The sequence below is a fragment of the Triticum aestivum genome, chromosome 4D (assembly GCF_018294505.1).
Source record: "Triticum aestivum cultivar Chinese Spring chromosome 4D, IWGSC CS RefSeq v2.1, whole genome shotgun sequence".
NCBI classification, from domain to species: domain Eukaryota; kingdom Viridiplantae; phylum Streptophyta; class Magnoliopsida; order Poales; family Poaceae; genus Triticum; species Triticum aestivum.
Window position 1 is genome coordinate 328,236,858 of NC_057805.1, and position 72,089 is coordinate 328,308,946.

The window sequence follows — 72,089 nt, forward strand, 5'->3', positions numbered from 1 at the left end:
CATCCGCAACTACTAAAGATCATTAAGGTAAAACCCAACCATAGCATTAAAGCATCAAGTCCTCTTTATCCCATACGCAAACAACCTACTTACTCGGGTATGTGCTTCTGTCACTCACGCCACCCACCATAAGCAAATCATGAACATATTGCAAACCCTACAGTGGGAATCCCTCACGCTTGCGCGACACGGAGAGCACCATAGGACAGCACCAATAACAAAACATGCAACTCAAACCAATCTTGATCATCAAATAACCCATAGGACAAAATAGATCTACTCAAACATCATAGGATAGCCATACATCATTGGGAAATAATATATAGCATTGAGCACCATGTTTAAGTAGAGATTACAGCGGGTAAGAGAGTGGTTACACGCTGCATAGAGGGGGGAAGAGTTGGTGATGATGGAGGTGAAGTTGTTGGTGAAGATTGCGGTGATGATGATGGCCACGACAGCGTTCCGGCGCCACCGGAAGAGAAGGGGAGAGGGGGGCCCTTCGTCTTCTTCTTCCTTGACCTCCTCCCTAGATGGGAGAAGGGTTTCCCCTCTGGTCCTTGGCCTCCATGGCGTGGGAGGGGCGAGAGCCCCTCCGAGATTGGATCTGTCTCTCTGTCTCTCTCTGTTTCTGCGCTCTCGGATTCTGCCCTGGCACCGTTTCTTTTATATCTGGAGATCCATAACTCCGATTGGATTGAAACCTTCGCCCAGATCTTTTTCCAAAAATTAGCTTTCTTGCGGCCAAAGTAGAGCATCAACCGCCTTACGAGGGGCCCACGAGGGTGGGGGCACGCCCACCTAGAGTGGGCGTGGGCCCCACCCTCGTGGCCACCTCGGGCACCGTCTCGTGTTGATTTTACTTCCCCAAAATCACAAATATTCCAAAATAATTCTCCGTCCATTTTTATCCCGTTTGGACTCCGTTTGATATGGGGTTTCTGCGAAACATAAAACATGCAACAAACAGGAACTGGCACTGGGCACTGGATCAATATGTTAGTCCCAAAAATAGTATAAAAAGTTATCAAAAGTATATGAAAGTTGAATAATATTGGCATGAAACAATCAAAAATTATAGATACGACGTAGACGTATCAGACTCCGTTTGATATTCTTTTTCTGCGGAACACTGAAATAGGCAAAAAAAACAGCAATTTGGGCTGGGCCTCCGGTTAATAGGTTAGTCCCAAAAATAATATAAAAGTGCATGAATAAGCCCATTAAACATCCAAAACAGAATATATAATAGTATGGAACAATCAAAAATTATAGATACGTTGGAGACGTATCAAGTTGCATGATCTCATGGTCATAGGAACATATACTTGACATGCAGAAAACGATAGCAATAAACTTGATATGATCATATGCTACGTTCATAGTTTGGGTCTTGTCCATCACATCATTCTGCTAATGATGTGGTCCCGTTATCAAATGACAACTCATGTATATGACTAGGAAACCGTAGCCATCTTTGATCAATGAACTAGTGCGGTAGAGGCTCACTAGGGACATGTTGTTGTCTATGTATCCACACATGTATTTGAGTTTCCAATCAATAGAATTATAGCATGGATAATAAATGATTATCATGAACAAGGAAATATAATAATAACCACTTTATTATTGCCTCTAGGGCATATTTCCAACAGTCTCCCACTTGCACTAGAGTCAATAGTCTAGCATTACATGGTAATGAGTCTAACACCCATAGAGTTCTGGTGTTGATCATGTTTAGCCCGTGGAAGAGGTTTAGTCAATGGATCTGCAACATTCAGATCTGTATGTACTTTGCGAATGTTTATGTCCTCCTCCTTGACTGCATCGCGGATGGAGTTGAAGCGTCACTTTATGTGTCTGGTCCTCTTGTGAAACCTTGCTTCCTTGGCTAGAGCAATGGCACCAGTGTTATCACGGAACAGAGTCATTTGGTTCAGTACACTGGGCACAACTCCAAGATCCATCATGAACTGCTTCATCCAGACACCTTCCTTCGCTGCCTCCGAGGCAGCTATGTACTCCACTTCGCATGTAGAATCAGCTACCACGCATTGCTTGGAATTGCACCAGCTTACCGCTCCCCCATTCAGAATGTATACGTATCCGATTAGAGACTTAGAGTCATCCAGATCAGTGTCAAAACTTGCATCGACGTAACCCTTTACGACGAGCTCTTGATCACCTCCATAAACGAGAAATATTTTCTTAGTCCTTTTCAGGTACTTAAGGATATTCTTCACTGTTGTCCAGTGATCCACTCTTGGATTAATTTGAAACCTTCCAGCCATACTTATGGCAAGCCTGACATCCGGTCTTGTGCATCGCATCGCATACATGATAGAGCCTATGGCAGAAGCATAGGGGATGACACTCATCTTTTCTCTATCCTTTGTAGTCTGACTCAACTTCACACCTTGCAAAACAGGCAAGAACCCCTTCTTGGACTGATCCATTTTAAACTTCTTCAAAATCTTATCAAGGTATGTGCTTTGTGAAAGTCCTATTAAGTGTCTCGATCTATCTCTATAGATCTTGATGCCTAATATGAAAGCATCTTCTCCTAGGTCATTCATTGAGAAATTCTTGTTCAAATATTCCTTCACGTTTTCCAAAAGTTCTATATTGTTTCCAATCAACAATATGTCATCCACATATAATATTAGAAATGCTATAGAGCTCCCACTCACTTTCTTGTAAATACAAGATTCTCTGAAAACTTGTATAAACCCAAACGCTTTGATCACCTCATCAAAGCGAAGATTTCAACTCCAAGATGCTTGCACCAGTCCATAAATGGATCACTGGAGTTTGCACACTTTGTGAGCATTCTCTGGATCGACAAAACCTTCTGGTTGCATCATATACAACTCTTCCTTAAGGAAATCATTAAGGGACACTGTTTTGACATCCATCTACTAGATTTCATAATAAAAAAATGCAGCTATTGGCTACATGATTCTGACGGACTTAAGCATCGCTACGTGTGAGAAAGTCTCATCATAGTCAACTCCTTGAACTTGTGAAAACCCCTTTGCCACAAGTCGAGCTTTATAGACCACGACATTATCGTCCGCGTCTGTCTTCTTCTTGAAGATCCATTTATTCTGAATGGCCCTTCGCCCTTCAGGTAATACTTCCGAAGTCCATACTTTGTTTTCATACATGGATCCCATCTCGGATTTCATGGCCTCTAACCATTTGTCCAAATCCGGGCCCACCATCGCTTCTCCATAGCTCGTAGGTTCACCGTTGTCCAACAACATGACCTCTAAGACAGTGTTACCGTACCACTCGGGAGCTGTACGTACCCTTGTCGACCTATGGGGTTCGATAGTAACTTGATCCGAAGCTTCATGATCATCATCATCAGCTTCCTCTTCAACTGACGTAGGCGCCACAGAAACATCTTTCTGTGCTGCGCTACTCTCTGGTCGAAGTAAAGGTTCAACAACCTCATCAAGTTCTATCTTCCTCCCACTCAATTCTTTCGAGAGAAACTCTTTCTCGAGAAAGGAACCCTTCTTAGCGACAAACACTTTGCCTTCGGATCTAAGATAGAAGGTATACCCAACCGTCTCTTTTGGGTATCCCATGAAGATGCATTTGACCGCTTTGGGTTCGAGCTTTTCCGGCTGAAGCCTTTTGACATAAGCATCACAGCCCCAAACCTTAAGAAACGACAACTTAGGTTTCTTTCCAAACCACAGTCCATACGGTGTCGTCTCCATAGACTTAGATGGTGCCCTATTTAAAGTGAATGCAGTTGTCTCTAACGCATAACCCCAAAATGATAGTGGCAGATCTGCAAGAGACATCATAGAATACACCATATCCAATAAGGTACGATTACGACGTTCAGACACACCATTACGCCGTGGTGTTCCAGGTTGTGTCAACTGTGAAACAATTCCACATTGTCTTAGGTGATTGCCAAACTTATAACTCAGATATTCTCCCCCTCGATCAGATCATAGGAATTTAATCTTCTTGTTACGATGATTCTCAACTTCACTCTGAAATAGCTTGAACTTTTCAAACATTTCAGACTTATGCTTCATTAAGTAAATATACCCATATCTACTCAAGTCACCGGTGAAGGTGAGAAAGTAACGATATCCACCGCACGCGTCAACACTCATCGGACCGCACACATTAGTATGTATGATTTCCAACAAGTCACTTGCCCGTTCCATTGTTTCGGAAAATGGGGTTTTGTTCATCTTGCACATGAGGCATGGTTCGCATGTGTCAAGTGATTCAAAATCAAGCAACTCCAAAAGTCCATCAGCATGGAGTTTCCTCATGCACTTTACACCAATATGACCTAAGCGGCAGTGCCACAAGAAAGTGGTGCTATCATTATCAACTCTACATCTTTTGGCATCAATGTTATGAACATGTGTATCATCACTATCGAGATTCAATAAGAATAAACCCCTCACAATGGGTGCATGACCATAAAAGATATTACCATATAAATAGAATAACCATTATTCTCGGATTTAAATGAGTAACCATCTCGCATTAAACAAGATCCAGATATAATGTTCATGCTCAATGCAGACACTAAATAACAATTATTCAGGTTCATCACTAATCCTGATGGTAATCGAAGAGCGAGCATGCCGACAGCGATTACATCAACCTTGGAACCATTTCCCACGCGCATCGTCACTTCGTCCTTCGCCAGCCTCCATCTATTTTGTAGTTCCTGTTTTGAGTTGCAAATGTGAGCAATCGAACTGGTATCAAATACCCATGCACTACAACGAGAGTTGGTAAGGTACACATCAATAACATGTATATCGTATATACCATTATTGACGCTGGCCCCCTTCTTGTCGGCCAAATACGTGGGGCAGTTCCGCTTCTAGTGGCCATTTCCCTTGCAATACAAGCACTCAGTCTCCGGCTTGGGTCCAGCCTTGGGTTTCTTCATAGGAGGAGCAACTACTTTGCCACTTTTCTTGAAGTTTCCCTTCTTTCCCTTGCCTTTCTTGAAACTAGTGGTTTTATTCACCATCAACACTTGATGCTCCTTCTGGATGTCTGACTCAGCAACTTTCAGCATCGCGAACAGCTCGGAGATTGACGTGTTCATCCCTTGCATGTTATAGTTCAACACAAAGCTCTTGTAGCTGGGTGGTAGCGATTGAAGAACTCTGTCAGTGACAGCCTCTGGCGGGAGCTCAACTCCCAACTCAGCCAGACGGTTGTAGTACCCAGACATTCTGAGTATGTGCTCACTGACAAACCCGTTCTCCTCCATCTTGCAGGCATAGAATTCATCGGAGGTCTCATACCTCTCGACCTGGGCATTCTTCTCAAAGATAAACTTCAACTCCTGGAACATCTCATATGCTCCATGATGTTCAAAACGCCTTTGAAGTCCCAGCTCTAAGCCATACAACATGGCGCACTAAACATCAACACACGACTGCCAGGCGTTCAGAGCATCCGCAGTTGCTGGAGGGGGTGGCGCACCAAGCGATGCATCAAGGACATAAGCCTTTTGGGTAGCCGTGAGGATAATCCTCAGATTATGGGCCCAGTACAAAGTTACTTCCATCATCTTTCAGCTTAGCTTTCTCTAGGAACGCATTGAAATTCAGGGGAGCTACTGGCAAGCCATTGATCTACAACATAAATTTGCAAAGATAACTTAGACTATTGTTCAAGATAATGAGTTCAATTAATCATATTACCTAAGAACTCCCTCTCAAATCAACATCCCACCGGTTGTCCGAGTGTAACACGATCCAAATTCACCAACCCAAGTCCGATCATCACATGAGATGAGGTGGTTTCAATGGTGAACATCTCCATGTTGATCATATCTACTATATGACTCATGTTCGACCTTTCGGTCTCTTGTGTTCGGAGGCCATGTCTGTACATGCTAGGCTCGTCAAGTTTAACTCAAGTGTTCCGCATGTGCAAAACTGGCTTGCACCCATTGTATGCGAACGTAGAGTCTATTACACCTGATCATCACGTGGTGCTTCGAAACAATGAACTTTCGCAACAGTGCACACTTGGGGAGAACACAATTTTATCTTGAAATTTTAGTGAGGGATCACCTCATAATGCTACCGTCGTCGTAAGCAAAATAAGATGCATAAAAGGATTAACATCACATGCAACTCATAAGTGACATGATATGGGCATCATCTTGTGCTTTTGATCATCATCTCCAAAGCATCAGCATGATCTCCATCGTCACCGGCATGACACCACGATCTCCATCATCATGTCGCCATCTGGGTTGTCATGCCAACCATGCTACTACTACTATTGCTACCGTTTAGTGATAAAGTAAAGCATTACATATCGCTTAATGATTGACACGCATGTCATACAATAATTAAAGACAACCCTATGGCTCCTGCCGGTTGCCATATTCATCGACATGAAAGTCGTGATAAACTATACAAAACATGATCATCTCATACATCAAACGTATCTCATCATGTCTTTGGCCACATCATATCACGGCATACCCTGCAAAAACAAGTTAGACGTCCTCTAATTGTTGTTGCATGTTTTACGTGGCTGCTATGGGTATCTAGCAAGAATGATTCTTACCTACGCAAAGCCAAAACGGTGATATGCAAGTTGGTATTTAACCTTCTACAAGGACCGCATTTGTCGAATCCGATTCAACTAAGGTGGGAGAGATAGACATCCGCTAGCCATATTTATGCAACAAGTTGCATGTCAGTCGATGGAACCGGTCTCATGTACGTGGACATGTAAAGTTGGTCTGGGCCGCTTCATCCCACAATACCGCTGAATCAAGAAAAGACCAAGGAAGGAAGCAATCTGAATATCAACGCCCACAAACTCCTTTGTGTTCTACTCGTGATAGTCATCTACGCATAGACCTAACTCTAATACCATAGTTGGGGAACGTTGCATGGGAAACAAAAAATTTCCTACGCTCACCAAGATCAATCTAGGAGATGACCATCTACGAGAGGAGAGATTGGATCTACATACCCTTGTAGATCGCTAAGCGGAAGCTTTAAGAAACACGGTTGATGTAGTCGAACGTCTTCGCGATCCAATCACGAGCCGTCCCGCGAACTCCCGATCCAAGTGCCGAACGGACGAAACCTCCGCGTTCAACACACGTACAGCTTGATGACGCCTTCACCTCCTCAATTCAGCGAGCGATGGTGAAGTAGTAGCTCGAGTCCTCCGGCAACACGACGACGTGATGGCGGTGTTGGTGGGGAAATCCCAGCGGGGCTTCGTCAAGCCTCACAGAGAAGAAGGACTACGAGGGAGAGGGAGGGCAGCGTCGTGGCATAGATGGGGTGCGGCTGCCCTCCCTTTACCCCTCCACACATGTATTTGAGTTTTCAATCAATACAATTATAGCTTGGATAATAAACGATTATCATGAACAAGGAAATATAATAATAACCACTTTATTATAGCCTCTAGGGCATATTTCCAACAACGTCAAGTTGCACACTGCACGAGTGTTACTTGTCGCAATCCGAGAGTTTTTCATATTTTTTCATACATACGTTTATACAGAATGTTTATCTCTTAAAGCGTGCGTCCAAATCTCGAATCGTTTTCATCATTGGATTACTCACGTCGAGATCTTCAAAATTAGATACCATGTTGACGAACTTTTTTTCACGAAAAAATTGGCTGAAAAAACAGACCAAAAAACCGACCCAGAAGCATGTTTTTTTTCCTTTCCGAAAGAGGCACGGGTGTGCGTCCCGCAAAAGCACAACCATGCCTCTCGTAGAAGGAAAACACATGTTTTTTTCGTTTCCAGGAGGCACAGCCGTGCTTCTCGCGGAAACACAACCGTGCCTCTCGCAGAAGGAGAAAAAAACAACTGAAAACACATTTTTTTCGTTTTCGAGAGGCACGGCTATGCCTCTCGCGAAAGCAAAACCGTGCCTCTCGTGGAAGGAAAAAATATGTTTTTTTCTGTTTCGAAGAGGCACGGTCGTGCTTCTCGCGAAAGCAAAACTGTGCCTCTCGCGGAAGCAAACAAATAGAAAATGTTTTTTTCGTTTCCGAGAGGCATGGTTGTGTCTCTCGCGAAAGCAAAACCGTGACTCTCGCAGTAGGAAAAAAGAATACGTTTTTCGCATAATTTTTTTTAAAAAATGTTTTTCATCCAAAAGCTAAGGAAGACCGGTGAAAACCCAAAAAACCAAAAACGCATGCGGGAAAATAAAAGAATAAATAAAATTCGGCGGAAGCTTCCAAAGCGCGACCCGTGGCGGCAGTTGAGAGCGCGACACGTGGCGTGCTCTCAGCCAACCCCAAGTTTGTTGTGAGGCTCACAAAGGAGCGTAGTCAACTATTTGCTCTCAAGTGGTCTAGCTTATTGCAGGACGAAGGCAGCGTCGCCTCATGTGCGTCACTAAATGGGCCGTCCTGGAAGGAGTTCTCCACCGCTCCCTCGCTAGTGCGTTCCTTTTTTCAGTCAGCGACTACAACGCATGTACTGTTCTGTAGTTTTTTTCCCTTTTTCTTACTTTACATTGTATTTCTAAATAATGTTTAAACTATACATAATAAATAAATATTTTACTTAGTGTTGAAAATATCCAACGCATGTGAAAAAAAGGTGTGGTGAAAAAACGTGTTCATGCAATTTTAAAAAATGTTCACACCATTCAAAAAAAGGTTTCCGACATGCAGAAATATTTCACACAAATTTAAATATTGTACATGATATTTTCAAAAAACAATTCACACATAGTCAAATGGAAAATTGTTCATGCAAACTTAAAAAATGCCCATACCATTAAGAAAATAGTCATGAAATTTAGAAAATGTTCACAATTGTTTTTTCAAAGTAACGAGATATAATTTGTTTATATCATTTAAAAGAAATCATAACACTTAATAAGTGTTCACATTTTAAAAGATGTTAAAATATTTAATTATTCGAAACATGTATTAAATAAGTGTCCAACATGTATCTCGCAAATGGTTAATGTCTATTAAAAATATCTATAATATGCATTCGAAAAAATAAATGTGTATTTAAATTTTTTCATAAATTTCTAAAAATAATTACGAAAAACTAAGGTTCTTAAAGTATTTTTAGAAAAATATTATATGACATATAAAAACAAGCCATGCACTAAAACAGGGCGGATCAAAAAAATCATGAGTTTGAAAAATAAAAAATGAAAATCATGAGTAAACAGAAGAATGGTATGGAATAGAAAACAAAAATGAAAAATAGAAAGTAGAAAATGACAACGTACATACAGAGAAGGAAAAAACATGAGAAAACAAAATAGAGAAAAGAAAACCTAATAGTAAGCAAAAAAATGAACAGGAAAAAAAAGAAACCAAAAAAGAAAAGGAAAATAGAAACCGGCAAAAACCTTCAGAGAAGAAAAATATCCACCCAAAACAATCCCAGACAATTAAAACACATGAAGCCCTGATCCAAGCCAACACCGTAGCCTTTAAGGCTTTTGAGAGCTGATGATCAGGCCCACAAGAAGCGAGGAGGTTTGGCTATGTGGATCGTCAGCCATGCGACAATGGAGATTTGGCTTATCCTTCGGTAGGCGTCATGGTGGCGTTGGAGGTTGGAGACGATCGTTGGATTGGCTGTGTGGAGGAAACCCTAAGGACTTAATTTTATTTTTCTTTATCTTAGGGGCTTTCTGGAAATTATCACGGGCATCTGTTCTATTACGGTTTCTTTAGAACATGAAAATTGGTTTGTCGTGTACTCTGTTTTCGGGTCAATGTTAGTATTATGTTTCTCTCAAAATAAAAAATAACAGTGAAAACCCGAAATACAAGATTTCCAAAAGCAGCTAAATGGGCGTGGGGGCTAAATCTTTGCTGCCCACAACTTTCAACTCTGTAGATAAAAGAGAATTCGCCCCACGCTTATTTGAACTAAACCGTAAATGGCGCTTTAAGCGCTGGTTACAGTTCATTCTGCAAACCGTCTCACATCCGCTGTTTGTCCATGGGTTCAGCAAATTTAGTTTTTTTGGTTCTTGCCCAGTACGCACAAGTCCTGTGTGCTAGTTCGATTGGTGCATGCAGCTTTTTTCCACCAATTTTGGGAACCTTATAGAAGTTTTCGTCGGTTTTTGGGGCAGTTTTCCGGGACGAGTTTTGTCTGGTTTGTTAGTTTCTCTTTTCGTTTTATTTTTCTCTTTTATTGTTTCATTTTTGGTGAATTTGTTTCGAATTTGTTAACTTTTTTAAAAATTCATGAAGCTTTTTTAATACTCATGAATCTTTTAGCCGTGAACTTTTTCTGATTCGAGATTTTTTTTAAAAAGTTGTGAACTTATTATAAGTTTTATGTTTTTTTCCAAATTTCTGAAATTTTTCTTAAATCCACTAACGCTTTTCAAATTCATGATTTTTATAGCTTTGAACATTTTTTCCAAATACATGAACTTTTAGCTCGTGAATTTTTTTTAAAATTTGCATACTTTTTAAGATTTTGATAACTTCGTCCAAATTTTCATGATTTTTTTTCAAATTCATGAACCTTTTATAATTCATGAATAATTTTCAAATTCGTGTACTTTCTCATTTTTGTGAACTTTTGTCAACTTCTACAAACCTTTTCAAATTCGTAAGACTTTTCAAACTTGTGAAATTTCCTAAAATTCATCAACTTTCTCATTTTTGAAAAAGTATTTGTGTTTTACAAAATATATTTGAAAAATAAAAATATAGTGTTTTCAAAAAAGGTCGTGCTCAAGTTTTTGAAAATTGGTTAGCGTTTACGAAATGGGTTTGCAGATTTGAAAATGTGTTCGTGTTTTCTAGAAATGTTCACCTTTTAAAAAAAGATTGCGCTTTCAAAAACTGCTTAGAAATTTAGAACTTACTCCAAAGCTGAGAAATTGTGCGCTATTGTGTTTACGCTTTGTTGTAGTCCTGGTGCGTATGAAAGAAAAGAGGAAACAACATAGGTGGCTTAATGGGCTGGCCTGTTCGCTTGCCCCTGTGCAAGTCGGGGCAGTGATGCAGATCCTATTCGGCTCTTAACGCACCATATACATGCAAGTGCGTACATAGCGCACACGACCAACCCTATTTGGCGTACCCCCTGTTCGGGATATTCCCCATGACCAAGACTCGACAAGAATCTTGACCCGACGAGAAGCACAGAAGTTCCATGGGTCAGTACTTTTCCCGGGTCATAGAGGAAACAAGAGGGCCCGAAGGCCGAGAAGGACGTTTGCCAAAGGCCGGCTCATGAACAAGCTACCAGTGAGCTGGCTTAAAAAGACGGCCCAAGAAGTGGCTGATTTCCTAACTTGGGAGGAAAGATGGATAGAGTTAGAGTAGGATATGGGTCAACAATACGACCTGGAATCTCATGTAAACCTCGGGACTTGTCTTGTTATATAAAGGGGAGCCCCCAGATCGAAAAGACCAAGTTGCAATCTCTCGAAAGCTAGGTTAGAGAATCTGCATCCTTGTAATCGAGATCATCGTCAATATCAATCAAGCAGGAAGTAGGTCTTTACCTCCACCATGAGGGGCCGAACATGGGTAAACTCGTGTCCTTCATTCTCAACCAACCTCGTTCAAGTAACCACCTAGTTGCGATGGCCTCCAGACTTAGTACTTTCACGAGGACATATGTCGTGACAAAACCACGATAGTTGGCGCCCACCATGGGGCCAGCGCACAGTGGTGTTGAGTTCATGGAGGGAGCTCTCTTAGGGATCGAGGGTTACGCGATCGGCCAGATGACGAAGTGTCACGTGGCAAGCTTCTACATCAATGGCTCGGACAGGGGTCTCGAGGCTGACTCAATCGAGTAGGGGTACCGGGTCCCCTTCGGCAAGATCCACATCTTCATTGGCATAATCGGCGAATCTGGTCCTGGGCCAGACATCATCTCCGACATTGTCGAGCTGGCTCATCACACTAGACCTGGTTGGACCCAAGCCGACCGGGCTCACGTTTTCATCGGCTTCACCCATGGAGTCAACCTTTTTTCGGGTAATTCCGCGTCTGGCAGTGACACCCTTGTGTACTCTGACATCGAGTCCTCGGTTGGAGACACCGATACGATTCTCCCACTCTTGGACGATAGGCTGGGGGGCTACTCCGATGACGAGATCGATCCGGAGGTTTCTCAGCCGTCACGCCACGCGGCTGTCTATATGGCAGGGAATCAGAACACAGCTGGGACTGTGCTGGCTCAGAATTCTACAACGGCTGGTGCCGCGGTGGTAGCTAGCACCCCGGCGGCGGCTTCCGATGTGGTCGGCTCAAGCCAATCACCGGCTCAAGCTCTGGCGGAGCTGATGACCGCTCTGGGCACCCTCTTGGTGGCTCTAGTGACCGCAGAGAACGTGGTTGAGCGTAACACAGAAGTTGCGAAGCTTCGTGAGCATATGGCAAGACCCAGGAGGATATTAACGCGAAAAACACTCGCGTGGCAGAGGTACAGGCTCGGATCACCAGAGAGACCGAGCGCCTGAGGGTAGAAGAGCTTCATCTTAATTTTTGCCAGAACGAATCTTCTACGGTGTACCATCGAAGGCATCAGAGCCGGTTTCCGGCGTCGAGCCGACCCGGCTGTTTGAGATGTCGCGTGACCCGCATGAGCCGGCAAACCAGGGGACTGGAGCCGGCTTGCCAGGGGAAGCCCCTGTCATACCCCAGTTGACCCCGAACATACCTCCAAATACGGCCTCGCCGCAGCCGCAATTACGCCAGATGCCTCAGCAATCTCAGCCGGCTCAACCAACATTGGCGACTCAGCATCAACCCCGCTGTTTCCAGGCGCCAGCTGGTCATTATTCCAACCCGGTTGATAATGTGTTGGCGGTGACTCACAATCTTACTGCGATCCCGATAACTAGGAACAACCCGATTGAGATCGAGGCTAGGAATGCCATCTAGATGCTGAAAACTACGCTTACCCAACATGCGAACTATTCTCACGGTCAGCACCGGCTTCATTCCACCACACACCAGAGTCATAGCAGGAGGCGACACGTCGAGTCCCCGAAAGTTTCTAGTAGTGTACGCCGGCAGCGGGAGCGGCAGCAGCACTCGAACCTGCCACGACCGGCAGTCACAGATGCGCAGGCGATTGTCGATGCTGCTCGTGCTATGCGAGGAGCGGGGGTAGGAAACACAGGAGTTGCACACACTCAACCCCCACCCACCGCAGCCCAGCCGACCTCATGGAGTATCGATCTAACTAGCAGGACTATTGGGACATCGTGCTTAGTGCCTGCCTTGAGCAATGAGCACATGCCGCCTGATTTCAAGGGTCCTCGCAAGGTCCCTAACTACACAGCTGATTTAGAGCCAGCTGAGTGGATTCAAAGTTATGAGTTAGCCATGGATATGTTGCTATCAAATCAGAACCAGGGAAGTTAGTCCGGGTACCAAAGCAATCCAAAGCAGTTAAACAGCGGACAGTATCACGTTTTCACGACCAGCACCTACAAGCGTGACCGGAAACTCCAGAAACGGGTCATGAACATGGTTGAGCCGACAGTTCTGGAGTACTTGAACTGGTCAGAGCAGCCTGTGATTTGGAGTCGTGAGGATTATCCTCCCCGGGTTGATAATCCGGGTTGCCTTGCTCTGGTGGTAGCACCTCAAGTTAGTGGGTATAAGCTCACTAAGGTACTCATGGATGATAGGAGTAGCAGCAACATCCTCTATTATGATACTTACAAGCGAATGAACCTATCAGAGAAGCAGCTTAAACCATCATCTATGGTGTTTCATGAGATTGTTCCCGGGAAGTCGGCATATCATATTGGGAAAATCTCCCTGGAAGTGGTCTTTGGCATTGAATTTAACTTCAGATCTAAGTTTCTCACGTTTGAGGTGGTCAAAATCGGAAGTCCTTATAGCGCTCTGTCTGGACGACCAACTTATGGCCGGTTCATGGCATGACCTTGTTATGTCTATTCGAGGCTCAAAATGCCGGGCCCTGAAGGGACTATCACAGCTGATGGTGACAAGAAAATTGCCCTGGAGTGTGAGGAAGGAGATGTAGTTTACGCTGAGTCAACTTGTGCAACTGAGGAGTTGAAATTTTACAAGAATAACATTGACCGAGCTGATATGACTTCTCTGAAAAAGTCAACTACTGAGTCTGACCCCTACTCAAATTCAAGTGGGCTGATGATACTAAGCAAGTGGATTTCACCCCTGGCGACTCATCTCATTAGTTCACCATTGGGGCTAATATGGATCCCAAATAGGAAAGCACGCTCAACGAGTTCTGACATGCCTGGTGTACCGAGAGAACTCGTTGAGCACTGCCCAAATGTGGATCCTAAGATGAAGCCTGTCTGATAATACCTCCGTTGTTTCAACGAAGAGAGACGTAAAGCCATTGGCGAAGAGGTAGCCCAGCTCCTAGCTGCTGGTTTCAACATCGAAGTTTTTCATCCCGAGTGGTTGGCTAACCCAGTGCTTGTTCTGAAGAAGAACGAAACTTGGCGGATGTGCGTTGATTACACAGACCTAAACAAGGCCTGCCCTAAGGATACATTCGCTCTTCCTTGCATTGATCAAATAATTGACTCTACTGCTGGTTGTGAGTGTTTGTGTTTCCTGGATGCTTATTTTGGATATCATCATGGCAAGATGGTGGAGAAAGATCCGGAGAAAACAACTTTTATCACACCTTTTGGAGCTTTTTGCTATACATCTATGCCATTTGGGCTGAAAAGCGCAGGTGCAACTTACTAGCGTTGTGTCCAGAATTGTTTTCACAAGAAAATTGGTTGTAACGTTCATGCTTATTTTGACGACATCATGGTCAAGTCTTGGAAGAAGGAAACATTGCTGGACAACCTCAAGGAGACGTTTGATAATCTTCAAATTTACGAGGTGAAGCTCAACTCAGCAAAAATGTGTATTTGGTGTTCCTGCAGGGAAACTGATGGGTTTTCAAGTGTCCGAGCGTGGTACTGAGGCCAACCCAGAAAAAATCAAAGCTATCACAATGTTAGCCAAGCCGGCCAACATCAACGCCGTCCAGAAATTGATAGGTCGTGTGGAAACTGTGAGCCGGTTTATAAGTCGGCTTGGTGAGAAGGCTATCCCTCTTTATCAACTTCTTAAAAAATCAGACAATTTCACTTGGGGCAATGTTGTTGATAAAGCCTTTGAGTCCCTCAAGAAGCAGTTGTCTGAGCCACCTATAATTGCTGCTCCTCGGGAGAAGGGGTCGATGCTCTTGTACATTGCAGCCAATAATAAAGTAGTAAGTGTGGCAGTCGTCACGGAACGTAAGGAAGAAGGGAAAGAATATCCAGTTCAAAGGCTGGTCTACTATGTCAGTGAAGTCCTGACCGAGTCCAAACAGCAGTATCCACAATGGCAAAAACTGTTTTTTGGGTGTTTTCATGGCTGGTCGCAAGTTAAAGCACTATTTAGAGGAGCATCCCATCACAGTGGTCAGCTCAGCTCCTTTGGGAGATATTATCCAGAAAAGAGAAGCCACAGGCCGGGTTGCCAAGTGGGCCATTGAGCTCGGCCCATATCACCTGAAGTATGTGTCGAGAACGGCTATCAAGTCTCAAGCTTTGGTGGATTTCATCAACGACTAGACTGAGTTACAAGCTGCAGAAGAGAAGCCTAATAATACATACTGGACGATACACTTTGATGGCTCCAGGCAATTGGAAGGCTCGGGGGTTGGAGTAGTTTTAACTTCTCCGCGAGGTGATAGATTTTGTTAAGTTTTGAGACTCATGTTTCCTTGCACTAACAATGCAGCTGAATATAAGACTTTTGCTTCATGGGCTTCGTATGGCTAAGGAGATGAATCTCAGTTGGGTGGGCGACTCAGACTTGGTGGCTCAACAGGTTTCAGGGACTTGGTATTCCCAAGACCACCTTATGGCGGCTCACAGACATGTTGTTACTATTATTGGTGGCCACTTCACCAGTTACCAGGTTAATCATATTGATCGATGATAGAATGAAGCAACAGTTGCCTTGTCTCGATTGGCCTCTCGGCACAAAGCCTGTTCCACCCAATGTTTTCCTTGATGTTTTGCATAACCCCTTTGTAAAGTTACCAACGGAGGAAGACCTTGCTATTCCTAACCTAGAATCAGAGTTGGTGGTTGTAGTTCATGCCACCCTAGAGTGGACAGTTCCTTACTTGGCTTATCTTGTTGGGAATCATTGCATGGAAAACAAAAAAATATCTACGCACACGTAATGATCTATCCATAGAGATGCATAGCAACGAGGGGGAGAGTATGTCTACGTACCCTCGTAGACCATAAGCGGAAGCGTTTGACAACGCGGTTGATGTAGTCGAACTTCTTCACGCTCCAACCGATCAAGTATGAAACGAGCGGCACCTCCGCGTTCTGCACGCGTTTAGCTCGGGGACGTCCTCCGCCTTCTTGATCCAGCAAGATGGCGAGGTAGTACATGAGTTCTGACAGCACGACGGCATGGTGACGGTGATGGTGATGTGATCTCCGCAGGGCTTCGCCTAAGCACTACGAAAATATGACCGAGGGAGTAAACGGTGGACGGGGGCACCGCACATGGCTAAGACAATGCTGTGTCCTTGTGTGGCGCCCCCTCCCCACATGTATATAGGTGGGAGGGGAGAGGAGGCAGCCTAGGGCAGCCAGGGTGCGCCCCAAGGGGCCGGCCACCAGCCCTAGGGCTCCTGCCCTCCTGCGCCCCCTTTTCCTTGTATGAAGAAGGGGGAAGGAAAGAGGGGGGAGAGGGAAGGAAGGGGGAGTCCTACTCCACACTTTCCTTTCCCTCCCCTCTTTCCTTCTCCTCCTCATAGGGCTGGCCTCTATAGGGGCGCACCAGCCCCTTGTGGGCTGGTGTGTTCCCTCTGTTGGCCCATAAGGCCCATAGCTTTGCCGGGGGTGCCCGAAACTGCTTTCCGGTGACCCGATAAGTATCCGGTACCCTCCGAAACACTTCCGATGTCCGAATACCATCGTCCTATATATCAATATTTACCTCTCGACCATTTAGAGACTCCTCGTCATGTCTGTGATCTCATCCCGGACTCTGAGCAACATTCGGTCACCAAATCATATAACTCATATAATACTATATCGTCAACGAACGTTAAGCGTGCGAACCCTACGGGTTCGAGAACTATGTAGACATGAACGAGACACCTCTCCGGTCAATAACCAATAGCAGAACTTGGATGCCCATTTTGGCTCCTACATATTCTATGAAGATCTTTCTCGGTCGAACCGTTATAACATACGCAATTCCCTTTGTCCATTGGTATGGTACTTGCCCGAGATTCGATCGTCGGTATCTTAATACTTAGTTCAATCTCGTTACCGGCAAGTCTCTTTACTCGTTTCGTAATACATCACCACGTGACTAACTCCTTAGTCGTTTGCTTGCAAGCTAATGATGTGTATTACCGAGAGGGCCCAGAGATACCTCTCTGATTCTCGGAGCGACAAATCCTAGTCTCTATCTATGCCAACTCAACAAACACCTTCGGAGATACCTGTAGAGCATCTTTATGATCACCCAGTATCAGAGGGGGAAGGAAAGAGAGGGGGAGGGAAGGAAAGGGGGAGGCCAAATCCTCCCCTTTCCTTCTCCCTTCCCTCCTTTCCTTCTCCTCCAATTTTGGCCTATATGGGGGTGCACCAGCCCCTTGTGGGCTGGTCCATCCCTCTCTTGGCCCAATAAGGCCCATATCTTTGCCGGGGGTGCCCGGAACCCCTTCCGGTGACCTGATATGTACCCGGTACCCTCCGGAACACTTCCGGTGTCCGAATACTATCGTCCTATATATCAATCTTTACCTCTCCACCATTTCGAGACCCCTCATCATGTTTGTGATCTCATCCGGGACTCCGAACAACATTCAGACACCAAATCAGATAACTCATATAATACCAATCGTCATCGAACGTTAAGTGTGCGGACCCTACGGGTTCGAGAACTATGTAGACATGGCCGAGACACCTCTCCGGTCAATAACCAACAGCGAACCTGGATGCTCATATCGGTTCCTACATATTCTATGAAGATCTCTATCGGTCGTACCATAATGAAAACATACGTTATTCCCTTTGTCATCGGTATGTTACTTGCCCGACAACATACCCAGTTCAATCTCATTACCGGCAAGTCTCTTTACTCGTTCCGTAATGCATCATCCTGCAACTAACTCATTAGTCACATTGCTTGCAAGGCTTCTTATGACGTGCATTACCGAGAGGGCCCAGAGTTACCTCTCCGATACTCGGAGTGACAAATCCTAATCTCGATCTATACCAACCCAACAAACACCTTCGGAGATACCTGTGGAGCATCTTTATAATCACCCAGTTACGTCGTGATGTTTGATAGCACACAAGGCATTCCTCCGGTATCCGGGAGTTGCATAATCTCATAGTCGAAGGAATATGTATTTGACATGAAGAAAGCAATAGCAATAAAACTCAACGATCATTATGCTAAGCTAACGGATGGGTCTAGTCCATCACATCATTCTCCTAATGATGTGAACCCATTATCAAATGACAACACATGTCTATGGTTAGGTAACCTTAACCATCTTTGATCAACGAGCTAGTATAGTAGAGGCTTATTCGGGACACGGTATTTGTTTATGTATTCACACATGTATTTAGGTTTTCGATCAATACAATTCTAGCATGAATTATAAACCTTTATCACGAATAAGGAAATATAAAATAACAACTTTATTATTGCCTCTAGGGCATATTTCCTTCATATCATACCCGTGGCAAGCTCCCAGAAGAGGAAATCATCGATCGACAGATTATTAGGAGGTCTAAGTCCATGACTATAGTCAATGGCGACTTACACACGAGAAGTATTACATGCGTTTTCCAGTGTTGTGCTTTTCCTAAGGAAGGCCGCGAGATTCTCAATGCGATTCATTCCGGTAATTGTGGTCATCATACCGGCTCAAGGTCTCTAGTCGCGAAGGCTTTTCGACATTGTTTTTACTCGCCCGCAGCTCATGCACATGTAGAGGATATAGTTCGCAGATGCAATGGATGTCAGAAATTTGCATGTCAGCCTCATGTTTCGGCTCAAAAGCTTCAGATGATCCCATTTATTTGGTTGTTTACAGTCTGAGGGCTTGACTTGGTTGGTCCTTTTAAATCATCAAACGATAAGAAGACTCACCTTTTGGTTGCTATTGATAATTCACCAAGTGGGTCGAAGCGGAACCAATGCTCAATTGTGATGCAGCAACGACAGTTAAATTCCTGAAGAAGTTGATCTTTTGTTTTCGTTATGTGCATAACATCATCACAGACAATGGATCTAACATGTCCAAAGGAGCTATGAAACAGTTCTGCCAGAAAGAGCGCATCGGCCTTGATCTGGCTTCAATAGCACATCCGTAGTCCAATGGTCAAGCAGAATGTGCTAATTAAGAATTATTGCGTGGGATTAAGCCAAGACTTATGGTTCCTCTTGAGTGCACTCCTGGATGCTGGATTGAGGAGCTTCCCGCCATCCTTTGGAGCATACAGACTACTCCCAACAGGTCAACACGCTACACGCCGTTTTTTCTAGTCTATGGTGCGGAAGTCGTATTGCCAAGTGATATCCATCATGACTCCCCCAGAGTTGCAGCATATGTAGAGGCAGATAATGAACAAACTCGTCAAGACTCTCTGGATGCCTTGGAGGAAGAACATGATCTTGCAACAGGATGATCAGTGGTATACCAGCAAGACCTACGTCGCTATCGTAGCCGTAGAGTCCGAAGCCGTACCTTCTAGGAGGGTGACTTAGTGCTCCGTCTGATACAAGAACAGACAGATATGCATAACCTTTCACCTCCTTAGGAAGGGCCTTCATCATCAGCAAGAACCTAAACAATGGTTCATACTATCTCGTTGATATATGTGAGCAAAATAAGTCACGTACTTCTAAAGAGGAGAGCAGCAGGCCCTAAAATATTGCACATCTCCGGCCTTATTATACTTAAACGCCATTAGCTTCAGTCCTTTGTACATACTTTTATCATGTATATACATATTTAATGATCAATGAAATAGAGCCTGTCTCTAGAACCCAGAGTTTGTCATTTCATCTCAAAAATTGTGTATTGAGCCATTATTCTTTGATCATTGTTCACTTGGGGGCTTCCAACTCATCTTTTTTAGCTACTAACATCCCTCTTGACTCGGCATACGCCACTATAAATAATTGGTTAAACCTGCCTCTTAGCTTGATGCTACTACGAAAAGGTGACCCGGTTGTACTTTTGACAAGTCAATCACACTGATGCCTATCATGGACTGTGTTGACCCTGAACTTCTCAAAGTTAAAATACCGGTTTAAGTCACATGAGAGCCGGCTTTCAAAAAAATTAGGATAAACCGAAAGAGGCTACAAGGCTTGCTTCACAGAAGCAAATCTCAGACTCGAGCCTCAAAAGCCGGTCTTTTATGTCGTGCCTCGAAAGCAGGCTCTTTTACTTTCAGTTCTTTTTTATATCATGTTATATGTTATTCATTCTATATACATATGGATCTATGCATATCCTTTTGCAGTAAAGGTTTTCATAAATAAAATCTCGGGTCACAAACCTGACCGGGTCATGGGAAATTTGAACTTGTGCTTTGTCTAAAGAACCGCGACACTTATCATTTTCTGTACATATATTTTGCCGGGTTGCACCGCAACCACGACCAAAGACTCACTCAAAACCATAAAGTCCATACCACCGGGTTGAGCAACAACTGTGATTGACATATATTTCAAAAGATTGCCATTGGCTCAATGGTGAAGTATTCAATGCACGATGGCATTGCAACAACATGGGAGTTTTTCTCACACCCAAAAATTACAAAGCCACATCCAGGCTATTTTCACCATGTTTTTCAACGCAACCATCACAATTGAAGAAGCTCACTGTTGTAAGCCGGTGGTGGAGACCTCCGGGTTGACGTTGACTTGATCTCCCTCTACACTAGTTGAAGCCGGGTCAGCATGTGTTGACTCTTCCGGCATTTTAGGGGCCGCCTGTTCTGCTCCTTAAGTTTGGGGGTCATCTTCCACCCACTGAATTGAAGACAGAGCTTCAAACACCATGTCTTCCTTGATCAAAGTCGAAGTGCCGACGTCGGAGGCAAAAGATTACTTACGTGGAGGAATCAGCACGACGGGTTATGGCTTGGGCAGATCTCTGCGTTTCTCGGCTTTAGAATAGCCGGCTTGAAATTTGGTTAGATCCAATGTTTCTGCAATCCTCGTTGCTGCTACTCGGCTCTCCTTCACACAGCATAGATAGTCCTTTTCAGTAAAAAAGTGAGTTGTCTACGCTGAATTCTGGGAACCCATCATCTAGAAGAGTTAGTTCCATCTCCGGGTGATAAGCCTTCGCACGTGCGAGTGAGCACGTAGCCCCTTGCCGGCAAGCCTCCTTCTTCAACTCCTGGATCCATTCTGGAAAGTGGACAATTCCCTGATCATATCCGTAATATGGTGAGGTGGCTCCTTGGTGTTGTTGATTGACATTACACACTTAGCACCACCCACATATAGCTGTTCCAGAAATTTATAAACGGCCTTCAGCTTCACAGGAGGGAGTTCCAACACATTATGATGTTTTTTTCCTGTTGACACAACAATACAAATAAGAAACCCGGTTCAGATATCAACCCGGAACTATTTGGCGACTGACAGTTGTGAAGAAAGTTATCCTTACCAAAGATGGCTATGCACATGTCAGTAATGTGACCCTTAAGTCTCTGCAGTTCTTGGGTCACCGGCTGGAGTTTCAACTCGGCCTCCTCTATGCGTTTCAATAAGGCGGCCTTTTTCTTGCTCAAAGTTAGCCTTGGTTTTTTCTATGTGTCTGTGACAGAAGAACGGACCTTTGGAAATCTGAAGACAAGCTTTCTGCCTCTTCTCGAAGCTTCATTTCTTCCTGGTCTTTCTATAAGCCGGCCACCTGTGACTCGGTTTTGTTCGGCATATCCTGTATATACAGACTAACAAAACCAGGCATGTTATTGGCAGTTCCATGTCCCCGCAGGCGCAGGACCCTGGCCTTGGGGGCTACACTATTCAAGTTTTGAATCCTATGACGAAAAAAGTCCCGAGCCGCCAGCGGCGATCGAACCGGCACTTGGGGGCTACATTATTCAAATTTATGAAGTCTCGAGCCGTCGCTAGCGTTCAACACGGTACTTGGGGGCTACATCTGTCAAATCTGGCCTCTTTTGTCAAGTCCCATGTAGCTACAAGTACTCAACATGGCACTTGGGGGATAGTGCATTCTCATTTTCGAATAAGCATACCTTTGAAGACCCGTCTCATCATATGTTGCTAAGCCTAGCCCTGGGGGCTACATATTGCTCCTATAACATTTAACAAGTTTCGTTTTACAAAGACCCGACTCATTATTACCTAATAACCCGACCCTTGGCGGACTAGGATTTTGAGGTCCAGTTTTCCACCACTCAGTATTCTCATGCATGAAGCAACAAGCTGACATATTAAGCAGAGCGAAAAAGCAAATTTATATAAAACAATATGAATGAAAAATCAAAAGGCGACTTACTGGATGTGCCGGGTTGCGTGCAAAGAAGAGGGCCAAGCCTACAAGGCCAATTTTGCCTCGGGTCTCGCATAGAAGCTTCTTGGTGAATTTTATGAGCTCATATGTTGTCAAGTCAACCTGGAAGAAGCGCAGAGGGTCTTTCAACTCATCGATATATTCATGCATAAGACAGCCCCTTAGGCTAAGGGGTTGGATTCACCAGTTCATCCAACACCTGGTCAAGTCGACTCCAGTGAGGTCGTGAGCTATTAAAGCATTTATTTTGAGTATAAGGGTTCCAATGTCTCCCTTTCTAGTTTGGAGGCGAAACCTGGAAAGATCGTCGAAGCGTCAAGCCGGTCTAGTCTATAACCCGACAAAGGATGTTGCCGTGCTGGTGAAGTATCCTTGCAATAAAACTGGGCTTGTGCCATCCTTTCGAGTGGCTCACCAGTGATACGTCGGGAAAGGTCGAGCTTTTCCTTCTTTGGATGGTTGCTCCTCCAAGTTCTATGCTCGGTCCTCCCTTGTGCTCTGTTTGATGGTTGAGATAGAAAAATGTTGGAAGAAACTAATAGACGGCTCAATCTGGAGATATACTTCACAGAACACTTGAAATTGGCTTAAATTCAAAACTGAGTTGGGTCCAAGATCTTGAGGCCTGATTCTGACCCCGTAGTGGATGGATCTCCTCAGCGGGTGCGCGCCATTCTATTTCGGCTTGGGATGGGAGCAACCCGGTGTTCACCAAGTTGTCCAGCATAAGTGGGGACATGCTGGATTTAGCCCAGTTGACAGCTTTGTTGGTCTTGGGAGCCATGAGTTCAGTTGCAAATAAAGCCCAACTACAAGGTATGAAAAACAAGTATAAGCCGACTATGATATATGGAGCAAGCATCAAAGGATGAGTAAGAGCGCTTTAGAGGTATAAGACGATAAAATAATTTTGATGTCCGTGAGATGGCAGTTGCAAATCAAATTACGAGCCAGCTATGAACGCCCGAGTAGCGATTATTAAATGAGCAAAGGTCTAAGGAATATGAAGAAACTTCTATGGATTACTACGATTTGAGAGCTGACAATGGTGTAAGTGGACAAAAAATACCAGTGTAATTCACAATTTGACAAGTGGTGAAGCCAAGTCCGGGTCAAAGCAATCGAAAACAGAAAATGTTCAAATTTGGTTACAACTATAGATCTGGAAAATATTTGAAAAAGAAAAGAAAAACCTAGGTATGGTGGAGCTGCTAGGTGAAGAAACAGTAGTGGAGTCCACTTGGTGCAACAAGAGGGATCTAAAACGTGATCAATTTAGTAGCGGAGGCAGTCAGATATCCCACAAGCAATAGGTCATGGATAGGATCGATCTACAGAAACATTTTTTGAAGAGCTTAGAAAAACTAGTGATGAACTGCAATGGTAAAGTGGCACGGATATTAAGTGTGACACTTATCTGGAAAGAAGGATTTGAGGATGTCAAAGGTCGCGAGCGCGGCCGCGGCGTTTCCGATGAGTGCCGGCAACGGCGCAGGCGTTGGTGTTGTTGCTGACTCGAACGACAGCGAGCTCGAAGCGGCGCTGCTCGTTAGGGGCGGCAAGAAGAAGAGCAAGGAACAGAGAAGGTAGAAGAATGAGCTCAGGGGTCTGCCGCATTATTTATAAAGGAAGGGGAGCCCGAAACGGTAGAGGCAAAATCCTAGGAGGCGCAATAAATTTTGGCTAAAAAGGTTCCTCGAACAAGACAAAATATATTTAAAGATCCGTATGACATCATGCGTGGAAATCGGAAGACCGGTATGATGATGTCATAACATGGGATGGTAGAAAATAAGCCAAGTACGAAGTCGCGCAAGCCAGCAAATGGATTTACCCGGCTGTAAGGCTCATGAAGGAAGGATGAAAGATGCCAGACCCAGCTTAATCTTTTACAGTTAGTTTTTGTCTTATTTTCAGGATGGAACTTAACCTGGATAAATCCAAGTTAAACTGGGGGCTAATGTTGGGGGTATTCCCCACGATCAAGACCCGGCAGGAATCTTGACCCAGGCAGAAGCATAGAAGCTCTATGGGTCAGTACTTTTCCCGGATCATAGAGGAAACATAAGGGCCTGAAGGTCCAGAAGGACGTTTTCCAAGGGCTGGCTCATGAACAAGCTGGCATTGATCCGGCTTAACAAGACGGTGCAAGAAGTGGCTGATTTCCTAACATGGGAGGCAAGATAGATAGAGTTAGAGTAGGATACGGGTTGACAGTACGACCTGGAATCTCATGTAAACCCGGGGACTTGTCCTGTTATATAAAGCGGAGCCCCCAAATCGAAAACACCAAGTTGTAATCTCTCGAAAGCTAGGTTAGCGAATCCGCATCCTTGTAATCGAGATCATCGTCAATATCAATCAAGCAGGAAGTAGGTCTTTACCTCCACCGTGAGGGGCCGAACCTAGGTAAACTCGTGTCCTTTATTCACAATCAACCCCGTTCAAGAAACCACCTAGTTGCGCCTCCAGACTTAGTCCTTTCATGAGGACATCCCTCGTGACAAAACCACGACACCTCCTCCGCCGCCGCTACATATATTTGGTCCAGCCCATAGCTCTTTTCGGTTTTGGGGAAAATTTCTCGAACCTTCCCAAGCCGGTCTTTTTTGTGAGTGACTTTCTTTCGAGTTTTTTTTTCATTTTGGTTCTTTTTTTTTCTTTTCATTTTGTTTCCCTCATGTTGTTTTTTTCTTTAACTTTTACTTTTTCATCTTTTCTGTTTCATTTTCTGAAATTGTGAACATTGTTTTGAAATCATGAACATTTTTGAAAGTTACAAACATTTTTTGAAATCGTGAACATTTTTAGGATTTACAAATATATTTTAATATCTCGAATATTTTTTGAATCATGTCAACATTTTTCTTGACAGACAAACTTTTTTGGAAATTGGGGGAATAATTCTTGAAGTCGTGAACAATTTTTTGTTTTGATGAACATGTTTTAAATGCATGATTTTTTCCGAATACACAAACATTTTTGAATCAGTGAACATTTTTGAATTAACGAACATTTTTTGAATCAATGTACTTTTTTTGTAATTCACAGATATTTTTTGAATATTGTGAACAATTTTAATAAATTCATAAACAGTTTTTGAATTTGTGACCATTTGTTCACTCAAACGTGCCTGTCAAAATCATGAACATTTTTTTTTACTTCCCGAACATTTTGTTTTGAAAAATCATGAACTTTTTTTAAATATGTGAACTTTTTTTTGAATGGCGATTTTTTAGATCCATGAACATTTCATGATTTCTTGAACATTTTTTTTCAAAATTCACAATTGTTTTAAATTTCAGAATTTTTGAAATCCTGAATTATTGAAGCAAGAAAAAAATGAAATGAAATGAAAAAAGAACGACATGGAAAAAATATTTGCCCCGTACGTTGGCCGTGCCAAATGGGTGCTGAGGAGAAATTTGGTGTGTTGTCCGATTGTCCGAGGACGCACCCGGGGCGTGTCCGCGGGTGATGGGGGACGAAATTTGCTACCTGTGGGTTTTAGATGCTCTAAGAGTTGCAAATGAGCTCGAGCACCAATGGCGCACGGTTCATAGCTGCCTGACGGCGCAACCCCGAAAATGCAACACTTTTTAGCAATACGAGTTCTTTCAGTTTAAGCAAGATTTGGTCAGCTGGTATGGCAACCAAGCACTTGAAGAAAAAAGGAATCCATGGAGACCAGGCCGACCACTTCCGGCCGGCCGTACGTACCACTGTCCAGCACTTCGTCCTGCTTCCCTTGGATGCACTGTGTGCCGGTGCGCTGTTCGAACAGTAGCAGAGGCCAAGCGACATAGAAGGAAGGCCTGGGACATGCTAGATGACTGACGATGAGTTCATGGCCTGGGACGTACTCCTAGTGACGGCAAATTTGACAATTTTGACCTGTGGATGTAATAAATTCCTGAAATGAACTGCCCACAAAACTAATTCACATGGCTGACCTTTTTGAGTGGCGCCTGACATGCTGGCGCCACACCTTACGGTGCAGCGCCTAGCTCTAGGGCGTTGCACCTCTGTCCACCGTGGCAGCCCCTGGGTCCGCACCCAGCAGTGCAGCGCCTCCGAGCTAGACGCCACACATGTAATGTGCAACGCCCTGCACTGTCTGTTACTAGTTGGCTGGCCCCCCTCCCCCACTCCCCCCGCACACACCCCAACCCCCATAGCATCCCACCTGAAATTTGCCCCCTCTCCCCCTCTCTCCCCCTCTCAAATCCTTCCCAAAATCTTCCAAATTTGAAGATTTTGTCCATGGATTTCGAACTCAAACCCTCCCTCAAGGTAATCTTCTCTAATCCCCTTGTTTTGATCCAAGTAATGTTAACAAATTGCTCATTTGTTGCTAGTTTGGGGAAACCCTAGTTTTGTATGGATCTAGAGATTTGCATGGAGATGTGAGATGTTTGTTTGCCAATTTCCTATGATTAGGCTTGTTAGTATGTTAGGGTTATTCTTATGGGTGTTCTTATGTTGGTGCTAGGGTTAGGGTTGTTGTTTCATATATATTTTAGGGTTTGCATTCCGTGTTAATCTTTGGATTAATACTCATGGAAGCAATGTTAGGTTGTGTTGTTTGAATGCTTATAGGGATGTGAAGAACATGTGTGTTTGTTCATCATGGGGACAAAGACGCCTTCTTAAAAGGCAATATTGAACCGGACCCGGATGAGCTTGACATGGTGTTTGATAGTAGTCCTAGCTATGCGGAGCTCTTGCAACAAGCGAGGAAAGATTTGAATTGGATGGACCCTAGTGATATCGTTGAGTTGGAGGGAAGGCATAATGTTGGTTTCGGAATGCACATCTGTTGGAAGACAATGCGTGTCAACTCGGAGCAATGTTGAGTTGCATACAAGGAGACGGTGGCCGAATCACTAGACAAGGCTCTTGAGTTATTTGCAACGAAGAAGGTTGACTCAAGTTTGCATTTGGACCTGAACCGGAACCCCCCCCTTTGGTTGCTAGTAGCCCCCCACCCTTGAACCCAAGAAGTGAGGCCAACATTGAGCACGTTTCCAAACAACCAAAATGAAGCTTTGCAAGAGGAGCATGATGAGTATGTGGACGATGACAATGAAGTTGATCTCCATGACAACAATGTGGGTGATCTCGACAAATATCATTTGCAAGAGACAATGGACCATTCCATCCCTTATTCCCGTGGCTATGCATCGGATTCGGATGACGAAGGTCTCGATGAACAAGTTGATGAGGAGGGGTTCACGGTGAAGGAGGCCGAAGCTTTCGAGAAGGTATTCGGTCGGGATCATCGGACTACATTGTTCAAGGATGTTAGTCTCGCGGATGAAGCTGTGGTAGATGGTGGCCAAGGTATATCTCTTGGGGTTAGGCCAAGCTCTCACCGTGATTTGGATGACGGCAAGAACGGGATTGCTAAAGGGTCTAAGTTCGAAACCTTCTTGGAATTGAAGATGTGGCTCGACAACTACTCGGTTACGCATTATCGTCCACACAAGGTGGTGAACTCGGACGTCAATGTGCGCTACATGGTTGCATGTGCATGTGAAGATGAAATATGTCCGTGGATTGTGCGTGCACGACCATGGAAAGGAGGTCCCACTTGGCACGTAGTGAGTTGTGTGCCAACTCACATGTGCCGAGGCAAAAGGGTGGATGGCAAGGTTGTGTCCCGAGACCACAGACAACTCACATCCGAGTTCATCCCTTACAGGCTCTCAAACTCATTATCCACACTTGCAACAATGAGCATCCAACATGTCATTGACCTTGTGAGAGCCATCTTTCATTACAAGGTGAAGTACGGCAAGGCATGGAAGGGAAGCAAGCCGCATTTAAGATGTTGTATGGTACTTGGGAGGAATCATACAACTGAATCCCTAGGTTGTTGTTAGCCATGGCCACCACAAACCCGGGCATGGCTCATGTGGTCGAGCCTCATGGGGAAAAACAACGGTTCATGAAGGAAGGAAAGTCCGAGTATTTGGCCGTGCATTTTGGGCGTTTGAGCAATGCGCGAGGGCTTTCGAACACTGTAGGCCGGTCATCGCCATTGATGGCACGTTATTGACCGGACAATACAAGGGAACCTTGTTGGTTGCAATAACAAGTGATGCCAATAACCGGGTGTTGCCATTGGCATTTGCTTTGGTTGAGGTGGAGAACAATGACAACTGGGAGTGGTTTTTGCATCTTTTGAGGACGAAGTTGTTGCCCGCTCAGAGGGAAATTTGTGTCATATCGGATCGGCATCAAGGAATTCTTAACACGGTGGAGATTGACATTCCCGGGCATGCTCCATTGCACCATCGATGGTGCATGAGGCACTTTTGTTCGAACTTCCATAGGGCATGTGGCCTTAAGGAGTTGGCCGATGATCTTCAAGATTATTGTCTCGCTTTCTCCGACAAGCGGTTCGTCACTTTGTACAACAAATTGCTCGCACACAAAAAACTTGATCCTGGGGGTCAAGACTTTCTCAATAGGCACATCGAATACCGGAACAAGTGGGCACGTGCTTTTGATGAAGATGGCTGGAGATATGGTCAAATGACAAGCAATATGGCCGAATGCTTCAATAAGGTGCTCAAAGGTGCACGTGAATTACCCGTGACGGCAATAGTTCAATACACATTTGACAAGATGAATGCGTACTTTCTAAAGTACTCGACGGAAACGGATGCACAGATAGCGGGTGAGAACAAGCGCAAGTACAAGTACAAGTTCCCACCCAAGGTTGATGAATGGTTGGAATTTCAACACGGAAGGCAGACTCACACTATACTATATGACAACGAAGAGTGGAAGTATGAAGTGAAAGAGCCAGGAGGAACCAGAAACGATGGCCGCCAACATCGAGGTCGGGCTTTCAAGGTGTCGTTAACACGTTGTGACTGCTCTTGCGAGAGGCCATTGCTGCTTCATCTCCCATGCTCACGCTTGTATACCGCTGGTCGCGTTAGGAATGTGGACGTCAATCACCCCCTCACCGTGAGGGAGTCGGAGTTCTCAATCATGATGGTCAAGAAAACATGGGCTCCCTGCTTTCACCCATACTTTGACCAATCACAATGGCCAGAGTACCATGGAGTTCAACTATGGCCGGATCCGGAGTTGAAGGTGTTAAACGGGGTAGACGTAAGACAAAGCATCTTAGGGGCGACATGGACGGATGGGGCCATGGTGGCCGCCGCGGAGAGGGCAACGACCAATTCCAAGAGCCTCGTGAGAGCTCCCGTTGTGGGGAATGAAAAGGTCATGGCCACAACAAAAGAAAATGTACGAAACCAAGGAAAACGTCCAAGAAAATTGATGCAAGCACAAGCCAACAAGGATCTACACAAGGGAGCCAACCAAGTGGTAGCCAACAAGTGCCAAGCCAACCAAGTGGTAGCCAACAAGTGAAAGGCAACAAAGTGGTAGCCAGCAAGTGCCAAGCCAACCAAGTGGTAGCCAACAAGTGCCAAGCCAACCAAGTGGTAGCCAACCAAGTGGTAGCCAAAAAGGATCTAGGCAAAAAAGAGGGAGGCAACTAGGACTTACAAGAGGCCGTGGTGGTGGTAGAGCTCGTGGTGGTGGTCTAGGCCGTGGTGGTGGTAGAGCTCGTGGTGGTGGTGTTGGCCGTGGTGATGGTCTTGGCCTTGGTGATGGTCTTGGCCTTGGTGCTGGACTTGGCCGTGGTGGTGGTCAAGGGCAAGGTCGTTATAGAGGAATGTTTGGATACCTCGATGGACCATTTCCGTATGTTGCTCACTAACTATAATGTTTCATATGTTCTTGTTGTCCTTATTCACTAATATGTTGCAATGTACATGTTCTTCCATTTGTTCTTATTGTCATTACTAACTACTATGTTTCACTCATTGTAGGTATGGCGGCTTCTCAACCCAACAAACCAACAATGAAGGAGGATGGCGAAGATGAGATGGCGGGATGGTGGGAGAAGGCTGTGAAGAAGCTGAGAGAGGAGGATGCAGCCGCACTAAAGAAGAAGAAGAAGGAAGAGGAGCTCGAAGAGAAGAGGAAGGAAAGAGAGAGAGTAGATTATGAGTGTTGCGCTAGGGAGCATGCGTTGAAGAGAAAATGTGAGGAGGCACAGAAGAAGCGTCTCAAGGATTTTCAAGAAAGAACCTTGAAACTTTGGGCATTCGAAGTAGAAAAAAAAGAGAACAAGATATTCATGGAGAGGGTGGTTAAGGAGGTTCACTGCATAAGGAAAAGGAAGGAGGAAGAGGAAGAATAAGAAAGAAAAGGGGCCTTGCTCTACACAATAGAGCTATATCATCTTCAACTTGCTTGTGGACTATGTGTCATGAAGTACTATGTATTTCTTCCTCTATTTGGTTGTATGAACTACTCCTCAAGTTGAAGTACTATGTGTTATAAACTACTATGTGTCGTGAAGTACTTTGTGCATATGTTGTCTTCACAGTTGTCTGCTTGCCATCTATCAATCCTAATGCACATCATCATACTATGTGTGCATATGCTATCTTCACACTTCTATGTTTGCCAAAAAATCGCTAAGTGTTGGTGTGGCGCCTAGCCTGGAGGTGCCACACTGTACCGTGCAACGCCTAGCTCGGATCACCAGAGAGACCGAGCGCCTGAGGGTAGAAGAGCTTCATCTTAATTTTTGCCAGAACGAATCTTCTACGGTGTACCATCGAAGGCATCAGAGCCGGTTTCCGGCGGCGATCGAGCCGACCCGGCTGTTTGAGATGTCGCGTGACCCGCATGAGCCGGCAGACCAGGGGAATGGAGCCGGCTTGCCAGGGGAAGCCCCTGTCATACCCAGTTGACCCCGAACATACCTCTAAATACGGCCTCGCCACAGCCGCAGTTATGCCAGATGCCTCAGGAATCTCAGCCGGCTCAACCGACATTGGCGGCTCAACATCAACCCCGCTGTTTCCAAGCGCCAGGTGGTCATTATTCCAACCCGGTTGATAATGTGCTGGCGGTGACTCACAATCTTACTGCGATTCCGATTACTGGGAATAACCCGATTGAGATCGAGGCTAGGAATGCCATCTAGATGCTGAAAACTACGGTTACCCAGTAGGCGAACTATTCTCACAGTCAGCATCGGCTTCATTCCACCCCACACCAGAGTCATAGCAGGAGGGGACACGCCGAGTCCTCGACAGTTTCTAGTAGTGTACGCCGGCAGCGGGAGCGGCAGCAGCACTCGAACCTGCCATGACCGGCAGTCACAGATGCGCAGGCGATTGTCGATGCTGCTCGTGCTATGCGAGAAGCGGGAGTAGGAAACACAGGAGTTGCACACACTCAACCCCCACCCACCGCAGCCCAGCCAACCTCATGGAGTATCGATCTAACTAGCAGGACTATTGGGACATCGTGCTTAGTGCCTGCCTTGAGCAATGAGCACGTGCCGCCTGATTTCAAGGGTCCTCGCAAGGTCCCTAACTACACAGCTGATTTAGAGCCAGCTGAGTGGATTCAAAGTTATGAGTTAGCCATGGATATGTTGGACGCTAGTAATGCAGATTGTGCTAAATATCTGACCATGATGTTGGAAGGGCCAGCGCGCACATGGTTGAAAAACTTGCGCCAACTCAATCAACACTTGGGAAGAACTGAAAGAGCGCTTCATCAAGAATTTCCAAGGAACCTACAAACTGCCAACTATGATTGTTGATCTCGAGCATTGTATTCAGCGTAACGACGAGTTTTCACATCACTGGTACATCTTGCTGCAGAGATTATCCATTCTTCAGATAGCCGTTCAAGCCATTCTCTTCTTGGAAAGAAATTTTCATTTCCAACCTTTCGTCCAGAAGCTTGTATGTCTCAAAGGGAAGGTTAAATACATGGGTGATCTCATGGACATTCTTACCAGATATGTTGAGCAGATAATACGAAGGATCCAACTTCAGATGACGAGAAGTCTGGCAAGGGCAAGAAAACGGTGGCAGTAAGGATCACCAGCGAAATAGTCATGTGCACAATAGCAATGATGGCAATCAGGGTAACAATGGCAACAATAAAAAGCACAGGAGCAGTGAAGGAGGATCAATCTTTGTTGCTAATACAAATACTGGTTTCAAGAACCGGAGAGGGGGTAATAATTTGGGTCGTCCTTATAACGGGAATCGACCTCGTAACTACGAGGAAGCCCTCAAATGGGCCATGTCCCAAACACAGTTTTGATGGCAAGCCAGCAAATCACTCTTGGGAAAACTGCTTCATTATGTAGGAGTTTAGAAACAAAGTTTTTCAGAACCATCATGGTAGCGGCAATGGGGGACATCTAGGAAATTCTAGGGCCGACGGGTCCGGAGCCGGCCTTTAGGGTGCCGGCTCACAAGGGACTTTCCCCAGTGCACGCTTCTAGGGGTCTGGCGCCCAGGGTTTGGTTTTCAGGGGCCTGGTATTGGCGGCGGCAATAATCAGCGATCTGGCCAGGGAAATCAGAACCAGGGAAGTTAGTCCGGGTACCAAAGCAATCCAAAGCAGTTAAACAGCGAACAGTATCACGTTTTCACGACCAGCACCTACAAGCATGACCGGAAACTCCAGAAACGGGTCATGAACATGGTTGAGCCGGCAGTTCTGGAGTACTTGAACTGGTCAGAGCAGCCTGTGATTTGGAGTCGTGAGGATTATCCTCCCCGGGTTGATAATCCAGGTTGCCTTGCTCTGGTGGTAGCACCTCAAGTTAGTGGGTATAAGCTCACTAAGGTACTCATGGATGATAGGAGTAGCATCAACATCCTCTATTATGATACTTTCAAGCGAATGAACCTGTCAGAGAAGCAGCTTAAACCATCATCTATGGTGTTTCATGGGATTGTTCCCGGGAAGTCGGCATATCATATTGGGAAAATCTCCCCAGAAGTGGTCTTTGGCACTGAATTTAACTTCAGATCTAAGTTTCTGACGTTTGAGGTGGTCAAAATCAGAAGTCCTTATTGCGCTCTGTCTGGACGACCAACTTATGCTCGGTTCATGGCACGACCTTGTTATTTCTATTTGAGGCTCAAAATGCCGGGCCCTGAAGGGACTATCACAGTTGATGGTGACAAGAAAATTTCCCTGGAGTGTGAGGAAGGAGATGTAGTTTACACTGAGTCAGCTTGTGCAAGTGAGGAGTTGAAATTTTACAAGAATAACATTGACTGAGCTGATATGACTTCTCTGAAAAAGTGAACTACTAAGTCTGACCCCTACTCAAATTCAAGTGGGCTGATGATACTAAGCAAGTGGATTTCACCCCTGGCGACTCATCTCATTAGTTCACCATTGGGGCTAATATGGATCCCAAATAGGAAAGCACGCTCAACGAGTTCTGACATGCCTGGTGTACCGAGAGAACTCGTTGAGCACTGCCTAAATGTGGATCCTAAGATGAAGCCTGTCCGATAATACCTCCGTTGTTTTAACGAAGAGAGACGTAAAGCCATTGGCGATGAGGTAGCCCAGCTCCTAGCTGCCGGTTTCATCATCAAAGTTTTTCATCCTGAGTGGTTGGCTAACCTAGTGCTTGCTCTAAAGAAGAACGAAACTTGGCGGATGTGCGTTGATTACACAGACCTGAACAAGGCCTGCCCTAAGGATACATTCGCTCTTCCTTGCATTGATCAAATCATTGACTCTACTGCTTGCTGTGAGTGTTTGTGTTTCCTGGATGCTTATTTTGGATATCATCATGTCAAGATGGTGGAGAAAGATCTGGAGAAAACAACTTTTATCACACCTTTTGGAGCTTTTTGCTATACATCTATGCCATTTGGGCTGAAAAGCGCAGGTCCAACTTACTAGCGTTGTGTCCAGAATTGTTTTCACAAGAAAATTGGTTGTAACATTCATGCTTATTTTGACGACATCGTGGTCAAGTCTTGGAAGAAGGAAACATTGCTGGACGACCTCAAGGAGACGTTTGATAATCTTCAAATTTACGAGATGAAGCTCAACTCAGCAAAAATGTGTATTTGGTGTTCCTGCAGGGAAACTGATGGGTTTTCTAGTGTCCGAGCGTGGTACTGAGGCCAACCCAGAAAAAATCAAAGCTATCACAATGTTAGCCAAGCCGACCAACATCAAGGCCGTCCAGAAATTGATAGGTCGTGTGGAAACTGTGAGCCGGTTTATAAGTCGGCTTGGTGAGAAGGCTATCCCTCTTTATCAACTTCTTAAAAAATCAGACAATTTCACTTGGGGCAATGTTGCTGATAAAGCCTTTGAGTCCCTCAAGAAGCAGTTGTCTGAGCCACCTATAATTGCTGCTCCTCAGGAGAAGGGGTCGATGCTCTTGTACATTGCAGCCAATAATAAAGTAGTAAGTGTGGCAGTCGTCGCGGAACGTAAGGAAGAAGGGAAAGAATATCCAGTTCAAAGGCTGGTCTACTATGTCAGTGAAGTCCTGATCGAGTCCAAACAGCAGTATCCACATTGGCAAAAACTGTTTTTGGGTGTTTTCATGGCTGGTCGCAAGTTAAAGCACTATTTAGAGGAGCATCCCATCACAGTGGTCAGCTCAGCTCCTTTGGGAGATATTATCCAGAAAAGAGAAGCCACAGGCCGGGTTGCCAAGTGGGCCATTGAGCTCGGCCCATATCACCTGAAGTATGTGTCGAGAACGGCTATCACGTCTCAAACTTTGCTGGATTTCATCAACGACTAGACTGAGTTACAAGCTGCAGAAGAGAAGCCTAATAATACATACTGAACGATACACTTTGATGGCTCCAGGCAATTGGAAGGCTCGGGGGTTGGAGTAGTTTTAACTTCTCCGCGAGGTGATAGATTTTGTTAAGTTTTGAGACTCATGTTTCCTTGCACTAACAATGCAGCTGAATATAAGGCTTTTGCTTCATGGGCTTCGTATGGCTAAGGAGATGAATCTCAGTCGGGTGGGCGACTCAGACTTGGTGGCTCAACAGGTTTCAGGGATTTGGGATTCCAAAGACCACCTTATGGCGGCTCACAGACATGCTGTTACTATTATTGGTGGCCACTTCACCAGTTACCAGGTTAATCATATTGATCGATGATAGAATGAAGCAACAGTTGCCTTGTCTCGCTTGGCCTCTCGGCGCAAAGCCTATTCCACCCAATGTTTTCCTTGATGTTTTGCATAACCCCTTTGTAAAGTTACCAACGGAGGAAGACCTTGCTATTCCTAACCTAGAATCAGAGCTGGAGGTTGTAGTTCATGCCACCCTAGAGTGGACAGTTCCTTACTTGGCTTATCTTGTTGGGAATCGTTGCATGGAAAACAAAAAAAATTCTACGCACACGTAATAATCTATCCATGGAGATGCATAGCAACGAGGGGGAGAGTATGTCTACGTACCCTCCTAGACCATAAGCGGAAGCGTTTGACAACGCGGTTGATGTAGTCGAACTTCTTCACGCTCCAACCGATCAAGTACCGAACGAGCGGCACCTCCGCGTTCTGCATGCGTTTAGCTCGGGGACGTCCTCCGCCTTCTTGATCCAGCAAGATGGCGAGGTAGTAGATGAGTTCTGACAGCACGACGACATGGTGACGGTGATGGTGATGTGATCTCCGCAGGGCTTCGCCTAAGCACTATGAAAATATGACCGTGGGAGTAAACGGTGGACGGGGGCACCGCACACGGCTAAGACAATGTTGTGTCCTTGTGTGGCGCCCCCTCCCCACATATATATAGGTGGGAGGGGAGAGGATGCAGCCTAGGGCAGCCAGGGTGCGCCCCAAGGGGCTGGCTGCCGTCCCTAGGGCTCCTGCCCTCCTGCGCCCCCCCCCCTTTTCCTTTTATGAAGAAGGGGGAAGGAAAGAGGAGGAGAGGGAAGGAAGGGGGAGTCCTAATCCACACTTTCCTTCCCCTCCCCTCTTTCCTTATCCTCCTCATAGGGCCGGCCTCTATAGGGGCGCACCAGCCCCTTATGGGCTGGTGTGTTCCCTCTCTTGGCCCATAAGGCCCATAGCTTTGCCCGGGGTGCCCGAAACTGCTTTCCGGTGACCCGATAAGTACCCGGTACCCTCCGAAACACTTCCAGTGTCCGAATACCGCCGTCCTATATATCAATATTTACCTCTCGACCATTTAGAGACTCCTCATCATGTCTGTGATCTCATCCGGGACTCCGAGCAACATTCGGTCACCAAATCATATAACTCATATAATACTATATCGTCAACGAACGTTAAGCGCGCGGACCCTACGAGTTCGAGAACTATGTAGACATGACCGAGACACCTCTCCGGTTAAGAACCAATAGCGGAACCTAGATGCCCATTTTGGCTCCTGCATATTCTATGAAGATCTTTGTCGGTCGAATCGTTATAACAACATACGCAATTCCCTTTGTCCATCGGTATGTTACTTGCCCGAGATTCGATCGTCGGTATCTTAATACTTAGTTCAATATCGTTACCGGCAAGTCTCTTTACTCGTTTCGTAATACATCACCTCGTGACTAACTCCTTAGTCGTTTGCTCGCAAGCTAATGATGTGTATTACCGAGAGGGCCCAGAGATACCTCTCCGATTCTCGGAGCGACAAATCCTAGTCTCTATCTATGCCAACTCAACAAACACCTTCGGAGAGACCTGTAGAGCATCTTTATGATCACCCAGTATCATAGGGGGAAGGAAAGAGAGGGGGAGGGAAGGAAAGTGGGAGGCCGAATCCTCCCCTTTCCTTCTCCCTTCCCTCCTTTCCTTCTCCTCCAATTTTGGCCTATATGGAGGTGCACCAGACCCTTGTGGGCTGGTCCGTCCCTCTCTTGGCCCAATAAGGCCCATATCTTTGCCGGGGGTGCCCGGAACCCCTTCCGGTGACCCGATATGTACCCGGTACCCTCCGGAACATTTTCGGTGTCCGTATACTATCGTCCTATATATCAATCTTTACCTCTCCACCATTTCGAGACTCCTCATCATGTTTGTGATTTCATCCGGGACTCCGAACAACATTCGGTCACCAAATCACATAACTCATATAATACAAAATCGTCATCGAACGTTAAGTGTGCGGACCCTACAGGTTCGAGAACTATGTAGACATGACCGAGACACCTCTCCGGTCAATAACCAACAGCGAACCTGGATGCTCATATTGGTTCCTACATATTCTATGAAGATCTCTATCAGTCGTACCGTAATGACAACATACGTTATTCCCTTTATCATCGGTATGTTACTTGCCCGACAACATACCTAGTTCAATCTTGTTACGGCAAGTCTCTTTACTCGTTCCGTAATGCATCATCCTGCAACTAACTCATTAGTCACATTGCTTGCAAGGCTTCTTATGATGTGCATTACCGAGAGGACCCAGAGTTACCTCTCCGATACTCAGAGTGACAAATCCTAATCTCAATCTATACCAACCCAACAAACACCTTCGGAGATACCTGTGGAGCATCTTTATAATCACCCAGTTACGTCTTGATGTTTGATATCACACAAGGCATTCCTCCGGTATCCGGGAGTTGCATAATCTCATAGTCGAAGGAATATGTATTGGACATGAAGAAAGCAATAGCAATAAAACTCAACGATCATTATGCTAAGCTAACGGATGGGTCTTGTCCATCACATAATGATGTGATCCCATTATCAAATGACAACACATGTCTATGGTTAGGTAACCTTAACCATCTTTGATCAACGAGCTAGTATAGTAGAGGCTTATTCGGGACACGGTATTTGTTTATGTATTCACACATGTATTTAGGTTTTCGATCAATACAATTCTAGCATGAATTATAAACCTTTATCACGAATAAGGAAATATAAAATAACAACTTTATTATTGCCTCTAGGGCATATTTCCTTCATATCATACCCGTGGCAAGCTCCCAGAAGAGGAAATCATCGATCGACAGATTATTAGGAGGTCTAAGTCCATGACTATAGTCAATGGCGACTTACACACGAGAAGTATTACATGCGTTTTCCAGTGTTGTGCTTTTCCTAAGGAAGGCCACGAGATTCTCAATGCGATTCATTCCGGTAATTGTGGTCATCATGCCGGCTCAAGGTCTCTAGTCGCGAAGGCTTTTCGACATTGTTTTTATTCGCTCGCAGCTCATGCACTTGTAGAGGATATTGTTCGCAGATGCAATGGATGTCGGAAATTTGCATGTCAGGCTCATGTTTCGGCTCAAGAGCTTCAGATGATCCCATTTATTTGGTTGTTTACAGTCTGGGGGCTTGACATGGTTGGTCCTTTTAAATCATCAAACGATAAGAAGACTCACCTTTTGGTTGCTATTGATAATTCACCAAGTGGGTCGAAGCGGAACCAATGCTCAATTGTGATGCAGCAACGACAGTTAAATTCCTGAAGAAGTTGATCTTTTGTTTTCATTATGTGCATAACATCATCACAGACAATGGATCTAACCTGTCCAAAGGAGCTATGAAACAGTTCTGCCAGAAAGAGCGCATCGGCCTTGATCTGGCTTCAATAGCACATCCGTAGTCCAATGGTCAAGCAGAATGTGCTAATTAAGAATTATTGCGTGGGATTAAGCCAAGACTTATGGTTCCTCTTGAGCGCACTCCTGGATGCTGAATTGAGGAGCTTCCCGCCATCCTTCGGAGCATACAGACTACTCCCAATAGGTCAACACGCTACACGCTGTGTTTTCTAGTCTATGGTGCAGAAATCGTATTGCCAAGTGATATCCATCATGACTCCCCCAGAGTTGTAGCATATGTAGAGGCAGATAATGAACAAACTCGTCAAGACTCTCTGGATGCCTTGGAGGAAGAACACGATCTTACAACAACATGATCAGTGATATACCAGCAAGACCTACGTCGCTATCGCAGCCGTAGAGTCCAAAGCCGTACCTTCTAGGAGGGTGACTTAGTGCTCCGTCTGATACAAGAACAGACAGATATGCATAACCTTTCACCTCCTTAGGAAGGGCCTTCATCATCAGCAAGAACCTAAACAATGGTTCATACTATCTCGTTGATATGTGTGAGCGAAATAAGTCACGTACTTCTGAAGAGGAGAGCAGCAGGCCCTGGAATATTGCACATCTCCGGCCTTATTATACTTAAACGCCATTAGCTTCAGTCCTTTGTACATACTTTTATCATGTATATACATATTTAATGATCAATGAAATAGAGCCTGTCTCTAGAACCCGGAGTTTGTCATTTCATCTCAAAAATTGTGTATTGAGCCATTATTCTTTGATCGTTGTTCACTTGGGGGATTCCAACTCATCTTGTTTAGCTACTAACATCCCTCTTGACCCGGCATACGCCACTATAAATAATTGGTTAAACCTGCCTCTTAGCTTGATGCTACTCCGAAAAGGTGACCTGGTTGTACTCTTGACAAGTCAATCACACTGATGGCTATCATGGACTGTGTTGACCCTGAACTTCTCAAAGTTAAAACACCGGTTTAAGTCACATGAGAGCCGGCTTTTCGAAAACTAGGATAAACCAAAAGAGGCTACAAGGCTTGCTTCACAGAAGCAAATCTCAGACTCGAGCCTCGAAAGTCAGTCTTTTATGTCGTGCCTCGAAAGCAGGCTCTTTTACTTTCAGTTCTTTTTTATATCATGTTATATGTTATTCATTCTATATACATATGGATCTATGCATATTCTTTTGCAGTAAAGGTTTTCATAAATAAAATCTCGGGTCACAAACCTGACCGGGTCATGGGAAATTGAACTTGTGCTTTGTCTAAAGAACTGTGACACTTAACAATTTCTGTACATATATTTTGCCGGGTTGCACCGCAACCACGACCAAAGACTCACTCAAAACATAAAGTGCATACCACCGGGTTGAGCAACAACTGTGATTGACATATATTTCAAAAGATTGCCATTGGCTCAACGGTGAAGTATTCAATGCACGATGGCATTGCAACAACATGGGAGTTTTTCTCACACCCAAAAATTACAAAGCCACATCCAGGCTATTTTCACCATGTTTTTCAACGCAACCATCACAATTGAAGAAGCTCACTATTGTAAGCCGATGGTGGAGCCCTCCGGGTTGACGTTGACTTGATCTCCCTCTGCACTAGTTGAAGCCGAGTCAGCATGTGTCGACTCTTCCGGCATTTCAGGGGCCGCCTGTTCTGCTCCTTAAGTCTGGGGGTCATCTGCCACCCACTGAATTGAAGACAGAGCTTCAAACACCATGTCTTCCTTGATCAAAGTCGGAGTGCCGACGTCGGATGCAAAAGATTACTTACATGGAGGAATCAGCTCGACGGGTTATGGCTTGGGCAGATCTCTGCGTTTCTCGGCTTTAGAATAGCCGGCTTGAAATTTGGTTAGATCCAATGTTTCTGCAATCGTCGTTGCTGACTCGGGTCTCCTTCACACAGCATAGATAGTCCTTTTCAGTAAAAAGTGAGTTATCTACGTTGAATTATGGGAACCCATCAGCTAGAAGAGTCGGTTCCATCTCCGGGTGATAAGCCTTCGCACGCGCCAGTGAGCACATAGCCCCTTGTCGGCAAGCCTCCTTCTTCAACTCCTGGATCCATTCTGGAACAGTGGATAATTCCCTGATCATATCCATAATGTGGCGAGGTGGCTCCTTGGTGTTGTTGATTGACATTACACACTTAGCACCACCCACATATAGCTGTTCCAGAAATTTATAAACGGCCTTCAGCTTCACAGGAGGGAGTTCCAACACATTATGATGTTTTTTGCCTGTTGACACAACAATACAAATAAGAAACCCGGTTCAGATATCAACCTGGAACTATTTGGCGACTTACAGTTGTGAAGAAAGTTATCCTTACCAAAGATGGATATGCACATGTCAGTAATGTGACCCTTAAGTCTCTGCAGTTCTTGGGTCACCGGCTGGAGTTTCAACTCGGCCTCCTCTGTGCGTTTCAATAAGGCGGCCTTTTTCTTGCTCAAAGTCAGCCTTGGTTTTTCTATGTGTCTGTGACAGAAGAACGGACCTTTGGAAATCTGAAGACAAGCTTTCTGCCTCTTCTCGAAGCTTCATTTCTTCCTGGTCTTTCTATAAGCCGGCCTCCCGTGACTCGGTTTTGTTCGGCATATCCTGCACATACAGACTAACAAAAGCAGGCACGTTATTGGCAGTTCCAAGTCCCCGCAGGCGCAGGACCCTGGCCTTGGGGGCTACACTATTCAAGTTTTGAATCCTATGACGAAAAAAGTCCCGAGCCGCCAGCGGCGATCGGCCCGGCACTTGGGGGCTACATTATTCAAATTTATGAAGTCCCGAGCCGTCGCTGGCGTTCAACACGGTACTTCGGTGCTACATCAGTCAAATCTGGCCTCTTTTGTCAAGTACCATGTAGCTACAAGTACTCAACATGGCACTTGGGGGATAGTGCATTCTCATTTTTGAATAAGCATACCTTTGAAGACCCGGCTCATCATATGTTGCTAAGCCGGGCCTTGGGGGCTACCTATTGCTCCTATTACATTTAACAAGTTTTGTTTTACAAAGAACCAGCTCATTATTACCTAATAACCCGACCCTTGGGGGCTACATGTGAGTACAACCTAAGTGATGATTTCCAAAACAGGTCAAGGGTACCAACCCAGATTTTATTCAGAGCTTTTACCCAAGCAAGTATTAAGCATATCACTACTTTCTCTACTTAAGACTTGGAGGCTACACATATATACATACATGGATGAAGGAAGCAACAAGACATACCTCATACTTTCTCTTCAACGTGTTGGCCATAGCAATTTCAGTATCTTGGCTCTCAGATAGCCGGGTCAAGAATCCATGATGCAGAGAGGTCACATCAAAATTTTCAAGTGATTGAAGACTAGCTTTTCCCTTCTCCTTACTTGGCAAATAATTCTTTGATATGATTTTAGCCAAGGTCATTGAAGTTTCAGGAGCTGGGTCGCAGTGTTCACTAGTAACAACCATGTTATCCCGGGCCTTGGTTTCCGGATCAACACCGGCTGAGTTATCCTTCGAATCTTCTTTATTTTCCTCCACAATAGGAGGTGTGGAAGCGCGGACAGGGCTTGCCGGGTTGTCCTGGTGAGACAGCTCTTCTTCACTAGCCGGGTTGACCTGAATCTCCAGGTTGCCTGTTGCAACGTCATGAGAAGGGATTTCCTCCTCAGTTCCTGTCATGGCAGCAGAGGACTCGCCAGTTTTGTTTTTGACAAAAACCTTAGCCCTTAATTTATATAAAAGCGGGTCCGCAAAGTAGGAAATGAGATGTTAAATAGCATAATTTTCTTGATTACTTACCCACGATTGATATTAAAAGGCGACACTTGGTTGGAGCAAGATTCATCAGAAGACAGTGAAGTCGTATGGTAATCCGGGTCAGAATGACTCAACGGTATCTTGATTTGACCCGCCCTCGGGCAAGATGTCACCGGGTTGGGATTCTCTTGAGTCCTAACATGGTGCGGAGAAGGCTGGTATGATAGACCATCTAACAACTCGCCAGAACTGGCCCGGGTCTTCCTTTTCAAGCCGGCCTCGTGTTGCGTTTTCTTCAAAGATAAGTGTATATCTAAGTAAGCTTTTGGGTGCGAAAATGGTACCTTACGGACTGCATTCCGGGTTCTTCTTTGCCCAAGTGTTTCCAAGTCAGAAGAAGAGAGGTTTACCTCAGTCTCCTTGGCTCGACTGGTCCCAGTATTTTCCTGTGACGTGGTGGCGTTAGCAAGTTCATTAAAGAGGCGGCCAAGAGAGTCAAGATCTTCTAGCTCAATTTCCTCTTCTTCTTCCGGTTCTTCATCCCAAGGTGGACTAGGATTTTGAGGTCCAGTTTTCCACCACTCAGAATTCTCATGCACGAAGCAACAAGCTGACATATTAAGCAGAGCGAAAAAGCAAATTTATATAAAACAATATGAATGAAAAATCAAAAGGCGACTTACTGGATGTGCCAGGTTGCGTGCAAAGAAGAGGGCCAAGCCTACAAGGCCGATTTTGCCTCGGCTCTCGCATAGAAGCTTCTTGGTGGATTTTATGAGCTCAGATGTTGTCAAGTCAACCTGGCCGAAGCGCAGAGGGTCTTTCAACTCATCGATATATTCATGCATAAGACAGCCCCTTAGGCTAAGGGGTTGGATTCACCAGTTCATCCAACACCTGGTCAAGTCGACTCCAGTGAGGCCGTGAGCTATTAAAGCATTTATTTTAAGTATAAGGGTTCCAATGTCTCCCTTTCTAGTTTGGAGGCGAAACCTGGAAAGATCGTCGAAGCGTCAAGCCGGTCTAGTCTATAACCCGACAAAGGATGATGCCGTGCTGGTGAAGTATCCTTGCAATAAAACCGGGCATGTGCCATCCTTTCGAGTGGCTCGCCAGTGATACGTTGGGAAAGGTCGAGCTTTTCCTTCTTTGGATGGTTGCTCCTCCAAGTTCTATGCTCGGTCCTCCCTTGTGCTCTGTTTGATGGTTGAGATAGAAAAAATGTTGGAAGAAACTAACAAACGGCTCAATCTGGAGATATACTTCACAGAACACTTGAAATTGGCTTAAATTCAAAACTGAGTTGGGTCCAAGATCTTGAGGCCTGATGTTGAAGTGATGAAGTACATTGCGGAAGAACTTTGAACCCGGAGGAGAAAAGCCCTTGTCTAGGTGGTCGGCGAATATGACGACCTCATTCTCACCAGGTAGTGGATGGATCTCCTCATCGGGTGCGCGCCATTCTATTTCGGCTTGGGATGGGAGCAACCCGGTGTTCACCAAGTTGTCCAGCATAAGTGGGGACATGCTGGATTTAGCCCAGTTGACAGCTTTGTTGGTCTTGGGAGCCATGAGTTCAGTTGCAAATAAAGCTCAACTACAAGGTATGAAAAACAAGTATAAGCCGGCTATGATATATGGAGCAAGCATCAAGGGATGAGTAAGAGCTCTTCAGAGGTATAAGACGATAAAATAACCTTGATGTCCGTGAGATGGCAGTTGCAAATCAAATTACGAGCGGCTATGAACGCCCGAGTAGCGATTATTAAATGAGCAAAGGTCTAAGGAATATGAAGAAACTTCTATGGATTACTACGATTTGAGAGCTGACAATGGTGTAAATGGACAAAAAATACCAGTGTAATTCACAATTTGACAAGTGGTGAAGCCAAGTCCAGGTCAAAGCAATCGAAAACAGAAAATGTTCAGATTTGGTTACAACTATAGATCTGGAAAATATTTGAAAAAGAAAAGAAAAACCTAGGTATGGTGGAGCTGCTAGGTGAAGAAACGGCAATGGAGTCCACTTGGTGCAACAAGAGGGATCTAAAACGTGATCAATTTAGTAGCGGAGGCAGTCAGATATCCCACAAGCAATAGGTCGTGGATAGGATCGATCTACATAAACATTTTTGGAAGAGCTTAGACAAACTAGTGATGAACTGCAATGGTAAAGTGGCACGGATATTAAGTGTGACACTTATCTGGAAAGAAGGATTTGAGGATGTCAAAGGTCGCGAGCGCGGCCGCGGCGTTTCCGATGAGTGCCGGCAACGGCGCAGGCGTTGGTGTTGTTGCTGACTCGAACGACAGCGAGCTCGAAGCGGCGCTGCTCGTTAGGGCGGAAGAAGAAGAGCAAGGAACAGAGAAGGTAGAAGAATGAGCTCAGGGGTCTGCCGCATTATTTATAAAGGAAGGGGAGCCCGAAACGGTAGGGGCAAAATCCTAGGAGGCGCAATAAATTTTGGCTAAAAAGGTTCCTCGAACAAGACAAAATATATTTACCCAAAGATCCGTATGACGTCATGCATGGAAATCGGAAGACCGGTATGATGATGTCATAACATGGGACGGTAGAAAATAAGCCAAGTACGAAGTCGCGCAAGCCGGCAAATGGATTTACCCGGCTGTAAGGCTCATGAAGGAAGGATGAAAGATGCCAGACCCAGCTTAATCTTTTACAGTTAGTTTTTGTCTTATTTTCAGGATGGAACTTAACCTGGATAAATCCAAGTTAAACTGGGGGCTAATGTTGGGGGTATTCCCCACGATCAAGACCCGGCAGGAATCTTGACCCGGGCAGAAGCATAGAAGCTCTATGGGTCTGTACTTTTCCCGGATCATAGAGGAAACAAGAGGGCGTGAAGGTCCAGAAGGACGTTTGCCAAAGGCTGGCTCATGAACAAGCTGGCATTGATCCGGCTTAACAAGATGGTGCAAGAAGTGGCTGATTTCCTAACATGGGAGGCAAGATAGATAGAGTTGACAGGGACTTGTCCTGTTATATAAAGCGGAGCCCCCAAATCGGTTTTGGGGAAAATTTCTCGAACCTTCCCAAGCCGGTCTTTTTTGTGAGTGACTTTCTTTCGAGTTTTTTTTCATTTTGGTTCTTTTATTTATTTTTTCATTTTGTTTTCCTCATGTTGTTTTTTCTTTAACTTTTATTTTTTCATCTTTTCTGTTTCATTTTCTGAAATTGTGAACATTGTTTTGAAATCATGAACATTTTTCAAAGTTACAAACATTTTTTGAAATCGTGAACATTTTTAGGATTTACAAATATTTTTTAATATCTTGGATATTTTTTGAATCATGTCAACATTTTGCTTGACAGACGAACTTTTTGGAAATTGGGGGAATAATTCTTGAAGTCGTGAACAATTTTTTGTTTTGATGAACATCTTTTAAATGCATGATTTTTTTCGAATACACAAACATTTTTGAATCAGTGAACATTTTTGAATTAGCGAACATTTTTTGAATCAATGTACTTTTTTTGTAATTCACAGATATTTTATGAATATTGTGAACAATTTTAATAAATTCATAAACAGTTTTTGAATTTGCGACCATTTGTTCACTCAAACGCGCCTGTCAAAATCATGAACATTTTTTTACTTCTCGAACATTTTGTTTTGAAAAATCGTGAACTTTTTTTAAATATGTGAACATTTTTTTTGAATTGCGATTTTTTTAGATCCATGACATTTCATGATTTCTTGAACATTTTTCTTTAAAAATTCACAATTGTTTTAAATTTCAGAATTTTTGAAATCCTGAATTATTGAAGCAAGAAAAAAAATAAAAAAAATGAAAAAAGAAAGACATGGAAAAATATTTGCCCCGTACGTTGACCGTGCCAAATGGGTGCCGAGGAGAAATTTGGTGTGTTGTCCGATTGTCCGAGGACGCACCCGGGGCGTGCCCGCGGGTGATGGGGGCTAAATTTGCTACCTGTGGGTTTCAGATGCTCTAAGAGTTGCGAATGAGCTCGAGCACCAATGGCTCACGGTTCATAGAGCTGCCTGACGGCGCAACCCCGAAAATGCAACACTTTTCAGCAATACGAGTTCTTTCAGTTTAAGCAAGATTCGGTCAGCTGGTCTGGCAACCAAGCACTTGAAGAAAAAAGGAATCCATGGAGACCAGGCCGACCACTTCCGGTCGGCCGTACGTACCACTGTCCGGCAGTTCATCCTGCTTCCCTTGGATGCACTGTGTGCCGGTGCGCTGTTCGAACAGTAGCAGAGGCCAAGCGACAGAGAAGGAAGGCTTGGAACATGCTAGATGACTGACGACGAGTTGATGGCCTAGGACGTACTCCTAGTGACGGCAAATTTGACAATTTTGACATGTGGACGTAATAAATTCATGAAATGAACTACCCACAAAACTAATTCACATGGCTGACCTTTTTGAGTGGCACCCGACATGCTGGCGCCACACCTTACGGTGCAGCGCCTAGCTCTAGGGCGTTGCACCTCTGTCCATCGTGGCAGCCCCTGGGTCCGCACCCAGCAGTGCAGCGCCTTCGAGCTAGACGCCACACATGTAATGTGCAACGCCCTGCACTGTCTGTTACTAGTTGGCTGGCCCCCCTCCCCCACTCCCCCCGCACACACCCCAACCCCCATAGCATCCCACCCGAAATTTGCCCCCTCTCTCCCCCTCTCAAATCCTTCCCAAAATCTTCCAAATTTGAAGATTTTGTCCGTGGATTTTGAACTCAAACCCTCCCTCAAGGTAATCTTCTCCGATCCCCTTGTTTTGATCCAAGTAATGTTAACAAATTGCTCATTTGTTGCTAGTTTGGGGAAACCCTAGTTTTGTATGGATCTAGAGATTTGCATGGAGATGTGAGATGTTTGTTTGCCAATTTCCTATGATTAGGCTTGTTAGTATGTTAGGGTTATTCTTATGGGTGTTCTTATGTTGGTGCTAGGGTTAGGGTTGTTGTTTCTTATATATTTTAGGGTTTGCATTTCGTGTTAATCTTTGGATTAGTACTCATGGAAGCAATGTTAGGTTGTGTTGTTTGAATGCTTATAGGGATGGGAAGAACATGTGTGTTTGTTCATCATGGGGACAAAGACGCCTTCTTAAAAGGCAATATTGAACCGGACCCGGATGAGCTTGACATGGTGTTTGATAGTAGTCCTAGCTATGCGGAGCTCTTGCAACAAGCGAGGAAAGATTTGAATTGGATGGACCCTAGTGATATCATTGAGTTGGAGGGAAGGCATAATGTTGGTTTCGGAATGCACATCTGTTGGAAGACAATGCGTGTCAACTCGGAGCAATGTTGGGTTGCATACAAGGAGACGGTGGCCGAATCACTAGACAAGGCTCTTGAGTTATTTGCAACGAAGAAGGTCGACTCAAGTTTGCATTTGGACTTGAACCGGAACCCCCCTTTGGTTGCTAGTAGCCCCCCACCCTTGAACCGAGATGAAATTGTTGAACCTCTTTTGACCCAAGAAGTGAGGCCAACATAGAGCACGTTTCCAAACAACAAAAATGAAGCTTTGCAAGAGGAGCATGATGAGTGTGCGGACGATGACAATGAAGTTGATATCCATGACAACAATGTGGGTGATCTCGACAAATATCATTTGCAAGAGACAATGGACCATTCCATCCCTTATTCCCGTGGCTATGCATCGGATTCGGATGATGAAGGTCCCGATGAACAAGTTGATGAGGAGGGGTTCACGGTGAAGGAGGCTGTAGCTTTCGAGAAGGTATTCGGTCGGGCTCATCGGACTACATTGTTCAAGGATGTTAGTCTCGCGGATGAAGCTATGGTAGATGGTGGCCAAGGTATATCTCTTGGGGTTAGGCCAAGCTCTCACTGTGATTTGGATGACGGCAAGAACGGGATTGCTAAAGGGTCTAAGTTCGAAACCTTCTTGGAATTGAAGATGTGGCTCGACAACTACTCGGTTACGCATTATCCTCCACACAAGGTGGTGAACTCGGACGTCAATGTGCGCTACATGGTTGCATGTGCATGTGAAGATGAAATATGTCCGTGGATTGTGCGTGCACGACCATGGAAAGGAGGTCCCACTTGGCACGTAGTGAGTTGTGTGCCAACTCACATGTGCTGAGGCAAAAGGATGGATGGCAAGTGTCCCAAGACCACAGACAACTCACGTCCGAGTTCATCCCTTACAGGCTCTCCAGCTCAATATCCAAACTTCCAACAATGAGCATCCAACATGTCATTGACCTTGTGAGAGCCATCTTTCATTACAAGGTGAAGAACGGCAAGGCATGGAAGGGAAGCAAGCCGCATTTAAGATGTTGTATGGTACTTGGGAGGAAGCATACAACCGAATCCCTAGGTTGTTGTTAGCCATGGCCGCCACAAACCCGGGCATGGCTCATGTGGTCGAGCCTCATGGGGAAAAAACAATGGTTCATGAAGGAAGGAAAGTCCGAGTATTTGGCCGTGCACTTTGGGCGTTCGAGCAATGCGCGAGGGCTTTCGAACACTGTAGGCCGGTCATCGCCATTGATGGCACGTTATTGACCGGACAATACAAGGGCACCTTGTTGGTTGCGATAGCAAGTGATGCTAATAACCAGGTGTTGCCATTGTCATTTGCTTTGGTTGAGGTGGAGAACAATGACAACTGGGAGTGGTTTTTGCATCTTTTGAGGACGAAGTTGTTGCCCGCTCAGAGGGAAATTTGTGTCATATCAGATTGGCATCAAGGAATTGTTAACACGGTGGAGATTGACATTCCCGGGAATGCTCCATTGCACCATCGATGGTGCATGAGGCACTTTTGTTCGAACTTCCATAGGGCATGTGGCCTTAAGGAGTTGGCCGATGATCTTCAAGATTATTGTCTCACTTTATCCGACAAGAGGTTCGCCACTTTGTACAACAAATTGCTCGCACACAAAAAACTTGATCCCGAGGGTCAAGACTTTCTCAATAGGCACATTGAATACCGGAACAAGTGGGCACGTGCTTTTGATGAAGATGGCTGGAGATACGGTCAAATGACAAGCAATATGGCCGAATGCTTCAATAAGGTGCTCAAAGGTGCACGTGAATTACCCGTGACGGCAATAGTTCAATAAACATTTGACAAGATGAATGCGTACTTTCTAAAGTACTCGATGGAAACGGATGCACAGATAGCGGGTGAGAACAAGCGCAAGTACAAGTACAAGTTCCCACCCAAGGTTGATGAATGGTTGGAATTTCAATCACGGAAGGTGGACTCACACTATACTATATGACAACGAAGAGTGGAAGTACGAAGTGAAAGAGCCAGGAGGAACCACAAATGATGGCCGCCAACATGGAGGTCGGGCTTTAAAGGTGTCGTTAACACGTTGTGACTGCTCTTGTGGGAGGCCATTGTTGCTTCATCTCCCATGCTCACACTTGTATACCGCCGGTCGCGTTAGGAATGTGGACGTCAATCACCCCCTCACCGTGAGGGAGTCGGAATTCTCAATCATGACGGTCAAGAAAACATGGGCTCCCCACTTTCACCCATACTTTGACCAATCACAATGGCTGGAGTACCATGGAGTTCAACTATGGCCGGATCCGGAGTTGAAGGTTGTTAAACGGGGTAGACATAAGACAAAGCGTCTTAGAGGCGACATGGACGGATGGGGCCATGGTGGCCGCCGCGAAGCGGGCAACGACCAATTCCAAGAGCCTCGTGAGAGCTCCCGTTGTGGGGAATGCAAAGGTCATGGCCACAACAAAATAAAATGTACGAAACAAAGGAAAACGTCCAAGAAAAATGATGCAAGCACAAGCCAACAAGGAGCTACACAAGGGAGCCAACCAAGTGGTAGCCAACTAGTGCCAAGCCAACCAAGTGGTAGCCAACAAGTGCCAAGGCAACCAAGTGGTAGCCAACAAGTGCCAAGCCAACCAAGTGGTAGCCAACAAGTGCCAAGCCAACCAAGTGGTAGCCAACCAAGTGGTAGCCAAAAAGGATCTAGGCAAAAAAGAGGGACGCAACTAGGACTTACAAGAGGCCGTGGTGGTGGTAGAGCTCGTGGTGGTGGTGTTGGCCGTGGTGATGGTCTTGGCCTTGGTGATGGTCTTGGCCTTGGTGCTGCACTTGGCCGTGGTGGTGGTCAAGGGCAAGGTCGTTATAGAGGAATGTTTGGATACCTCGATGGACCATTTCCGTATGTTGCTCACTAACTATCACTACAAAAAAAATACACTTCCGTGATGATACGTGTTTGTCACAGTAGGTCGCGTTTTTTGTCATGCATGTACATCCATGACAAATTTATGACAGAATCAAGATAGTCATACCTGTGCTGTCGTAGAAGTGTTCCATGACATTACCAAAATTATCATCACGAAAGTGTCCACTTCCATGATGATAAATCGCGCATCACAGAAGTGCTTTCGTCAAGGGTGACCGACACGTGGCATCCACCATAACGGAACGCCGTTAAGCTATCGGGTCGGGTTTTGGATCCGATAACCCGTTAACAGCCCTGACCAATGGGGATTTTCCACGTGTAAAATCATCATTGGCTGGAGGAAACACGTGTTGACTCATCGTTGGGACAGATGTCATCCACTCATTGGACAGAAGGCATCTATGATACGTCGACACGTGGCACGGCCCAACAGAGGCCCATTCCTGTGAAAAGGCCGGCCCGTTTGACTTTGTCAAAAGGGGGCGGGCCGGCCCATGGAAAGCCTGTTAACGGCCTGTTCGCATATAGCCCATTTACAGCCCGCTAACCCAAGGCCCGTTACGCCCTATCCGAATTAGGCCCAGTAGCGTCATCTGGGCCAGCCAATATGATTCCAGCCCGTTTTCACTTCTGGCCCATGTATGGCCTAGGGACGTCTTTCGGCCCATATGAGGCCCTATGTAACTCTTGGCCTATTAACGGCCCGTGGTGAAACTGGCCCGTAATGAACAGTGTATCACTTTACACCCATTAACGGCCCGTGGTGAAACTGGCCCGTAATGAACAGTGTATCACTTTATACCCATTAACGGCTCGTTATTCCGTTGGGCCGTTTCCAGCCCATGTTATCTTTCAGCCTTCTCAGAGCCCATTTATTCTGGGCTCATTTCCAGCATTCGTTTACTTACGGCCCGTTACTGTCATTTTCTACTTGTGGGCCAAATTCAGCCCGTGGTTATAGTCGGCCCGTTTGTGGTCCGTTAATACGTTGGGTCGTTTTCATAGCGTCATCAAATACGGCATATTAACGATGGCCCGTTATGGTCGGCCCATGAACGGACGATTCCAACTCTAGCCCGTTTACGGCCATAATGCGGCCTGTTATTGGCCCATGTTTGGCCAATCGATCATACGGCCCGTATAAGGCCCATTGATGATACGGCCCGTAGAAGGCCCATTGTTTCTACGGCCCGTAGAAGGCCCATTGTTTCTATGGCTCATAGAAGGCCTACTGTTTCTACGGCCCGTAGAAGGCCCACTGTTTCTACGGCTCGTAGGAGGCCCAGTGTCACTACAGTAAATATTAGCCCATGGTTATTGTGGCCTAGTTTTAAAAATAGGTTATTGCAGCTACTAGCAAACCGCGGAAAAAGAACTGCACTGACTACAAGCAAACAAATAAACAAGACAACAAGGAAATAAATAAGCAAGCAACTTATGCTAGGCTATCACGGCTATTACACATATTACATCCACTGGGCATCAAAGTTCGCCACCAGTGATCATAAAGCGCAACGAAGAAGCAGATTACAAAAACTGGGCACCATTGCAGCGTAACAAAATAATACTGAGCCGAGACCACTTCCAAGACAGTTCAAGAAAGGTTAGCCTTGCGGGGGAACTGCTGCCCAAGCTGCTGAGCAAGCTGTGAGACCGGCCTAGCATGTCGGTCATAGCTTCCAGGTGTAGCTGTTTAGCGATGAGGTTCTCAAGTCGAAGTTGAGTTGCAGAATGCCTTTCTGCTAGAACTTGGGACTGAAGAAGTCGAACTGATTCAGACAACGAATTCTGTGAACTTGTCTGACTGTTAGTCTCAAGTAACTTGAACACTGCATCAAGACAAGACTTTGGGGTTGTCTCGCTATCTTCAAGATGTTTTGCCTTCTTTGCTGCAATATATGTTGGGTTTGTCTCACAGCCTTCAGCAGACTTGTGCATGCCATCAGGCATATCACCCTGAAACAAAGCAGAGAGATGACAGGTTTTGCACGTGTATAAACAAAGATGATAACTGTTCTGTCAATTCTATCCAATTTCAAATTAGAAAATAAAGAGTAAGTTCAAAATATCAATAGCATAATTTGGCATTGTTCATAATGCGGGGAGCTTCACCACACTACTGGATTACCATGTCAACATAACAAGCATAGATGAAGGGCAAAGAAAATCATTGTATCTATTTTGGATAATGTGCATGGCATGTTGTTCATATCATCAGCCACATCAGTAAGATAAAACAGGAGATGACAAGGTGCAAACGTGGGCTGCTTCACCACACACTGGATTATAGATCCACAAAAACAAGCATACATATAGGGAGTATTAAGTAATGTGCATGGTATGAATAAGGAATTTGGTTTTACAAGTAAAACTTAGAACTTACGGTTCTTACGAACATGCATTTTGGTAGAAACAGCAAACTAAACAGCAGTAAACGATAGGGAGTATGAGCAAATTAAACAGCAGTTGAGGATAAAGGCTTTAGAAGGACTGACTTACATTAACAGTTAACACCGGCTTTATAATGCCCTTCTCCATGTCAAGGGAAGGATAACTCAAGAATTTCAGCACAGAATCTTCTTCATAAACATTGCCTGTACTCTACAATTTGTAGAGAGTAATTATAGATATGATAATACTGGAAGGGATAGAGGATAATGAAGATAAGATGGAGATTGATGCTACATAATCAACTACCAATCCCTGGAAGTACAAGCGTTACAGGACAAAATGTACTGACAAGAGCAATGGGCTACACTTCTGCACTCGCATTATCTGTGTATTCTACTTGTTGGTAAGATTAAATATAGATCTGATCTTTTTTAGTAAATGGTGGGCCAGGGAGATAAGATGCAGAATGCTACAAAATGAACCAATCCCTCTTCCCATAATACAAGAGTGTTTTGAACACTGGTGTACTGTACAAAACGTTCTTATATTATGGGACGGAGGGAGTAGCTGTTAATGTAAGTACAGTGATAGACCACGTTTAGTCCTTACAAGAGGACGGCAGAGCTAAACCTCTTCAAAAGCATTGGGTTGATTCTAAATTTATGTAAGAGTCCATACGGATCTTATAATGTCCACCAAATGGACGATTACGAGGCTAACATGTGCAGTGATGCTACATAATCAAACAGCTATGAAAGTAAGTATGGTCATACAGGGCAAGAGGTACTCACAAGAGCAATGCAGTGTGCAGTATAGTTGCGAGATTCTGTGGTCCCTTGAGAACGAATGTTCTTCTGCTAACAGTTTTCGTACAAGTGAGACATTAAGGCAAATGCAGAAATGTAGTTCAAATTGTGATGTGATATCATAGACAGTACCTTACGCTGCAGCCGAGACCAATGTGTAACAAGATTATTCCAGTCACCGTCGGATAAATGTAGCACCGGAGACTTTACAGAAATTTTGTTCAGAGGCTTGCCATCGAAGTGCGCTTGCCTCAGGTAGGAACGATACTTCATCAACGAGTGCTTGAAAAGCGCAACCAACCCTTGCTCGTCATCACAATCCAGTTTGCTCCTCGCCTATTTAAAAGAATGAAATCTTGTGTCTTCTGTCAGCAGAAACATATGCAGTAATGACCATGAATAACATTAGTACATTACTTACGCGTAAGTTGCGGAGGAAGACTGGAAATTGTTCTGTGTCTGCGGTATAATCTTTCCATGAAGGAAAGATGCGCACAAAGTTCCTGACAACAACATAAGCTTCGTCTTCTAAACTGGGAAGAAATGGAACAGGGGTCCTATTTGCTGCAATTGGGGCTCTCTCTGGTTCGAAAAGGGATTTGGCAACTGGATTTGGTGTACTCTTTGCTGGAATGGGGGTTTTGCGTCGTACAGCTGGTGCTATGTCAACTGGCATAATCATACTGTTTGCTGCAGTTGGGGTCTGCTGAGTTGGGGCATCAGAAATGACCAGTGTAGTAGGGCTAGAGTCTGCTAGAGTTGGGGTATTTTGTGGGTCAGGTGATATTGCAACTACACCTAATGGGCTATTTGATTTATCAGGTGCCACTACCTTTTCCAAATACTTTGCTTGTGCTCCTCCACGATCAGCAATCGCCCTCTTCCTTTTGAACGTCTGATACACAAGAACAACATTTGAATGGATAAATATGGTATGATGACAGATGGAATATGTACTGAAAATGGATAGGCAGGGCGTATTCACATACACGATGTGTAAACTAAGCTAATGGCAGTTCAACAAAGTAGAAGCAATGCAAAGCATCAGTTGCAAGATATGTGCGAGCAATGTAACCTTGGAAAGTTAGAGCAAGTACCTTGATGGGTGAATAAGATAGGGCATCTTCCTCTGACTCCTCCACTAGGGAGATACATTGACTTAGGTCTCCCTCTAGCTCAGAATCACTGTTAGGATCATATTCTGAGCATGAATCTGTAGGTGGAGAGCGTTTGCATTGCATTGCATCCAGACTTGATTTCAGTCCCTTAATGCCAAGTTTGACAGCCATGGCATTGTTCTGCTTTATTCTTTTCATGCGCGCAAGCTCATAATCATTATGATGCTGTTCAGAATCTGAGATTCATGAAAACATAAAAAGTAGTCAGATTATCTATGGAATGCATTGCGGATTCAACTCGGAGAGTGTCTCCCTATAAACCCCTGCATATGCAAAGTTCACCTCCCCAACCGTGCTGACCAGACCACACACAGAAATACAAACCCCTTATGTCTCTATAACAGGCAGGCACACATTTCAAAACTGAAGTAGGAACATTAGAATCATATGAAATTCGTATTTGAACAAATAAACTAAGCAATTATGAGTGGCGTAATGTTTAGCTTCAAGGGTGGAGTGTTGGTAGTGCGACACAAAGCAAGTAGGCAGATTGTATTCCATGTAAAAGATCGAAACCTATGTAAAAGCTAGAAATGACACTTTCTTTCTATACAATGCAGTGTTCGTTACCCACACATGATGGAAGAGATCACATAGAGAAATACTATTCACTCATGTCTACGGTTCCAGTATTTAGAAACAGGGTGGTCCACCCTAAAAGAATATTGACAACAAATATGACAAGGCAAGCATAGATGTAGTGAATCAATCATTTACTTGTGAGCTTACTAGGACAAGTATGCAGAATTGTAACTGCAGTAAGAGACCGTCCAAAATCTGAATGAAGAAGTTTGTCTAGCACTTATTGTTTGCAACTAATCGACGTGAATAATTGGATATTATATCGAATGAGTAAGAAAGACAAGTAAAATTGTCAACAAACCTGGCTTGCAGTAGTAATCTGGGTCAATGTCACTACGACCAACAATCCAAAATGACTAGTTTCTGTTCCGAGGGCCGGAATTTTGAAAACCCTGTGAACTTTAGAGGTACTAAAGATTACCGAAATACATCTGAACCATTAAGTGTAGGTAGCACTCAGCACACAGCAAACCCTAATGACAGTCCTGCCTAATGAGTAATGAATCAATTAGAAAATGGGTGATGAGGAGTGGCTGCTGAGTGTTGAGGACGTATCTCAGGATAAATCGGGTTGGCTTGGTGGGTGCTGCACGCTTGAGCCCTGAACGGACTGGGAAGGTAGGCACGGCGGCGCGCCCTAGACGCTGTTGGGCGAGCGGCTCCTGGCCTCCTGTTAGTCCGGCGTCTCCTCCTAGAGTCATGCCGTCCGGGGACGGCAAGTCACCGACGAGGCAGGCGGCTGGGGGCGAGTAGAGATCGGAAGCGCGGAGCAGAACAGAGGGGAATCGGGGCCTGGGACGACCCAAAATCCTAGGGTGGACCGGTCCACCGTGGGCACCGTGTAGAGATACACACCCGAGCGGCGAACATGCATTTTCGAAACTAATTTAGGAACATTTAGCTGACCAATTAAACAACTCAATTTTAATAATATCAGATTCGTATTTGAACAACTAAGCTTGTTTAGCTTGATGGGTGGAGCAGTGTTATTATGACACGAAGCACGTATTTTGATCGTATAGTGATCATAAAAGGGGGAAACTCTAAGCATATTTTTTTAGCAAAAGAGGGTTTCCCCTCCGATTTCTATTAAAGAAACCACCACGGAACCAACATGATCAATTAAACCCTAAGCATGATCAATTAAACCGTATTACTGTGCCATGGCAGATTTGAAGCTGCAAACCGGAGAAATGATATTTAGCATCCATTGTTTGCTTCGAACTAAGAGCTAAATTCTAAGAGCTGAAAAGAAAGTAGAGTAACCAAGTTAAGATCTATTTTCTGGTTGAGATCAAAAAGTTGAGGAGATATGAAGTACCACCTCTCTTGCGGCGCCGTGTAGGCATCGGGGGTGCGATGGCTGTCGGTGGCGTTGAAGCAGATCTGCGACGGTAGACGGGTGCATCGGGGGATATGTCCCGTTGCGGTGGAAGAGAAGCTCGTGTGAGCGGCCCCGGCAAAGAGGACGACGGCGCCGATGAAGCGAGAGGACGCGATGCAAGGCTAATGGTCCGTCACCGTGGATGAGAAACATCCATCTCTAGCAGTGGACGACGCGGTCTTGGTAGGCGCTCCGGCATGGTGGAGGACGGCGTGGATGGGGATGGGGATGGGGTGGCGGACGGAGGCTGGTGTGGGGATGGGGTGTTCTAACGCGGACGGTGTATGAATGGGAAAATGGAGGGAGAGGTACGGGGAACCATGTTTTTGGGACGCGCCTGTCTGAAATATGGGAAAGTTACGAACTTAGCCCCCGTTTAAAATTTGGACGTCTCGTCGGTTGGGGATAGGACGGTAATCTCGCATCTCGCCAATATTTGCCCAGAGCGATTTCGGGCGAGGAGAGGGTGGTTGGCGCCCATGGTTGGCGCCCACGGTGTATGAACGGGGCTGACAGGTAGGGTGGTTGTGTCACGTCTGAGTGAAGTTACAAACCTGCCCCTATTGAAAATATTTGCCTACATCGATTTCGGCCGAGTCGAGTTTGTTTTGCCGCCCACCGTGTATGAATGGGGAATGGAGGGAGAAACAGAGGTCTTTCGGACGAGCTTGAATCAAATGAGTTTTGCCGCCCATGTTTGCCGCCCACCGTGTTGGAATGGGCTCAGAGGCGGTCGTGTCACGTCTAATTGAAGTTACTAACCTACCCCTATTTAGAGCAGTGGAAATCGGGCCGATGGATTGTCCGTGTAATGGGTAGACAGTAATTTCCATCTCCCAAACACTTGGCTTCGGGCAGCCGACGTGGGAGTGGACATTTTGTGCTTCTTTCGAATTTTGGGACAATAAGCATCCACGTTTACCCTGGCAACTAAATTCGAATCCATTTTGTATTCCTATATGAATCTTTATAAATCATTCTATGTGTTTTTATATATCTTCAAAAGGACAACAAAGATGTATTCCACTGTCATACATGAATATGGTTTACAAATGCCGATACTCAAATTCAGAAGCTAGAATCCAGTTTAAGGTGAATTCGAATATTTGGAACACTTCATGTCCAACTCAAATGTCACACACAACATAATGTGTACTCCCATTTAGATATGTACACAAGCGATGTATCAAGATTCAAATACCGAGTCAATCAACCAAGAATGTACATAACTAACAGACATATAAACACTTATAGAGTATATGGATCAATAATATCAACTAACATACATAAGCCAGACCGCTGTACTTTTTTTGCTACAACAGCATCCTTTTTTAGCCAGCATCTTGGCCCTTTCCGATGCGTGCCACTTATGGTCCATCTATACTTCTATTAGTGATGAATGCACATTCAGCCCGATTGGCATATTTGTAGGTCTGCCACAGCAATCCAAATGAAATGTCTCCGAGTCTTATCAATTAATACAAACTTGTGCTCAAATAAAATTACAAAAAAACACAATTATTACATGATCTCTAAAACAAATGGTTTGATTGATTACATGAACAACAACACAAAGGTTATTCAACTGATGGAAAGAACATTTCACCTATTATTTACCAAGTGAGGAATTTAATTTCCTTTTTTCCTTCAGGACCTTAACAATGTGGTCAGTCTCAGCTTGCATCGTTTTGAAATCCACCAAATAGTTAATGGTTGTCTTGAGTACTGCTTGTGATTGTGTTGTTTGCTTCCTCAACATGTCAACTTCATCTCTAAGTGCAGAAGCAGAATCTCTTTCTACCACTAGTTTAGCCTCTAGAGCATCAGCAGTTGGCAATTCATAATGCACGATTGGGCCGGTGCCACTGTTGTGGGATGATGCAACGTCCATGGGGACCTCACTCTTTGATCTTGGGCTAACCTGTTTTGCCATTAAAGTTCCGATTGGATTCAGAAAAGTTGAAGTTAGCAAAACATCTCAACTGGGAGTTATAACAGCAAACTAGTTAAACAAACAAGGAATTAAAGAGTTTCAATTGGATGCTGAAAAGTAGTTATTAACATCATTGTAACCCGATGTTGCAGCAAGCAAAGCAGTTAAACAAACAAGTAGATATTTAAGTTAAGGCAAACAGGTAATTCTTAACAGTAAGTATCAAACACATAGATAGGCGCAGTCTACAATAGGATTAACAGGCTGTGGCATTATGTAATCAGTAGCAAACTAAATTAAGCCAAGCAACGTAATTGAACAATTTTGCAATAAGTGGCTAACTAAAATTCCGAGAAGCAGGTAACTGAACTTATGCTAGTTCTTTGTACAGGCACACTGCAACTTCTTTTTCGCTTACAAGGTTGTACGAAGGAGTCCATGGCATCAATTGCTTGGATACGCAGTCCCAATACTGCTTTCTTCCCACACTACATTGGTAAGTCGAATGGTTAATCTGGTAAGATGGTGTGTCCTTGATATGTTACATGAGGACGTGTAGTCAGACTAGTTGTAGCCACACACATCACACTGGCTTTTAGTGTATATTTCATGCGATTACTTTTGGCATGTCGAGATCTAAGCAATCTACAATAGGATGAAAAGACTGGCATCCTTCACATTATTGGCGAACTCAGTTCATAGAAATAAGCAATTCAACCATTCTATGGGTAAATCAAAAGCGCCACTGGAATATTTTTCACTACCCAATCATACACGCAAAAAGGGGTGACGCCACCATAGAGGCTGGTATGGGCAGCCGCCTCAGGTGGCTGGAAAGTGTGCACCTAGTTTGAGTCATCTAGGTTGGCCCAGGCTAGTTTTGTTCATCCCAACGCACGAGCAGGCAATGTAAAAAATAAAGAAAATGTTTCAATTTGGATGGGCCAATAACATAAGTGCAAGGCAGGCCCTATAACAGGCTCGCGGCCCCAACGGGTGCCTCCCATATCAATCGACAGCGGAAAAAATCCCGATTCATTCGCTCCAACCTCCAGTCTGGTTTGCTCCTAATCTAGCCGCCGCTGGACAGACCGGCACAGCACTTCCTTGTGCCCTCGTTGGAGGGCAGTCGCCGGGCTTCAAGCGAACAAAAGGACAAGAAGATGAAGATCCAACCCTGGGTGTAGCCTGTGTAGGAGGTAGCGGCGGCAGCACAAGCATGGCATCGAGCTTGCACAAACAAACAGTCGCAACTTGCAAGAGTAGCATGCGCAACGAGCAGGTACATCACATCCCTGATTATATCTAATTCAACTCTTCAAGTTCTGGCCAATAGTTAAACCTGACGGTGTTGTAAAACTGCTTATATGTAGGGAATCTATGAGAAAATGAAACCAATTTCTACTTATTTTATAATTCCCCCAATCAATACTAAACTGACTGAATCTGATGTATCTAATCAAGTTTCCGATGCAAACATACAAGCTCATGTTGTTCTTGAGCCTGAAGTGTCTAATGAACAGACTGCTAATGAAGGATTTGATGCAAACATTTTACATGCTCCTGGTGATGAACATATAGTGTCTAATGAGGGATCTAATGCAAGCATTTTGCAAGCTCATTCAAGGATTTAGTGTCTAATGATGATCTGCTATGTTGAGAGAGACAGAGATTTGCAGGCATTGATGACAAGCAAATTATAGTGCATTTTCATAGCTTGAGGAAACGTCGAGGCCATCTACCAGAAAGTCCCCGTATCATGACAACATAGCATAAATACTTTTCTAATCTGTTGTTTGAAACTATTGGCATACTTGTGCAGGATAGATATATTGATATGCAGTTTGCGCACTGGTTATAGGTGCAATTACACTTCGATATTTTCAGCCAGAGAACGAATAATTCAAGCAGGTACAGACCATGTTTGTAGTCCTTGTACACCATGTTGCATTTTGTGTTTTTTGGTGCTTGCATCATTTAGTGTTTATAATCTGAACTACTTTGGATCATTAGCTGGTTTTCAAAGTGCATGTAGCTTCACATTTCTCAAGTTATGTTGATTTCCGGAGTGCAAGTGCCTTCGTATTTTTTAAGTTAAATGTTCGCCCCTGGTAACTTGAATTCGTGGATCCGCCACTGCACACAAATCATACACGAATGCCAGTACGAATTAAATGAAATGCAGGGACTTACGCTAGCTCGTTGTACAGGCTCACTGCAGCTCTGCTTGCGCTTGGGATGTTCCATGTACAAGTCCATGTTACCACTTGCTTGGATGTGCAGGCCTTGTGCTCCTTGCATCCCCCTCTGCATTTTTGACACGGCGAATGGTTGATCAAATAAGAGGAATCGACCTTGATGTTGTACCGGAGGACAGATACTTACAAGGTTATATGGGTGTGCAGGATGTGTACCAGATCCCGTAGCGCCGTCATGCTTCGCTAAAAAATGGATTTGCTTGTTTCAGATGATATCTCTAGAAGAAATAAGAGTTAAAGTCAGAGTTGCATAGGCGTGTAAGCTAAGAGAGCAGTGAAAGGATATCCAAACATCGTCGGAACAGTGCACAAGGGAGTGATGTGTGGATACCTAGTTCTGGCCGGCGTTTGGGCATGCTCGCCTAGCTAGCGTGCGGGTCACTTCAGAGCCATTGAGGGTGATGCGCTGGCGTTGGCTGGCCGCGCACGGATGCGGATCTTGAGTGGCAGCGGAGCGCTATGATGCGGTGGACGAGACCATTGGTGAGGCCCCAATGGCCTCGGGGGGCGGAGGTGCGACGATGTGCTTGGTTAAGTAGCTCCGGTGAGCTGGGAGACGGCGTCGGTGAAGCGCACTTGATGCAGTAGAACTCGATGTCTATGAGGCACGTCGGTTGCGGCGGTCGACGTTGTCGGTGGACCACCCGATGCGTTGGACGAGGGCGTAGATGAGGTAGCTCTGGTGCGGTGGTGAAGCGTGACCGTCGTCTTCGTCATCATCGTCCGGCACAGTGGTGGGAAAAGAGATGAGATGAGGGGTGATTCGAACTTTGCTTGGGTTGGCGGCGAATTAGGGATTTGAGAAATCTGTGCGTGGAAGGGGACGGTGGAGAAGAGAGATTTTGCAGGGCTGGAATTGGGGCCGCCAGATATTTCAATCCGAAACATGGAAGCGCGAACTTATTTTGTCTTTGTCCTTTTTTGGGGGGGTGGGGGTGGGGGAGGGAGGGGGGTGGCTGGGTGCTACGCATCCGTCCGACACACGCGACCACCCCGACAGGACTATGCTTCGGTCCCTTAAGGCACCTGCCTTTGTGTCCATGACATGTGGGCCCAACAGGTGGTTGGCCCACATGTCAGTGACCCAAAGGCATGTGCCTTTAAGGCACCGAAGCAGCGTCCACCCCGACACGACTCTGGTCTCCTGGTGCGCCTACATTTGAGAATGCAAACGAATCTTCTTTCATTTGCAAAAAAATATGTATGTATTACCATGCCCGTGTTTTCCTTGCAATAATTAGTCATTCGAAACGAGATACTCCCTCCATTCACTTTTGTAAGTCATTTCAGACAACTTAAAATGAATTGTTTTGCACATTGTCTGAAATTTCTTCAAGGTCTTATAAGAGTGAACAGAGGGAGTATTATAAATTAATTAATGAGGAGTTATTTGAAAAAAAATCAACATGGTATCCACGCTAATGTGGATTAGAGTGTGTGTCACATAATTAGTTATTTGAATTAGAGTGTGTGTCACGTAGGGATCTCCAATTCTAACGTGGATTTCGCATTTCACTGTATCCATGCTACTTTTTTAATACAAATTCAAATGCATATGATGAACACCATGGTAGTGAGAAAACTTTTGATGGATTCAAACATATGACCTACAAAAAAGCACAACAACTTGAGTCAATGTCAACTTTTCGAAACTTAGTATGGCACGAATTCGAAATAATTACCCGTATGCATGGTCCTCGGTTCAAATTTTACAATGTACACTGAATTGAAACATCGATATTAAGTCTCGTACTATGTACATTCAAATGTTGTTTTTAGCCCCCCCCCCCGCACACACGCTACATACTTCCTGTATTGTTCAATCTTCCTCTCCTAACCACCTTAGGGAAGCTATCGGTTTCCAACACACATTCATTATTTCTCTCCATGTTTCGATCTCTAAGTCTCTCAACTACACAACCCCTTTTTCCACTCTGTTACCAAATGTATTTACCTCACACACCCGCCATTGCACCCCATGCTGAGCTCTCTCTCTCTCTCCCCCCTCTCCCTCTCACCCTCTCGCGCTAAATACATGCATTGCCTATCTAGCCCCCCCCCCAACCTCTTGTGCGCACGCACGCACGTTGTATATCTAGGTCACTCCCTTGAGACTGTCTCACTCTTTCTTCCGCACGGCGGGCCACACTCGCTCAATCTCGCTCTCTTTATCTGAGTCCCGTTTAACCTCATTTTATTTCACACACAAATGATATATCTCCCTGTTCGGGCCTCGATCGACACACTCTATACTCTCTCACGCAGATTGTCTATCTAGGTCAATCCATCCAAGCCGCCGCCACTCTTTCGACCTCATGGCGGGCCACGCTCACTCAATCTCTCTCTCTCTCTCTCTCTCTCTCTCTCTCTTTGTATGTCTCGATTGACCTCGCACTTTCTCGGACAAAAACGATATATCACCATGTTTGAGCCCAATTCGACATATTCACATTGTATACTCTCTCACGCACATTGTCTATCTAGGTCACTCTCTCCAACCCGTCTCACTCTTTCGATCACACGGCGACCCTATGTGATCGATTGACCTTGCTTCCTCCCAGGCAGAAAATATATCTACACGTCTGTGACTGGATCATCTCTCAAGCTATATCTTGCAACCCTCACCCTTGCCAAAAGCTCAATCGGACAATATCTCTCCAGAGCATATATATCTGTTCAATGAATGTCGGACCACACTCACTTTGTCTCTCTATCTATATGTCTCTCGACTGACCTCGCTTTCTCACACCGTATCTTCCACGCATTGAAGCTACTACCTCTCCATCCCTCGCAAAGCCGGAGCTATTTACATTGTGAGGGGCACTCCAACCTTGGATTAATTTGTGTAGGCATTTATTCCGGTCGGTTTAGATTATATTTTCGTAGCATTCGGCCCACAACTACTCCAAACACCGTTGCAACCCCTGCAACTCCCTTAGTTGATTTCCCTCTGGCTCGGTCATCGCTCTCTCGCACGTCCTTTCTCTCCTTCAACGTCGCACCATGGTATTATTGCAAAAAACTATGTTGTTCTCTTTAATTATTATAAATAAGCTACAAAACTACACACCGACAGTCCACTTGGAATTGAACAAATTTCGACCCACAAATTAAATTGCTACAAACTACACACCGAGGGGCCCACATGTCATGAAACAAATTTGGACCTATATACAAATTAAAAAGTAAAGGACGAGGATCGAACATGCGACCGGGCCTTCAAGCCGCACGTCAATAGGCAACATGCGTAGAACAACAATGTTTGTTGTACCCCCCTTTGTTCACATAATGTTTTTATATTACCACAACCCATTTAATGGATAACATGTAATATAATTTTTAGTACTATTCGCCTTCACTTACTGGTGGGTTCCATGTGTGCTCTCTCTCTCCTCCCCTTCTGTGCTTAGACGCACGGGCAAACACGAAGAACTCGCGGGCGATGTTGCCGTTAACCATATCTGGACACGTTCACAAGTCACGGCACCAGTTTCACATACTAGCAGCACTAGTCAGTGTGTACGTGCAATGCACGTTAATTTGAAAGTATATTAAGTGCATGCGGATATTAAGTACTAGGATATTATTTGCATGTTATTATGTGATTAGCACTATTTTTTGCATGAAATTAACTGCACACTAAATGTGTTGAGCACTCGACATTGAAGCAGTCTAGGTCATTGGATGACAAGGAATACATGTGGCTTGATGACGTTTTATATTTAATTTGATACGGCTCTAGCAGAACATTCACTCGATCAAACCATAGATTTCGTTCAGTCTGACTCTGACTTTAAATTATATGACGATTGATATAAAATAAACGGAAATGATAAATGTTCGGATTTTAAGCATGGAAATCTGAACGTTTTTCATGGCAAATTTAGATTACGCGGCGGCGGCGGGGGCGTCTTGCGGTGGGAAGCGGCTCCTTTGCCGTGCTCTATGTGTCGCCGGGCCACTGACCGACGGCGACAGTGGCGTCTTGCGTCATTGTTGGCGTACTCCTGGACATTGGCCTAGCTTCAAGGAAGGCCAAAATGTTCTAGACTTTGGAGCGAGTCAACTGGCGGGAGGAGGCGACTGGCATTGGTGCAAGGAAGCAGTCCACAGCGGCCATCCATGCCGCTGAGGGGGGCACTGGCACCCGCGTGGGGACAGGCGCTGTCAACGATGCGGCGGAGACATTCGTGTGCACGGGCACCGGCACGGGCACCGGCACGGGCGTGCATGTCAGTGCACGCGCAGGCGCATGCGCTGGCAGGTGCACGGGCACGTGAAAGTCGGCGGGGACGTCGTGGAACCCCGTGGGATCAAGCTCGGCGACAATGTGCGGCTCCTAGCCCATCAATGCCATGCGGATGGGCGCTGGCGCAGTCGGGCCGACGGGAGCCGGAACGGGAGCGGGGACAGGTGCAGCGTCTTCCCGCAAGGCCAGTTCAAGCTCGTCCCAAAGCGCCTTATGTTCTTGAGACTCCGGCTGGGTGTCTTCCTCAAGAAACTGGAACACTAAGGGCAGACCATCATGATGCGGCATGGCGTACATTTAGGTCAGGCTAGTTGGAGGTAGACGACAGGAGAATCAGAGAGGAAGAGAGAAGATTGTAGCGATACCGGGTAGTGCGGGGTTGATTTTAAACTACGGCGCCGGTGACATTAAAAGTGGGAGCAGTTCGGACAAAGGTGGGCGGTGGAGCCTGGTCAAAGGGCTCGCCTCCTGGTGAGCCTGCACAGCGATCTGCTCGCACGCCTCCCTGTCAGCCGGCGCAGTGGTCTGCTTGCACTCCTCCAGATGACTCACACGCTTGCTCGGACAGCACCTGCCGATGAGAAGTGGGGACTCGTGGCGGCACGTAAACGCCCACGGTTTCAATAGTGAAAGCGTTCGCCTTAACGTGACAGGTCTTTGTTCCAAAATACATTGGCTCTTCATTTGTGCAACTTGTCATAAGCAGCTTGTCTCAAATTGAAGAAAAAACTTACGAAGTAATATTTGTGCCATATCATGTGACCATGCTCAGTTTCAAGAATTTATGCTCACTTTTGGATTTTTTGAAATTTAAGATCCAGGATTTGAAACAATATCATAACCTGCATCATGCAATAAATTTTCAAGCCGTACATCTCTCCTGTTGTATTTCTTAAGAAAGGATTTGGTCAAACATTTTGCTTAGTTAGACTTCAGACAAGTTATATATGCAGAGTAAAAGGATAATCCCTCCGTACCAGTGCATTGCCTGATATATTAACTCAAGTACTAGGCGCGAACAAACGGGCTCAATTATGTGCTCATCCTGGTGTAGTAGTAGTAGTACTAGGCAATGCAGTTGATGGGTGACCTTGACGAGCGGCGACCGAGGGAATTGAACCGTGCTCGGCACGGTAGGTAACGTTGTCTAGTTACTAAAGCATCCCTCCGTTGTTCATCGGTAGTCATTATGGACCGGGGACATGAGGAGAATTTCCTAGGGCTGGAATTCTGGCCGCCAGATATTTCGACTTGAAACGCTGAGGCTCAACTGGTTGGGGTTGCCTAATGTGCGTACCACGCACGCCACCGAAGGACACGAGCCCGGTTTTTTTTAGGATCAACACAAGCCAAGGTCTGGCTGGTACGCCGTTGGGTCCTACCATTCGAGAATACGAAAGGAACCTCTTAAATTGCCGAACGAATCTATGTGTATTACAATACTCGTATTTTCCTTGCAAATACTAATCTCAACGTGGTAATTGATTTATGACGAGTTGTTGAATTAGAGTGAGAGTGTGATATAGTGATCTCAACGTGGATTTCACATTTCATGGTATCCCTAGTAAGTTTTCCAATGCAAATTCAAATTTAAAAGATGAACAATATGGAGGTGAGAAAACTTTGTATGTATCAAGCATATGACCAAACACACCACACACACACGCGCGCGCGCGCACGAACACAACAAAAATCCAATAAGTATAGTGCATCTATTTTTCCAAACCATGCATGTATGACACGAATTCAAAAATACTCCTTCTATTCCTAAATATTAGTCTTTTAGAGAGTTCAACAAGTGACTACATACGGAGCAAAATGAGTGAATCTAGACTCTAAAATATGTCTATGTACATCCGTATGTGCCAGTCCGTTTGAAGCCTCTAAAAAGACTAATATTTAGGAACGAAGGGAGTAAAATGTAAGACATCCATGGTCCTCAGTTCAATATTTAAAATGAACATGAAACTGAAACATGAATATTAAGTCTAGTACTACAGTACATGCAAATGTTGTGTTTAGGCGGAGCTATGATTGTCGGGGGTCAACCCCTCGACCTTAGATAAAATTGTGGAGCTCTGTTTAGGGTTGTTTAGATTATATTTGTCCCCATCCTCCCAACCACCGATTGGTTGTGCACCCCCCACCCCTCCTCCCTGGGAGAATATCATGTGCCCCCATACCTTAGATGCTATATGCCGATACGAGTTGCTTGGAGCTTGTAGTCTGAGATATAGCAGCTCACATGATGTGTCTTAATATTTTTGCAGGAAACCTTGATGAATTTGAGAATTGCACACAATTTGTACAAAAACTACTTAGATGCCCTTTGATCCCATATCCAACGACCTCGAAGCTCGTATCACCGTAGCATCTAAGATGAAGGAGGACATCATATTCTCCAGTATGTAAGAATATCATGTGCTACCACACCTTAGATGCTTTGGTGATACAAGCTCTTCGGAGGCGTTGGATTTGTGACCCAACACCTCCTCGGTGGTTCGAATGGTTTTTTACAGAAAAGCCTCAAAAGAGTTCGGCCACTGCTTACAAGCACAAAGACTGCTCAGATGCCATTGGATCTCAGATCAAACGACCTCCAAGCTCGTATCACCGTAGCATCCAAGCTGCGATAGCACCTTATGTTTTCTCGCACGGGAGAGTATGAGGTGCTCCCGCACCGTAGATTCTATGGTGATACGAGTTCACTGAGATCTAACGGCCCACAGTAGGAGGTTTGAATGTTTTTGCAATATACGACTGATAGAGTTTGGGAAATGCGCAGAAAGTACAAGTACTACGCATGTGCCATCTGATCACTGATCATACGACCTAGATGCGCATATCACTGTAGCGGGTAATTAAGCTACGGGGAGCACCTAATATGAGCACCGGGGAGCCGTTGGATCGAAGATGCAGCGGCACACACGAGGCCTGAATGTTTTATTTGCAAAAAAAACCTTTGGAGAGTTTGGAAATTGCGCATAATTACAAAGACTACTCCCAAGCCATTGGATCTCACTTCCAACGGTGTAAAAACTCGTATCACCATAGTATCCAATCTGCGGGGTGGATGTGATATTCTATGCCGCTGTCATTTTTGTTTGTAAACTTGCAAAATACGTGTAATTTGTGCCGTTACTTGTCTAACCGCGCAAAGTGTTTGTTAAAAAAAATCATCCTACACTGAAATATCGGAACAACACACGGGGGTCCCACTTGTCATTAATCAAATTTGGACCTAAAACTAACAAATCTGAAAGACGAGATTCGAACTGGCAACCTAGACTACAAAGCGTAAGTCGATAGCCTGAAAAAACGAACGGTTGTTGGCTTTGTCCCATAACTTGATTTTATACATTACTTGCATTGAGTAGAGTAGAGGGAGTGCCTCGTCAACACGTGCATGACCGTTGTCTCACTTACTGGTGGGTCCCAGGTCTGCGATCTCAATCTCTCTTCTCTCCATCGTCTAACCTTTGCACGGGCACACACGAAGAGCGGCGCTAGCTTGCCGTCGTGTTATTACAACTAAAAAAAGCTTGGAAAATAGAAGAATCGCCTAGAACAAGAGACGTTGTGGCTGGTCGAGACGGAGCTAACCACATCTATCCTCCGTGCCACGTTTGCATGATGAAGCTGTGTGGCTAGTGGGGTGTTTTCGACCGACTGGCTGGGTCCCGAGGTCGAACCATAGGTACTATGTCTGATACAGTATATTTTTACACGCACATTTTTCCTCCGTGCCGAGACGTGGCACACCCTACTGCGCGGTTTCGAGGTCCTCCCGGGTGGTGCACGCATATATTCTTCCTGACGTGGGACGCCCTACCGCGCGTTTTCTGGGTCCTCCTCGGTCGTAGCGCCGAAGCAAGTAAATGAGTCATCAAATCACGAAAGACCACCTTTCCCGCCGAGTACATCAGTGAAGCACGGTGGCTAGCTAGTTGGGCTAGTTCGACCGATTAGCCAGGCCGCCGCCACATTTGTTTTTTCACCCCTTTTTTTATCTACTTGCCGGCAGGTAAATTTAAATATCCACCGCGGTGTTGCTCTGGTGTTTGGGTGCGGCAGGATTTTTAATTTTTTGATTGACGGGAGCAGGCGCGGCAGCAATTAGTCACAATGACTCCGCCTGTAAAAACCCACTGCTCCCTGATGTGAGAAGTCGTCGACTGGTGTTTTACCGTGGTGAAAACCAAAAGATTCCCCGCTCCCTCCGCCTTCCCGTAGATTGCATTGCCTTTCAGCCGTTTCGCCCCCTTTGCTTCCTCTCCCCATTGCTTCTACCTGGTGCCATGGCGGCATAGCAGATCACGGAGTCCGAGGTGAGGCTCCTGACACAGGACCTCCATGTCAAGGATGCGGAGCTCAGGGCCAAGGACGTGGAGCTCCGTGAGCTCAAGGAGGAGAGGAGTGCCATGCTCCTCCGTTATATGCGGGAGTTCATGGAGCTTCAAAAGCGGCAGGCGTCCACCACAAAGATGCTCGAGGCGTCGGCGGCATTGCTGAAGAAATCGGGAGATACGATAGGCCGTCAGGGGAGCCGGCTGGAGCGCGAGCGGGCCGATCGTGACGAGGTCCAGGATCGCCTCAGCCACTTGGTGAACCAAGTTGCCACGCACGTGTTGCGGCTGCGCGATGCCTACCGTCGTGCCAGCGTGACGATGCCGGCCGTCGGGCTAAACCCGTTCGACCACCCGGTCGACTTCAATGAGCTGCGGCTTCCTGACCTGGTCTCCTTCTTCACCTATATCTCCGAGGAGCTGAGCCGTCTCCGCGCGATGGTGGGGGCTGAGCTGGACAAGGAGGGGTTGCGGGCTGCCGTCGCCGTTGCCGGGCGAATCCTTTCAGGGCTCCGTCACCGGAATCCATTCGTGCCATTGGACGCCGTCTTTGACGAGCTGGCTCCCGTCGACCGGGAGCGGGCTCTACAGGCAGTTGCACCCTGCATCACCAACGTCGTGCGCCTCGAGAAGCAGAGGGAATTCGGTGGTGTTTAGGCGCCCTCTGCATGGGCATGTCCATGTCTCGGCGCAACATGACCGTTGGATCAAACTCAGACGGTGCAGATCAGTCACTGTAGCACAAAGCGTGTGGGTGTGTTTGGTTGCATTCTCATCTCAATATAGTTGTTTCCTCTTCGAGTATTTTTGTCAACCTACTAGTGTGGACTCATGCACCCTTCATGCACTCTGCCAAACACCCAAAAGTGGGTCGAGAAGGGAACTTTTGCTCCCATCCCGTGGACCCTTCATACACCCTGCCTAACACTATTCGTGCTTCATATGGTTCATGTTTCGTGGAGTACTGTAGCACCGTACTCTCCGTGCACTGTGGACCTAGTTCTGTTAACATTGATCTCACCGTTCATTCTCGACCGGACAGTCGAAAAAGCGGTACTATGTTACATATAGGAGTAGTTGACATGCGCACAACATCATTTGTTATCCTCATATCTTACTACACTAGCAACAAGATTGTGTAGTACTGACGTATGAACCACTGCACATGCCTAGTACTAGGAGCACTGTGTATGTTCAAGTGGCTGCCGTGTTTCGCACTCCTCCGTCATAAGAGTGGAAACGCTTGCTGTAATCATTTTTTTCTTCAGAAAAACAGTGGACACACTCTACCGTGCGGATCCTCCTCCAGCCATGCACTAAATTACTCACTTTCGCCGACGTGTGGGACAGCCAGCACCTGGGTCCACCAGCCATGCACTAAATTACTCCGTAGTAGAGTGACGGTAGACTACCCCGATCGAACCGCCGCGGTAATGCCCAATGAGCCGTCAAATCACAAAACCCCCTCCTTTCCAGCAGTAAGTTGGACGGACGAAGCAACCATCATTTCACTCTTCTCTCTCAGCTTCCTCTCTTGAAGAAAACCCCCACTCACTTCGCTTCTCCCTCATCTCGTTCCTCCTTTCACTCTCCTCTCTCAGCTTCCTCTCTTGGATGGGCGCCGGAGCACCGGCCGGCATGATGTATATGGCTCTGGCCAAAACCGTCGAGGCTCATGGTACGAAGAAGCACAAGCACCCCGCCGAGACTACCGCAGACAAGCTCAAAGCCATCGCCCTGTCCAAGCCCCCCTCTCCGGGATCCCTCATTAAGCAAGTCCAGGTAATGTCTCTTGTTGACAATCTTTTTCTCGATCTTGATCGTGTTTTTTCATCTAACACGCAGTACTAGTACTGGTAGTACAACTTTCTGGGTGATCTTGCATGTGATTTTAGTGTGCCAAATGACGGTTCTAAATTCCTCTTTTGACCAAAACATGCGAGAGGTTGACACTGATTTCTTATAGATTACTTTCGACTACTCCCTCTGTCCCAAATTTCTTGTCTTAGATTTGTCTAGATACGGATGTATCTAATACTAA

General features: G+C 45.3%; 2 long non-coding RNA genes across 6 annotated transcripts; both read right to left on the minus strand.

Moving 5' to 3' along the window:
- Positions 1 to 20,765: 20,765 nt before the first annotated feature.
- LOC123099976 (uncharacterized) lies at positions 20,766 to 24,126 on the minus strand. Of its 2 annotated transcripts, XR_006448320.1 has the most exons (5): positions 23,201 to 24,126; positions 22,860 to 23,062; positions 22,550 to 22,763; positions 21,692 to 21,977; positions 20,766 to 21,599 (listed from the first exon to the last, which is right to left on the minus strand). It is a non-coding gene; the product is annotated as an uncharacterized lncRNA (long non-coding RNA). The 2 variants fall into 2 exon arrangements; XR_006448319.1 differs by having other exon boundaries at positions 22,860 to 24,126.
- A 16,076-nt stretch (positions 24,127 to 40,202) lies between these two features.
- Positions 40,203 to 45,064, minus strand: LOC123097712 (uncharacterized). 4 transcript variants are annotated; one of them, XR_006447416.1, is made up of 7 exons: positions 44,147 to 45,063; positions 43,716 to 43,918; positions 43,406 to 43,619; positions 43,133 to 43,312; positions 42,207 to 43,015; positions 41,308 to 41,592; positions 40,203 to 41,215 (listed from the first exon to the last, which is right to left on the minus strand). It is a non-coding gene; the product is annotated as an uncharacterized lncRNA (long non-coding RNA). The 4 variants fall into 4 exon arrangements; XR_006447415.1 differs by having other exon boundaries at positions 43,133 to 43,332; XR_006447414.1 differs by having other exon boundaries at positions 42,207 to 42,637; positions 42,765 to 43,015; positions 43,133 to 43,619.
- Positions 45,065 to 72,089: the final 27,025 nt, after the last annotated feature.